This window comes from Malania oleifera, chromosome 10 (genome assembly GCF_029873635.1).
Source record: "Malania oleifera isolate guangnan ecotype guangnan chromosome 10, ASM2987363v1, whole genome shotgun sequence".
NCBI classification, from domain to species: domain Eukaryota; kingdom Viridiplantae; phylum Streptophyta; class Magnoliopsida; order Santalales; family Ximeniaceae; genus Malania; species Malania oleifera.
In genome coordinates, this window is record NC_080426.1 from 29,151,059 (window position 1) to 29,207,018 (window position 55,960).

The 55,960-nt window shown below is 35.4% G+C and overlaps 3 protein-coding genes across 19 annotated transcripts; 1 reads left to right on the plus strand and 2 right to left on the minus strand.

Moving 5' to 3' along the window:
- Nucleotides 1-5,607: 5,607 nt before the first annotated feature.
- On the minus strand, nt 5,608-35,001 carry LOC131166300 (sucrose-phosphatase 2-like). Of its 8 annotated transcripts, XR_009139784.1 has the most exons (11): nt 34,785-35,001; nt 31,358-31,441; nt 30,971-31,270; nt 30,679-30,780; nt 30,270-30,464; nt 29,860-30,150; nt 28,278-28,464; nt 24,898-24,944; nt 24,693-24,815; nt 7,063-7,125; nt 5,608-5,892 (listed from the first exon to the last, which is right to left on the minus strand). XR_009139784.1 is itself a non-coding variant. In XM_058124725.1 (10 exons), exons 2-9 carry the CDS (start codon nt 31,415-31,417, stop codon nt 24,723-24,725), a joined length of 1,275 nt encoding a protein of 424 aa, XP_057980708.1. In that variant the 5' UTR covers nt 31,418-31,441; nt 34,785-35,001; the 3' UTR covers nt 5,608-5,892; nt 24,693-24,722. The 8 variants fall into 8 exon arrangements, 7 of the variants coding, with proteins under 7 accessions (XP_057980708.1, XP_057980712.1, XP_057980714.1 ...); XM_058124725.1 differs by lacking the exon at nt 7,063-7,125; XM_058124729.1 differs by lacking the exons at nt 5,608-5,892; nt 7,063-7,125 and having other exon boundaries at nt 24,591-24,815; nt 30,971-31,095; nt 31,233-31,270.
- On the plus strand, nt 8,583-22,630 carry LOC131166298 (uncharacterized). 10 transcript variants are annotated; one of them, XM_058124715.1, is made up of 12 exons: nt 8,583-8,825; nt 9,391-9,645; nt 10,589-10,793; nt 11,401-11,491; nt 11,647-11,789; nt 12,306-12,549; nt 16,044-16,148; nt 16,244-16,426; nt 16,593-16,797; nt 17,512-17,995; nt 18,621-18,700; nt 22,157-22,630. In XM_058124715.1, exons 2-12 carry the CDS (start codon nt 9,423-9,425, stop codon nt 22,405-22,407), a joined length of 2,214 nt encoding a protein of 737 aa, XP_057980698.1. In that variant the 5' UTR covers nt 8,583-8,825; nt 9,391-9,422; the 3' UTR covers nt 22,408-22,630. The 10 variants fall into 10 exon arrangements, with proteins under 10 accessions (XP_057980698.1, XP_057980703.1, XP_057980701.1 ...); XM_058124720.1 differs by having other exon boundaries at nt 8,610-8,825; nt 21,699-22,160; XM_058124718.1 differs by having other exon boundaries at nt 8,610-8,825; nt 21,713-22,160.
- A 10,443-nt stretch (nt 35,002-45,444) lies between the features above and the next one.
- Nucleotides 45,445-47,282, minus strand: LOC131166301 (steroid 5-alpha-reductase DET2-like). The gene is made up of 2 exons (XM_058124732.1): nt 46,770-47,282; nt 45,445-46,306 (listed from the first exon to the last, which is right to left on the minus strand). Exons 1-2 carry the CDS (start codon nt 47,109-47,111, stop codon nt 45,833-45,835), a joined length of 816 nt encoding a protein of 271 aa, XP_057980715.1. The 5' UTR covers nt 47,112-47,282; the 3' UTR covers nt 45,445-45,832.
- Between the last annotated feature and the right edge of the window lie 8,678 nt (nt 47,283-55,960).

Genomic DNA, 55,960 nt, shown 5'->3' on the forward strand with positions numbered 1-55,960 from the left:
AAGTGAGATAAAAAAATTTACAAATTAATAAACATCTTGAAGCTCTCTCTCAAACTTTCAACATTAGTGACTTAGAAACTTATTTAAACAAATCTCAAATTCAATGTCAATAATATGAACACTTTGCAATATCAACTAAAACTTAGTTAATGACATCTTGGGATGAATATTGCTCCCTTTTTAATAAGAAAAGAAAGATAAAATATACAAATCAAGTAGAGGACCAAAAAATCTGCACATTATAGAGAAAACAAAAAACACTACAAGTGATCACAAAAAATTATAAAATAATCAATGTAACAAAGATATTCTTAGTCAATGTCGAGGTCTTTTTGCCTCGTAGGTAGACAACAAGGTGAATGACTATAAATTAACATGTTTATCATTGGCCACTCTTATTTGGTTCTTTAAATCAGTCTGACGGGCTTCTTAAGGATGTCAATTTGAACCAATATATAATCCTTGAATAAACTGATAAATGAATTGTTCAAGAGCCTAAATGAGCTTATCTAAGCATTATAAGTTTGGTTCATTTATCAAATGAGCCCTTAAGTTTGAAAATGCTCAATTATGCAAATGAACAAATTTTTATCCAGTTGAGCTAATGGGCTATTCATAAATGATTAAGTTTGCTTGTGGTCTTAATTTTAAAATGTTAAACATAGAAAGAGTTATACTATATTTTAACTATAAGTTAGTTATGGACAATATGTATTAAACCCCTATTTGCAGTCACATAAAAAACCCTTATTGTAAAAAGTACTTAAAATAAGTGCTTATACAAAAAAAAATTTCTATTTAGCTTGCACGCAAATAAATGCTTATTGAAAAAGTACTTTTTCAAAACTATTTTTTTGAAGCAAAAATAAGTAGTTTTTGAGAAGTAATCAAACTATGTATAAGTAGCTACTATTATATTTTGTGGCAAACTTGTAAAGTTAAATAACTTAATTATGTGCATGATGATCATTTTAATAATTGTAAATTAATGATAAATTGTTAAATTTTATTAAAATAATTAAAATTATAAACATAAATTAATAATATTATTAATTTAAATTTTAAAATAATATATTTTTTATTTAATAGAAAATTTCATATCAATTAAAAATGCTAAATTAACATAAATATCAATCATTATTTTTATTAGAAAATATTTAAAATTTTACTTAAAGATATTATTAAAAAAATTTAGTTAGAGAAATATTTAACATTTTAATTATAAATTTTAATAAATTTTTTGAGTCGACAATAACAAAAGGTCAACTAAGAATATTAATTAAATATTGATAAATTTGTTATTTATAGAATATTAAAAATTTTAATTTCCAATATTAATTATAAAATATTAATTGATTTTCAAATTAGGTAATATGTAAAATGCCTATTAAAAGTGTTAATAAAGTTAAATGCCAATAATGTTTTATCTAGAAAATATTAAAAATTTCAAGTAGAGAGATTAATTGTCATAGATTTTAATTAATTTTTTATTTACAAATTTTAATTATAAAATATTTAAAATGTTAATTAAACTTTTTCAATTAAAGATTTTAATTGAAGATGTAAATTACCTTGCAAAATAGAAAAATATTGGAAATGCAATTAAAGTGGTAGTTAACATAAATATTAATTAATTTTTTAATTAAGAATATTTAAATGTTAATTACTTTGATAAATTAAATTTTATTTAAATGTTAGTTATAATTATTAACTACAAAATATGAATTAAAAATGTTAAAAGAATTAATGATTATTTATGATTTTTTATAATATACTAATTATATGTTGAAATATAATATTGTTATTCGTATGATAATAAAGGGCGTCCCCGGGCCATAAGGCTCCCTGCTTCGTGAGGGTAGGGGGAGGGTCATAGCATGATAATAATGTACATAAATTCATATAATACTCATAATATACGTTAACATTACTTATAAACAATTCTTTTTTTTTTTTATACAATCAAATAGTATTTATGGTTTTTAACATTTTTTGAATATAGTTCTTCTTATTATAGTATTTTTTAAACAAAGTATTTATATTTTAAAATACCTTTTTGGTTCTAGACGATATCTAAAAGTTGTTAGATTAGTTCTAAATATATATTTAACTACTGTCATTAAATCTTTTATTGAACAATTGCTCCTAACCTTGGTTGCTACTATTTGTTTGTATAGGAATTATCGAGCTCGCCATGCCAAAATAGAAAAGAAAATGCCCGGAATTGATAGCCTCTACTCTCTAGTTCTAACCATATGTCATATTTAAAGACCTTTTCTATGATTTTTTTTATGATTTTACTCTTTGATGACTTCTAAGTTGGGCGTAATTTTTTTATGCTAATCGGTAATTACTAGTATCAAAATCAAGAATATATCTTCTCTTTTCATTTAATAAAAAAGTGCATGAATTCTTTCATTTCACATGAAAAGTGAGGATGATATTATCTTGATTAAGGATGGAGACATTAAAAAAAGATGATGAAGTTACTTTCGTAAGTTGTTTAATAAAAATCAAATAGAAGACTTGAACTTAGTATTGACAAATAAGGAAAAGACTAAAAATATGAAATTTATTTGCAAAATTAAGGTTAACGAAGTTAAGGTTGTACTAAAAAAATATGAAAAATGAAAAAACTATATAAGACTCGATAACAGACCAATTGAAGTTTGGAAATGCTTAGGCGATAACAGAACTATATGGTTAACTAATTTATTTAACACAATTATAAAAATTAAGAAAATATCAGATGAATGGAGGAAAAACACTTTGTTGACTTTGGTGCAATCCCAAGAGAGGGGGTGAATTTTAAAACTTTTCGTAGGTTATGTTCAAATCAACAAGCAGTATGGCTCAACCTAGAGTCTGTCTAAACAAATACCAATTGTGCAGATAATATTAATATGCGGAAATTAAATTATGCGCACCATTCACACTATATCGAATATAACATATATGTGCAGGAATATAAAGTGTTGGAAATTAAAAGTAGACACATGATATGTTATCGGGGTTTGACCAATACTGCCTACGTCCCTGCCTCAGCTCGCAAGCCTGAATATTACCATTATTGCTCACTTAACGGGTGGAGCAGCACCGTATACAACACCAAGTCAAATTATTAGGGCTGACCTCAACCTTTACAACCTGATCCTTACGGGTTAGATCAACACCCCCTCAGGCCACGTGTAGAATACAACAGATAATTGAAATTTCTTGTACAATACAAATGCTTCTAAACAAGCAGATATGTACCACAATTTAGCACAGAATAATCAATGCACTTCAATATGATAAAAATTTAAAGCTCAGTGAAGATATGTGAAACTACTCTTAAGATAATGTCAATATTGCAATCGAAGTATGAGAGTGTGTTAAAAAAGTTTCTTTGAAACGCACAATCAAATATCTCAAAAATGATTTCCAAAAGTCTAATAACGTGAGATATTTAGAAAACAAGTCTGTCAGAAATATTTTTCTTCAAAACACGAGACAAACTTTTGAATCTTGCAACAAGAATGTAAAGACTCATAAGCTTAAAAAGTTTCCCCAAAATGAATTTATGGATTAAATCACTGGGGAAGACTTCTTGGCTTACTCTCACTAAAATCAACAATCAATTCATGTATTTGAGAGTATAAGCTCATAGAAACCCTATGGGATAACTCAAAATACTCTCACCAAATATATTTTTGCAAAGGAATGTGTATGGGTGAAGTATGTAGGCTTGTATAGAAATGAAAGGCTCAAGAAATTTAGAGAAATTTTTTGTTAATCAAGACCCTTAATCACTCACTAATTTTTCCAAATAAAGGTATATATATTGCCTTGAACAAAAATATGACCGTTAGGATATAAAGGGTATTATTAAGATTGTTTAATGAATTTTTAATCCAATTTACCCTTAATTAATCTCAGTTATCGCAGTTAAAAATATGACAACCCGAGAGTTTCGGTTGTCCGGACCATAGGGTCGGTCGCCCGAACACTCACAACTAGAAAAATTGAATTTTCAACTTCGGGTGCCCGAAGACAGGTTCGGGTGGCTGAACCAAGGCGATTTTCCAAACGCTCGAGGTTCGGTCGTCCGGTTCATAGTTCAATCTGCCAAACTTCTTATTTCGGTCGCCTAAGGTATATTTGAACGTAAAGTTCAGGCGCCTGGGGATGGTAGAAAGTGTGAGCCTTTATGTTTAGTCGATCGAGAACAGTATGTTCAATTTAGGTTCGGTCGCCCGAAGCCCTTTCAAACTTAAACCTAGGTCCTGATTTTAAGCATAAGTTACCCTTAAGATATAGGAAGTTTGTCATGTGGTGTGTAGGGATCTATGGTCAGACTACGGCGTAGGCTTTTTAATTTAGCCTAAAAACCTGACATTGGTCGACCTAAGGTCGACCGAAGTCTTTTCTATGGTCATTCGAGCTTATAGTCCTATCATGCATGTCATGTATTAATTATTACAGACCAAGGATTATTACAGACCCAAAGAAAAATATAATGAAATATAATACAACTTAAAACAAACAAGAAACTTCATGCTCTGCTCTTTTGCAATTTCATGAATTGCGTTGAATGGTATGCGCATTCAAATACTTTTCGGCCTTCATTTCTCATTTGTCATCCATGATTAGAAAAATGAACATGTTCATACACTTAACCCATAGATGAGATATTGTGGTTTGTCATAATCAAAATAGAGATCGGACTCAAAAAGTCAACACACTTTGATACCTATATGCAAAAATAAAGGATATATTCAAAATTGTAATAATTATCGTGGAATTAAACTTATGAATCATGCAATGAAATTGTGGGAAATGGTAGTTGAACAAAGTTTAAGGTTAGAAATGAAGGTTTCAGAAAATCAATTTAATTTTATGTCTGGAAATCTACCATAAAAGCTATATATCTTTTTTAAGAAAATTAATGAAAAAGTTTAGGGAAAAGAAGAGAGACTTGCATATGATATTTATTGGCTTAAAGAAATCATATGATAGCGTACTTAGGAAAGTTCTATGGTAGGTATTAGACAAAAAGAGCATATGTAGTAGATATACTGATGTTATTAAGGATATGTAAGATGGAGTAACGACTAGTGTAAGGACTATAAATGGTGAAATTAGAGAATTTCCAATCACCATAGGTGTACATCAAGGATCTACTTTGAGTCCTTATCTTTTTATTTTAGTGATGGTTAACTGACTAAGAGCACTCAAAATGAGGTTTTCTGGTGTATGTTGTTTGCAGATGATATTGTATTGATTGATGAAACTAGGGGCGGAGTAAGAGCTTAGTTAGAATTATGAAGAAAAGTTTTGGAATCTAAAAGTTTTAGGACAAGTATAAATAAGACAAAATATACGAAATATAATTTCAATAATAGTAAGAGGAATATTGAAGGCAAAGTAAAACTTGATAATGAATGAATAAATATCATTTGTAGATTTCGATACCTTGAATCTATTATACTAGCGGAAGGAGAAATTGAAGAAAATGTAATAAATATAATTAAAGTATGTCATGACTTGCTCATTTTTTCACATTTTCTTTTATAATAATATCAACATCAATCAATACCACACATCACGCATTCTAACTCAGCAGGTCACAATCCACCTGGACCCGTGGGTACCAGGGATATATAAGAGTATTTACATATATAGTAGAAGCCTAAGCAACAGAAAACATATAACCATATACAGCTCATCACCACATGCATTACTACACCAAAGTTACTATAATCACTACATCTCATATATACATCTCAAAAATTACACCTAGGGACAATCCCCACAAAAACCTAACTGTCCCTACAAAAACTTACCTTTCGTAGAGGGCAGATAAACAACTTTAGATCAATGAGACTTTTCCCACTCTCCTATCAGGGGCTCCTGAAAAATTTGTAAGATTAAGGGGTGAGACACCTCTCAGTAAGGAAAATAAACTAATACCAGTGTGTGATAACATGAGTATTCTGTGTTTTACATATATCATATATAACATATTCAGTACTGTTTATCAAATCTGGGAAAACATATGTATATCAAAATATAGCAGAACATACTGCATTTCATAAGCATATCTCATCTCATATAATAATAATAATAACATAAAAACAATCCTGGTAGGTTAGCTGGCTATTGTCATGTATTACCCCCACATGACTGGGTTGTGTGACCCGAAGGTGGGACCTGACAATGGTTGGCCGACCACTGCTAAGTCAAATATCCAGTCTGTAGGTCCGATGGGTCTACCAGACCTGGTCCGTACACCAAGGGCGATCACATCACACTTCTTAAATAACCACATCGACCATCCAATCTCACACCACTCCGTACAGCGGCGTTAACACAGATATCATGATCACGAAGACCATGGACACATAGCAATGGTAGCGTGCAAGTGCTAGTCTAAACCAAACCAACCAGGTTCTAGTATCATATACATATACTAAAACCGTAATACATAAATATCTCATATCATTAATTACCAAACCAATCATATCAATTTGCACATACACGTATATCATGAAAATCATCGGCTCGTACGTCGGTATTACACATTTTATCTTAACTCGGCCCGTACGCTGGCAAATCATAACACAGCCCGTACGCTGGCAAATCACACACATAACTTGGCCCGTACGTCGGCAAACCATAGCACAGCCCGTACGCTGGCAATCACACACATAGCTAGGCCCGTACGCTAGCAAACCATAGCACAGCCCATACGTTGGCAATCACACACACAGCTCAGCCCGTACGCCGGCAAACCATATTGTAAAAATCTCGGCCCATACGCCGGTTTTTCCATCATAAAAATCCATATCATCCACGTTCCCAGAAAACAGTATTTCACAACATTTTATACTTATGCCACACAAGCGGATTTTTACATATTTAATCATACAATCATTTTCACAGTATTTTGCAAATATAAAACATAAATATATATATATATATATATATATATATATATATATATACATTTTCCGCAAATCAGATGCTAAATATATATACATACATTTTCTCAAAACAAACTAGCTTAGTTTATCCCCTTACCTGATTCCTGTAAAGCTCCTAAGAAAATCTTCCCTGCACCCGCAGGGTTCCCAACTCAACATCCTGAAAATGAAAACTCCCAGTATTAAAGTTAAGTATTTTCGTACGTACAACATTTTCTATAACTACCATTAAGTCAAATTCGGCTTAAAAGTCTTACCTCAACTTATGAATGATTCCCTACATTCCTAATTCAACACCCTTGGAAACAACATTGCCCAAAATTAAAGTTCAGTATTTCTAAGCGTATAACACTTTTCTCAACTGTCACAAATCTAATTATTGAGTAAAAAACATTACGCTGGATTTGTGATGGTTTCCAACTTACTTTCACCAACGATCTGTTCTAATAGATTTAGAGAGAACTTCCCTAGGAGCGTCGTGGTGACTTCGGATTGTCGATCCGGCGAAAATCTGGCCCGAAATCGACGAAAGAAAGGGAGAGGACCAAAGGGGAGAGAGAGGAGAGAAAGCTTCTTTAATAAGTTAAAAAATTGGATTTATATATATATATAGAACAGGGAATTTTGTCGACGAGCCGTCCTTCGTCTACGAGTCCTTCACAAATTTTGTCGACGAAATCCACTTCTCGTCAACGAAATTTAGTCGACTCAAAGACCCCTCTCGGTATTTTCTCATCGACGAGCCCCCTGTGTTCGTCGACGAATTCTCTTAAGCCTTCGTTGACGAAACCCTGTGTTCGTCGACGAAGTCCTGCTGATCACCTTTTTCCATTTTTCCTCCCAAAGTTCAATGTCGTCGACGAACGCTAGTCGACGGCGTCCTTTTGTTTCCGGTCTCCATTTCCCTCTCTTTATTATTTAAATACCATTCTAAATTCGAGTCGTTATTACAAAGTAGGTTGGGTAAAATGGAAAAAAACTTCAAATATGCTTTGTGATCGTTATATACCTTTAAAATTAAAAGGGATGTTTTATAGGACGATTGTAAGATTAACTATGCCATATGGATCAGAATGTTGGGTAACGAAGAAACAAAATATCCAAAAAGTATAAGTTGTCGAGATGAAAATGTTTAAATGAATGAGTAACTTAAGACTGAAAGATAAATTAATAAATGAATATATTTGCAGTAAGTTAGATGTAACTCTTATGTAAGATACAATAAGAGAGGTAACAACTAAGATGATTTAGAAATTTGCAACATAAGTCATATAGTGCTTCATTAAGAAAGAGTGAGTTAGTTATGGGTAGTAGAAAAGATAGAAATAGACCTAAAATAACTTAGGAAAATAAGTAAGAATTTAATAGCCTAAATTTGTTAAAGGAAATTATTCATGATCGCATAAATCGATAAATAAAGATTCATATAATCGATTCACCAAAGACTTAGTTTTATTGTTGTTGTTGTAATCATCAATTAATATTAAATTTTAAAATCTCCCAACCGTCACATACACACAAGCGTATGGAATCATAATAGTTTTTTTTTATGCCAATTGTTAATTATTTAAAATCAAAATCAAAATCAAAGGACAAATTCTTTCCTTTCAAAGAGAAAAAAAAAGGAACGAATGCCTTCACTCACATTTCACATAAAGTAAACCAAAATCATCAACCAATCAATCTCAATAATGCATTAAATTAATCTCTCTCAAAAAATGTGACCAAATCCGACCGTCAGATGGAGAGTGATGGTTGACTGGTCACAATCGTGCAGCCACATCAACTGCAAGATATGGCCTCAACTCCGATCATCTGCAGACAACAATTCCTGCTCAGTTGCTTGAAGTAGGATTACAGGTATGCGCTCTCCATTGTCTACCCCACGTTCTCTCGAATCTTTATGCTTTGCTTCTCCACTCCCATTTTCTGCATACCCACATCTCTCACTCTCTCTCTCATAGTGAAACAATGTAGAGTTTGTTCTTGGGTTTATAGGTTTCAGTGATGCCTCATTTTCGCGATGTTCCATTGTTTTGTATATGTGTTTTTTGAAATTTTCTGTGTGATTTTCTCCTCGTTGTTGTTTTCTGGGAAGTTGGTGACAGATTTTTCTCAAATATATATCTGAGTGCTGTGGAGAATAGGGAAATAAGGGAAGATAGAAAGGGAATCTTGAAATTTATGTTTTATGCTGTTTTATTTTCAAAATGTTAAAAACTTCAGCTTAGTTAGTCCAAGTTTTTGTGTTAATCGCAGTTGACTAACTTGACTGGGTAGTTTTTGTTTGTCTGGGTCCTAGATAATGGTGAAAAATCTAAGATTTAATGTTTTGATTCATTTCTTTTTCCTGCGTTTTCTCAGCAACCAGGCAGAATGTGTGTTAAGTATTTAATGTGATTTAGTGATTTTTGGTATTTAACAGAATAGAAGGGAAGGTCGGGTTGGAGGGCAACTATGGCTATGGCTGCGGTTCAGTTATTGGGGATTTTGTTCTTCTGGTGGTGCTGGACAGTTACGGGGAATATAGATTATGTGAAATATAAGGACCCTAAGCAGCCGGTGGCGGTTCGGATGGAGGACCTTATGAGTCGAATGAGCCTGGAAGAGAAGATTGGCCAGATGGTTCAGATCGATCGGACTGTTGCCTCTGCTGAGATAATGAGAGATTACTTCATAGGTAAAAGATGTAAGCTGAAGTTATAAAGTGAAATCATTTTGTCTTATGTACTACTTCTAATGCATTTATTTTCTTCGCTGATAGAATATGAGCAATCAATTTGAGATTTCAATCAAGAAGACAATGCTAATTGTAGAATTTGAGTACACTCCAAGTGCTACATAAGTAGCTTAACTCATTGATCTTGTGCTTATATTTGGCTATTTGCTTTATTTTTACTACGTAATAAGGCAACCTAGTTCAACAATCATCGAACCGGTAAATAAACATGCTTCATGCCTTAGATTTTTTTTTTTCATGCAGACAGTATTTTATTGTTGGCTTAAAGCACTATTGCGCATCCGAACATGGGGAATGCTCACACAAAATAAATTGAACTATGTACTTTGGCATTGCAAGTAGTGATGCTTTTATACCTTCTTATGGTGCTCTGGATTCTTTTAAGGCACTGTAAAGATTCATGTTCTTGCACTTTTAATATTGTTTGATGTTTTAATTATTGTTTCCTCTTCAGTTCCTGAGTTGGTATATGTGTATGTTATGACTAATTAGCTCTGGAAGGTCCATTGGTTTCTTTCTACGCTTATTTTGCAGTAAGTATTTGTGTGCATTATGTCTACATTCTGAAGGACCTGTATCTTTCTTCCAACTACCTGGAAAGCAAACAGAACTGAATATTGTTTTCCTTTTTGTGTTGGAGCCTCATTAAGCTAAAACTAGCAGTGGGCACCCACTACACTTATGCTCCAGGGCTCTTTCTTAGTATTCAAATCTGAGAAGTAATTATAGTGTTGTTTTGCTATTATATCATTAGTTATAGGGACTCTTTAGATATTTAAAAATGAGATCAAAGGGAACCCATTCAAGGGGAATCCCTTTTATAGAGATGACAGAAGTGACAGAAGTTCCTGAAGTTAGGTTTGGTTTTTGTCTTTTTGTGCAGGAAGTGTTTTGAGTGGTGGTGGTAGTACACCGCTTCTGGGAGCTAGTGCGGAGGATTGGGTTAATATGGTTAATGGCTTCCAGCAGGGATCCCTTTCTACCCGTTTGGGGATTCCAATGATCTATGGGATTGATGCTGTCCATGGGCACAATAATGTCTATAATGCTACAATATTTCCCCATAATATTGGACTTGGAGCTACCAGGCAAGTAGAACTTTCAATTCTCTGTATGGGCATTCTTCTTGCCAAAGAATCTTGCTTCTTTTCTTCTTATTCTTTAAATGCCAACCTCTCGACTAATAGTTTTTCTAGGTTTCAATTGTAACCTAGAAGTCCTGAATTTTTTCAATTCTCTGTATGGGCATTCTTCTTTCAAAAGAATTTTGCTTCTTTTCTTCTTATTCTTTAAATGTCAATCTCTCGACTAATAGTGTTTTTAGGTTTCAATTGTAACCTAGAAATCCTGAATTTTCTGGAAATTCTTTGTTGTTAATGCGAAAAATGACGATGCCGATTTAATCAAAGCCTTTTAAAGTTGCATCTCTTGTGAAGGAATTTCATTCGCGTTCCTATGGAAAGAAAACTTCCAATAATAGCCATGAGACTCCATTTCAGTCTCAATGCTAATTCAAAGGGTTTTATTCTGTTTCAGCCTTGCATTAGTTTGATAAAATTCTTTGGCTTATAAACTATTACTGACGCAAAATTTTCTGCTGCTATAGACATTATCTAATTGCTGATAAAATGCTGTTTTTCCAGTGTATTAAAACAAACCTATTTTTTAAGATTTGTATAAAGTTTTAGCTTGCAGGGATCCTGAACTTATAAAGAGGATTGGTGCTGCAACTGCTCTTGAAGTTAGGGCTACAGGGATTCCTTATGTCTTTGCTCCATGCATTGCAGTAAATAACATTTTAACCAGAATCAAATTCAGATAGTTTTATATAATTTTATTATATTTGAACTTAGTGGATCAGATTTGTTTAATTCTTGAAAGACTCTCTCTCTCTCTCCTTTTCGTTTTTTCTTTTTTCTTCTCTCTTGGATTTTTTTACAGGTGTGTAGGGATCCACGATGGGGCAGGTGTTATGAAAGCTACAGTGAGAATCCCCAGATTGTCAAGAACATGACGGAGATTATACCTGGGTTACAAGGGGATCTTCCCAGCTCTCGAAAGGGAGTTCCATATGTTGCTGGAATGTATGAACATGCAAATAGCAAAACCTACCCATTTTTACTACATTGTGTCATGTCTGGAAGTTCTGTACTACAGTGCATTGTAGATCAATACTTATTTCTGAGAATTTATTTTCTTAGGAAAACTAATGAAATCCAATGTTTAATTTTTAAAAAGTATCCTTTTGAAGAGCAGGATAGGGGAAAAAGATAAATGTAAAATATGTCAAGGAGACCCGGTGCAGGAAAGCCTGCATATGAATTTTTTATACTGTATATGCATAGATCCCTAATGCTGACTGCATAGAACAAGTTTCCCTGAGGGGAGTTGAACTTGGCATTCCTGTTAGGGAAGGAGATAAGTCACTTGGCTGCTAGCCCATGCTCTTAACTTGCCCCTGGTTATTAGAAAGTTTTTATTCATAACCTGATCTGCCAATGTTCCTTAACCACCTAATTATTTATTGATGAAAACTCATTTAATAAAAATCCTGTTGATTTTCCTCTATCTCTCTTATAAATCTCCTAAGCTTCTTGCAGGAACAAGGTTGCAGCTTGTGCAAAGCACTTTGTTGGTGATGGTGGGACAACCAATGGTATCAATGAGTACAACACTGTCATTGACATCCATGGGTTGCTCAGCATCCACATGCCAGCATATGATGATTCAATCATCAAAGGTGTCTCAACAGTCATGGTGTCCTACTCCAGCTGGAATGGGGTAAAGATGCATGCTAATCGCGATCTAGTCACCAGATTCCTCAAGGACACCCTTAAGTTTAAGGTAAAGTAAATTTAGGAATTTTCTCACCTATCTTCATGCAGGGTGAAGCTAGAAATTTGTGTCAAAGGACCAAATTATATAATGATTGATGAAACATTGGTCTTGGGGGAAAATTTATCAAATGTTTTGAGGGTCATGTGGATAATATATAGGGAGGACTATTAAATCAAAGGCAATTTTCTTGGGTTGTTGGGAGCCATGGCTCCCCTTGGCCCCACTCCTACTTATTTCTCAGTCATTCGAAATAAAGGCTTTTTTTTTTTTTTTTTAAAAAAAAGAAAAAAAAGAGGGCGGCACCTCCTAGCTTTATTAGAAAACCCCTTACTTATGGCGGAGGAATACCGTGGTTCCAATCTTGAGACTTTGGGACATCAAAAACAAACTCCAAGACCCTAAAATTAACTTAACCAACATAATCAAAACCAATAAACCAATGACTAGCAACCAATCAAAAACTAAAAAACTAAATAACTATAAAGTGGAAAACAAACAAAACTCTGAAAGATAAACACAAAACATTACGAACGCAAAGAAGGAAATCCCAACAAATCTAATCGAATCATTTCCCTCACTTGCTGTGGAAGATCATCCTGGCAACTATATGATCGAGAAATACCAGATTCACCCTGTTTGGCAAAGAAATCTGCACTTTTATTCGTCTCCCTGTAAACATGATCCACTTTAAACAGTATGCCTCTTAATGCTAGCATAAGCTCTTCCCACAAATCCCATAATTTTCAAACCGAGCACTTCCCAGAATTTATCCACTGAACTAACAAAGCAGAGTCACATGCAATCTCCACTTGATCAAATTCGAGTTCTTTACATAAATTAATCCCTAAAATAATTGCCTTCAATTCAGCCATGTTATTTGTTCCATAACCCAATAATGAGCAAAAAGCTGCTTTACCTAAACATTTTTCATCTCTTATTACGCCTCCACCACCACAATTACCTGGGTTACCGTTACAACTCCCATCCACATTCAACTTAACCCAACCTATCACAGGTTTACACCATCTGACTACACAAGGAAGACGAACCCTCACATTTTTCACTTGAATATTCAAAGCACGAAGGACTGCAATATCCGCGCAAGAAGCAGGTGCACATTTATTTAACTTGTCTGAAATGGATTTCAGCCAATATTTAATATCAAGCCACACGGTTCTCACCGAATTATGAATTGATTCCATTCTGGCTCTACATCAATGAGTCCACAGTCTCCAAATGATGAGACTAGGTTTGAGACCTACCAAAATGCCTAACTGTGAGGTCTGTCTTGCACAACTAAACCAGACATTAACTCTACCTTTCCAAGTACTCGTTGCCATACAATTAACACCCAACGCCACTGTTGCTTGTTTCCATACCTCCTGGGCAAAAGATTCAGTACAAAACACATGGTCTAGAGATTCAATCTTGGCATTTGAACAACAATCACATCGAGAGGCCATCTGAACACTTACTTCTTTAATACGAGTATCAACCGGATGACAAGCGAACCAAGACTTCCACATACAAATTAACACCCTTTTGGGCAACATAGGATGCCAGATCGATTTTGCAACTGAGAAGTCTTCTTTACGCTTCCTTATAATTTCCCAAGCACTTGTTGTGGTGAATTTCCCATCTGTTGAAGGTTCCCAAATTACTATATCTGGACCCTCCTTGCAAGAAATAGCAGAGTTCATTACCTCCTCAACCTGATCTTTACCCAATGGATCCACTAATAAATCAACATTCCACCCATCTCTATCCCAACAATCTCGTGTTCGAAGCTTATGGTTACTGATTTCCTGAACCTTAGCACAAAGAGGACCGGAGGCTAACCATCGATCAAACCAGAAAGAAGCCGACCCTTCTTTAATTTGAACACGGACATGCTTTAAAACTTTAGGAATCACACGAACAATCGATCTCCAAAATCTGGTTCCTTTATCTAGTTTCATTTCTCTCAAGTGGTGTTTCTTATACAAATACTTGGCTTTAAAGAATTGAGTCCACAGATTATCCATAGTTAACAATCTCCACACAAACTTCATATGCAATGATTTTTTTACCTCCTTCAAATCCCTAATGCGCAAACCACCCTCACCAACAGGCTTACATATATTAGATCAGGAACACCAATTCCTCTTCCTTTTGTCATTTACTCTACTCCAAAAAAAATTCGATAACATAGAATTTATCTTTGTGAAGATAGTATTTGGAATGTCCAATACCGCCAATTGATGAACCGTCATTGATGACAATACATGCTTAATTAAAATTAGGCGACCCCCTTGAGATAAAAGCTTAAATTTCCAACCCGCTATCTTTTTCCTCAATTTATCAACTAGGGACTCTAAAATACGGGCCGTAAGATGACCCAATACCAAAGGAACACCCAAGTATGTAGTAGGGAAACTTCCTTCCGCAAAGCCAGTTGTCCTTAACAGAGATCTCTTCCGAGCATAATCAATTTTCTTTGACAAAAAAATACTTGACTTTTCTTTATTTATCAATTGACCAGACCAATCCTCATATTTCTTCAGAGTCTTAATAAGCATTCAAATGGAACTTCTCTTACCATTGGCAAAAATAAGAATGTCATCCGCATAGAGAATGTGAGATACCAAAGGTGTCCCACGAGGATGATAGTAAGCCCCTATTTTATTCTCCATGAAATTTTTCTTTAGAAGCCGAGAGAGAACTTCCTATAAAATAATAAATAGATAAGGAGATAGAGGATCTCCTTGGCGAAGCCCTCGAGAAGGTTTAAAGAAACCTTTATAAGTGTCATTCATCATAATGGAGAATTAAGGAGAGGAGACACATTTTGCCACTAAACCACAGAATTTCCGTGAGAATCCAAAGCTTTTCAAAACCACGTTTAAAAAATCCCAATCAACCCTATTATATGTCTTAGCCATGTCCACTTTGATCATTACATTTTCACCATTAGATTTCTTATGCAGAGAATAAACCATTTCTTGAGCCAAAGTAATATTATCAAATATACTTCTACCAGGAATGAAAGCTCCCTGTTACGGAGAAATCAAAGCAGACAATAAACCTGTCATCCTTGCAACAATAATTTTTGAAAAAATTTTGTAGATAACACTACAAAGACTAATAGGCTATGTAACATTCTCTGAATACCCATAAAAAATCCTTCAAAAGCCTGCTACCAGATAATATGTTGATATGTGTGGGCATCTATTTGTGTTGACACAGATGTGCAACTGCTGTTTTCTGTATCTCCAACGAAAATCCTTATCACTGCTTGTAAAATAAGAAACTTTCGGATAAATTTACTTTGATTCAATGGTTTTGAAGCAGGCAAGTTGAATAAGCTTTGCATCTTAAAATCCTCTTTCTTGATTTTTTCACTTCAAATGACTCATTAACATTGATTCAGACATTTTGGACGCATTCCATTAGTACAGATTAATCAGTATATGGAAGTAGTTTATAGCTAACTGCACTGGTTGTTTTAATTGAAATATCAGGGTTTCGTTATTTCAGATTGGCTGGGCATTGACAAAATTACTTCACCACCTCATTCAAATTACACATACTCTGTGCAAGCTGGCATTCATGCTGGCATTGACATGGTGAGATAATCTCTTTGTGCAAAGTTTTCATCTTAAAGCAAATATGAGAGAACTTTATTTCTCTCGGCTTGGTCTTAGTTCTCAGTGTTTTGCAGGTCATGATACCATTCAACTTTACTGAGTTTATTGATGATTTAACTGACCTGGTCAAGAGCAATATTATCCCAATGGATCGTATTGATGATGCTGTGGGGAGGATTTTGCTAGTCAAGTTTGGCATGGGTCTGTTTGAGAACCCGTTGGCAAATCTCAGCCTGATTGATGAGCTTGGAAAGCAGGTAAGTTAATTGATCCATTTCTAATGTCATGTTTCTAAACTTACAAATCATTGTCATGCTAAATGTAGCCCTTTCTGTTTCCTTGGAATCTTAGAAAGTTAGAATGGTTTTTCACCTCGTATAGTGAAAACAAAGTGTAACAAATCATAAACATAATCTATAACAGGAGCATAGAGAGTTGGCAAGGGAGGCGGTGAGGAAATCACTCGTGCTGTTGAAGAATGGGAAAAATGCAGATAGTCAGTTGTTGCCTCTTCCCAAAAAGGCACGAAAAATTTTAGTTGCTGGTAGTCATGCTGATAACTTGGGTTATCAATGTGGTGGGTGGACTATCACTTGGCAGGGATTTAGTGGCAATAACTACACAAGAGGTACAAATTCTTTTGCATTTGTACACGCATGTGCACACATGTCACTTGTGTACATGTTCTTTTGCTTCCATAATGGTGACAGATACAGGATTTGCATTTTTCTCTGCCAAGCTTTGCTGGCATTCAGAAATCATCCAGAAAGATATTGTAAAACTTGAAAATTTTAACGAGTACTGGTTTGGAGTGAAAGAATTTCATGTTAGAGTGGGAAAGGGGGATTTTTGTTTTGCCATTTTAAAATTATTCAAAACTGTTTGGTTGTACTTTTGTAATACTTCAAATTCTTGTGAGTACTTTGTCAATTATTGGACCGTCCGCAATAATAGGCCTTAAATTTTTACAATGAGAGAATGGCTATTATTTGGGACGACTTCTTCAGAAAGAAGGTTTTCTGTCATTTGCTCAGATGAATAAACCTCTGTGGAAGCATTTGGCTATTCCTGCAAAGTGTTCCACCAAATATGAGATTGAGAAAAGGCTATTGGTGTCTGCTGTCTAAATACAGCAGATAGTGATGCTGCTATTGCTACTATATCGTCTTGTTTCTTTTTCTGTCGATAATTATTTTATACATCCTTCTTCCGAGTCCCTGACTTCTTCAGTATATGCTAATAAAATTATTTTGCCCAGCTTCACCATGAGTCTCAGAAAATCAATTTATGGGAATTACTGTAGCATTTATCTTCAATTGACAGAGATCCTTTCCATGAACAGGAACTACTATCCTTGGTGCCATAAGATCAGCAGTTGACCCAAGCACAGAAATCATTTTCCGTGAGAACCCTGATGCTGAGTTTGTCAAATCCAACAACTTTGCTTATGCTGTTGTGGTTGTCGGTGAGCACTCATATGCTGAGAGTGCTGGGGACAGCCCTACCCTGACAATGATAGATCCTGGCCCAAGTGTTATTACCAATGTCTGTGGGGCTGTCAAGTGCACTGTTATTATCATCTCTGGTCGACCTATTGTTATTGAACCACATGTTTCCTTGATTGATGCCCTAGTAGCAGCATGGTTACCAGGAACTGAAGGTCAAGGTGTTACTGATGTCCTATTTGGGGACCATGGGTTCACCGGAAAGCTTTCACAAACTTGGTTCAGAACTGTAGATCAGCTCCCAATGAATGCTGGGGACCCACACTATGACCCACTCTTCCCTTTGGGGTTTGGACTCACGACTGATTCAATTGTTGCAAGGTAAATATCTTTCTGTTTGTTGATTTTTCTGTTATGGTGCTTTCAGTTTGCTTTTTTCCTTGTTTCTTTTCCTGCCTTTTTTGAGGGCAGATGTCAATGGTAAGATTGTTCCTTTTTGACCGATTGGGTACGAATTCAAGTCCAAGAAAGAGTCTCCCTGCATAAAAAGAAGGGGCAAGGTTGCATACATTGTAACAACCCGCTCATTACCCTCACAAAGCAGGGAGCCATGTGGCATGGGGATGCCCTTTTTCTGGCTTTTTTGCCTGCTCTATATAATGCACTTGCAAAAAGAAGGATGGTGTGCATGGTGCTTTTGCATTGCCTACAAAAGAAATTGTTCTTCACACTTGATGGGAAGTACATTTGTTTTTCATTGCTTTTGATATATCTTTCCCCTAAGTTTGGTAGCCTTTGGATTTGGATTTGTATTTGTATTAGATTTGGATAAGATGTAATAAAAAATTGTATTGAAATTTATGAAAATCCACCCAAATCCAAATTCAGTGTCCCAAATCCATGCCCCCAAACACAACATTCATGTATTCTGAAATCCACGTTAATTTGTAACAAATACTCATTTAAAAACTATTGAAGATGCTGTTGTTGTTGTTGTTGTTTATAGGTCAATGTCAGCTGCTGCTCATCGAGAACCATGTTTATTTATCATTATGGTTTTTGTTTTCATCAGTTTGCAGTTGACAGGTATTATTTTTATCTGAAATGCTACTCAAAATCAATTAGCTGTATTTGATGGACGACTAAATGCCATTTTACTTCAATTTTTTCCTCCATTGATAACATTTCCTTTTTATTTAGCTATTCATTGTTCATATGTTAATTTATTTTGCTAGCTTGGTGGGGTTAACCCCAAATTAGTTCGCTTTGACCAACAGGCTAAATGAAGTAATTGGTCAAGTTGGATGGTTTTCCACTTGGTTGTGTATGGTAACCCATAATAGCAACTCATAAGAATACCAAAAAACCCACAAATTTCGTGTTCTTTTGTTTTTAACTCATAGCTTAATCGATGGCCTCTTGTTTTCTTGACAATTTTCTCGTGCCGCCAAAAGGTTGTGGCTTTGAACCTAACAGGATGAGGTGCTTTATGGTGTTGATGCAAAGCCAATGATTTATGATCTCTACTTCTTTTTCTTCTGTTTATATTTTTTTTCAGATAAAAATTTATGTATGTGATCACTCTTCCAAGGTGGGTAAAGAGTAAATGAGTCTCTAAACCTTGTTTTCAATTGGAGTATTTGAAGATGTGTGACAGACTAATGGAGATATTTCTACTGTTTTTTTCAATTTTTTTTTTTGAATCTGCAAGAAATTGAACCGTGGATTAACAGATGTACAAAGGGGGTGACCCATGAATAACACAAGGTGCATACAAGATAAAAAACTGTCAAAGCATGCCATCAACAAAATTTATACAAGTATTAGAATTTGAGATATTTTTGTTTGCTGATTCAAGATTGTTATATGTAAGTTGTGAAATTTCATCAGAAGACTTTCATTAAACTTGGGTTTTCTCTGCAAAGCAAAGTTCTACAATCTTCAAGCTCACATCTCTTAATACCAACTTGGAGTGTGCTAAACTTGTTGGAGCCGCCTCTAGAATTTGTAGAGGTCCATCTTTAAGCTCACATCTCTTAATGGAATTACTTACATGCTGCCCACTTGATGTTGTATTTTACCAAAATATAAAGGAGAGATAATGAGTTTTTCTTTCATCAAATGTTAGAAACTTACCTGTACTACTAAGAAAAGAGGAAGTACCTTTCAGCTTAGGGGGGGTGGGGAGTGGGGGGAAGGGTTTGGATTTATTAGATTGCATATCTCTTTTGATCTTTTTGAAATGTTCTTGATATTACAAATTATTTTGTAATTACAGTTATAAATGGGTGTATAAGTAATTTAATAAAATAATTTTAATTTTAAAATTTTAAGAACTTTATAACTTTTCATTCTCTTATAAAAATAGTAGACTTGAAAATGTTGGTGCCCACAACTAATTGCTTTATAAGTTGAATGTAATTTTGGGTTATTGTGTAACAAGAAAATAATTTCGACAATCAAGAAGGTAGTGGATGGTCAGCGCAGAGTTTGTGAATGATATGAATCCTTACCATTCCCTTAGTGTCAGGAATTTAGTAAAAACCCTTTTCTAGGGGGAACTTGGGACTGACTTTGTTGTTATTATTGCTGTTGTATATATATATTATTTAGTTACTTCAAGGGTATTTTTGTCCATAAAATAATACTTGCAACACATTTTGATTTTTATTAATGATTTTATAACTTCGTAGAATTATAGAAATTACAAGTGAATCTAGTGATCATAACCAAATCAAAGGATAGCTCTGTCTCTTTTTTTTAAATAAGAAATTATGCATTCAAACTTAAAAGTCAAGTACTTTACATTTAAGTCCTAACCATACTTTTATACTCCAAAGATGTAATCAAAATTCAAGTGTTCATACATTGAAACTCAAGATAGCTACATTAACGTATATACTACAATAATTTAATGACCACTAAAAAGAATTGTGTTATTTTCATTAAAAAAAATGAGAATATAAAATCTTTAAGAATTCATACGAAGAATAATTATTTATAGTTTCACATAGATTATCTATTTTTAACTTATTTTATGTTTGATGAAACCATACAAACTTTTGTATGAATAACTTTTTTTTTTTTTTTGGGTATACACATTTATTTTTTATTACATTCTTGGAAATTAACAATCCTGAAATCAAAGGTGACCTTAAAATTCAAGTCTTGACCTTAATCCTTTCTTTTTTCCTCCAAAAAAAATGTAATTATATGTTAAAAGTTTAATATGATTCTATTCGTTGGATGAAATAGAACAAAGAATGGAAGGGAACCGGACCCAACCAACCATAAGACTAGACTTTCTGAAAACTAAACTTACCTAAGACTTTAGAACTCAAATGAGGACTTTATTTAATGTTTTTCTTCTGTTTATTGAGGGAGCAATACTTGCATGTCCCGAATTATGGAGCTCCCACTAAAATTGTGCCAAATCCTCTTGTCATACATATTATGATGTCTAGAGGGGCAGCAATTTTTATTTTTTTCTCATTGGTTCCTAAGAGAAGCTCAAGATCATCTCATTGAAGTTGGCGAAGTGTGGAGAAGTAGCACTTTCTAAGTTTCTTTGTTGCAGAACTAGTGAGAAATTAGGTAAGAGGTGAGGTATTGGGTTTCATAAAGCAGAGTAGCATTGTTGCCAACAATGACCATGTGACCGTGGCCTCTGCCACCTGCCTCACTGCTGTACTGCTCACTCGAGTTAATGAGCTGGGATTTTCCCTTTTCTTCTTTTTTTAATAAAGAAAACACTATGCCATATATATATATATATCTCACAGATTGAAGGAGCCTTATCCAGGTGTCAGCGGTAGAATACGCGTGTCATGCATGGAACCATATGAACAGCCAAAGATCAAATTCCTGTCAACCCTACCCGTGACCATACCTCATATCGTTCCCACCCTCCAAATTAGCTAGTCACGAAAAAAAGGAAAACCCCAGCGACCTAATTCAAACTCCTCTCTCTCTCTCTCTCTCTCTCTCTCTCTCTCTCTCTCTCTCTCGTGGTGATTGTGGTATATGTGTGGGGAGCGTGCGAGTTGATTTAGTTAAATGATTTTGATTTTAACATGGTTTTCAGAGTTGTGTATGCAGTGGTATTGATCTCAGCGTCTTGCGCCTTCTTCAGAGTGCTCCACATTATGCTTCGCCCCATTCTCTGCTTCCTGCCTTGGTGGCCTCCCACTCCTCCTGCCATCCATTCCGCGCTGTAATTTGAGAGATGGTATTATGCCATACAACTCTGATCATGAGATTGAGATGAAGAGTCAATACATGGTCTGGTCCTCATGTCATCCACCATTCAACATTCTCATTTCAGCTAGCTAGGGTTTTTGGGGGTGCGTGTAGGCGAACATATAAAATAATTTGTAAGTTCCCACACTGGTGTTGTTAATTATATTCCCTATCTCAAATTATATGAGCCAAGTGTGTTTGAAGTTTCACGTACCTTGAATTGTTAATTATATTCAATTCCGATCATTGCAAATGTATCCAGTTACCTAGTTGAAGTACGTAACATCTTCTAATTCCTTCCAGGAAAGAATGTGCAGACTACAGGGTCTTCGTCCCCAATCCCTAGCTCTTGGGCTCTGCCCCTCTCTCTCTGCAACTGCCATATATATATATATATATATATATATATATATATATATATATATGTACAGGCCAAACGCCCAGGAATAGCAGTTGAGATTCGTCCTCTTGCAGTGATTTCTCACAGCATCATTTTTTTCATTCTCGCTGGCAAATTCATGGTCCTAGAGTTTGCTTGTTTCAGATGCGGCTGATGGCAGTATTCGGAGAAGCTTCATATGTATAACTTTCTCGGGTTTAGCAGGTTTTGAATGAGTTTCAAAAGGGTTCAGAGTTACAGTACTCGTAAGATCGATGGTGTGTCTTGTGTGAAAGCAAGTGTTTCTAGGCTCGTTGTCATAAAAAGGAGTCCTCCATTTTTATGAAACACCCATTCTTCAACTCAAGAAATACAAATATTTGATGATTCACAATTCACATTCATAAAAATTAATTAATGGTTGCCAGTTCTTCCTTCCCTCTCGGCTTGGAATTGGGGGATGCCTCAAAGATGGATATAAGTCTAACAGTGCATGGGTGAGTTTGAAGGAGTCTAATATGAAGATTTTTCAACAACTCAATCATCATATGCAGCATACTCAAAAATGCCTGGCCGCAACTTTTTCCCTTTCCCAGCCTACTGAAGGATTTTTCAGTGTAAAAATTCCAAGAGCTTTTGCTGCCCTAGGAAAAAGTATTAGCACTGATATTTGGCTAACAGATGCATGTTAAATAAGAAAGCAAAAGACAAATGGATCAAGAAACAATGGGTTCCACTGTTGTTGCTCAAGTGATGAGCAATTTCTTAGTTAACAATCATTTCCATTGTTTCTGTAGCGATTCGAAATTCCAGCAATCCCCTCAATACTTTTATTTATCCTAGTCTAAGTTTAGAATCAAAATTTGTAGTTGTGATATTGGAGCAATATGGGACACTAAGGGCATTAAGGACCTGTTCCTCGTGTGCAATAGTTTTTCTTTTATATCTATTTTTTAATTTAAAAATACCACCTTATTTTTTTACTTCTTCATGTATATGTAAATATGAAAATTAGAAAATTATTTTTATATTATTTTCTTACTTTCACATACAAATCTTGAAAAACTGAAAAATGAAGTGGCTTTTTTTAATCCTCTAAAAATAAAAAATAAAAAATAAAAAGTTGTTTCCACAGCAAGATGTCCTTGTTCTTTAGTCAGTTAGGCTGAATTTGGTTTGGGATATGTTTATTCCCAATACTAGATTAGATTTAAGACGTTAACAACATTGTTTTCAATGTTACAACTGGTTAGCAAAGAATAACTATTCTCTTGATTTTTAAAATTTAAATTATATCTTATTTTATTTCAATAAATAGTGATTCCATCAAATCAAATAAGCCATTAGAGGCCTCAAACTTGCTAACACTGTCGTAGAAAGTGATTCAAAGTTATAATTTACATGAAATTTGTTTAGTAGTAAGGGTCGAGAATCATTGCATTATAATTTCCTATTTAGTTTTATTATTAATATACTATATCAAAAAGAAAAAAACTCTTTTTAGGTTTAGAAACAGCTCCATATCCTCTTAATTATGCAAATGTCATTATAACTTTTCACCTGTATATCTATACAAAGCATATCCCTAAACTTACCACATTCAGAGCATGTCCTGCACTGTGTGTTCCAATGCAGCCTCCAGTTTCGCAAACTCGCAAACTGGAGCTAGGGGTGTACAAAAATTACCGAAATACCAAAAATCGGATTGAAACCGAAACGAAACCATAAACAGTTCGGTTTTTTGATTTTCGGTTGAAGTTTCCAAAAATAAAAATGTTCGGTTTCGATTTTGGTTTCGGTTTTATGTTGAAACCAAACCAAAAAACACTAAAAAACCGATATATATATATATATATATATATATATATATATATATATATAAAATATGACTAGTAAAAATATAACATGCAATATAGCCATATAGCCACTACAGAAAATAAAAATGCTCAATAAATTTTTAAGAACTTTATGAAAAATAAAGGTTATTTTTGTTAAAAGTGTCCAACAAATTTTATTTTGTTAAAATTACGAGTCCCTACAAAAAATTAAAATGCTCAATAAATTTTCAACAACTTTATGAAAAATAAAGGTTATTTTTTTAGTAAAAAAAATCGGCTTAAAACCAAAAAACCGCAACCGAACCGCCACATTTTCGGTTTTCAATTAAAGCATAATTTTGATTCGGTTTCGGTTTCGGTTCGGAAATCCCAAAACCGAAAATTTTGGTTCAGTTTTCGGTTCTTACCAAAACCGAATCGCACCGAACCGTGTACAGTCCTAACTGGAACAGCGACTTCTAGGTAACAGTGTCTAGACAGAAAAAGCAAAAGAATTTTTAGAAAGCAGTAAAGGAAACTGTTGGTCTAGCAACCATAGGAATATTGAAGAAACAGTGTCTAGAATTATAGAGCTCAATGAGGAAAATGAATATGATTAGTCATTGCAAAGCATATCTGAGACCTGGGAGGATAAATGACAACGCAAGGCAGTTCAGAAGAGCCAGGTTGTTGGGTCCTTGTCGCCTAATCCATCCAACCATGTCTGATGCACGTGCATCCATGTGAAGCCACCTGGTACCTTCGCCTGTCGAAACCCACGGATAGAAGTTAAAATTGCCATTTCACTTTTGATACTTCTAATAAAAGGGAATGGGAAACACCGGCACCTTGGAACTCAGTAAAACAGTTGTCCGGCAGCACTGAAATACATTATCTACAAAAGCAATTCAGTGATGATAATTAGCAAAATAAACTATGAATACAATACCCTTGGTGACTGTTAAGTTTGCAGTTGTAAGCTGCTTGTTCCCCCACCAACTTTAAACCGTTGAATCTTAAAATAAGCTATCATAATTTGGCCAAACTAGAGCTACACTGTTAAATAATATGACATACCCCCATAGGTCAAATTTTATATGCGCATTACAGCCTTTTTGACAACCATGGCAGTGCTCGACATAAGCATCAATGTTTGGAAGCTTTCAGTAAGAAAGAAAGGAGTATGGAGAAACAGATCACCATTGCTGTGCGATCATGCAGAGAGAACGGAAATGTACTCAAAGCCTACAGTCAGCTAAAGGATGTAGTGGTTCAGCTTAAGCAACCACATCCTAAGCTGGAATTCTTGCATTAAGAAAAATGGAATAAAAAGGTGAAATTGACTCGATAGTCGGTTCTACTCGAGTTTGAGCTACTCAAGTATTTTAACAAGTTAAGTTCAAGCTCAATAATAATGCCCAAGTCGAGTTTCGAGCCTAATCGAGCTTTTTAATTTTATTATTTTTATATTATATATATCATATAATATATATATATTTATAAATATTTAATATTAATTTTTATTAGTCAAATTCAATAATATTACCCCTGGCGTTAAGTAATCAAAATTCAAGAAAACAGAATGCCCGCATCCTACAAATACCAATTTACAGAAGCATTCAAATACTTGTAATAGGAGTTTCTAGCACACCATTCTACAAGTACATAATACAAGCATTGATCCACACAGTTTATAAAGTGATCAGCGATAACACAATCACGTGATAAGTAATGGAGTTCTCACCATCTACAACTGATCAAACCCTTGACCGTATATAGGTATTTTGTTGTGCTCAACATTGGCGGTGCATCAACAGACTCAACTCCCAATAAGGACAAAGGAGTCGATAATAACTTGAGTGGGGTATGAGTTTTACTTAAATTTGGATTCGGCCTATTTATGCAATATTTCCATTTAAGTTTCCAAGAAAACTGAGTAATCTTAAACACCAATAGTATCGACACTGATTTAACTTAACCACATAGAAGTTCAATTTTTGTCAACATTTAAGCGGTTTAATTTATTTTTTCTAGTATATAATAATAAATAGTTGTATATACATATATACACATACATATATATATATATATATATATATATATATATATATATATATATATATACATTGTATGTGGTGCTACTCTTAAGTATGCAATGCATGATGCAATTTCATGTGATTATATATCTCTTTAATGCTAGTTAACTTCTCATTGCCTGTGTTTTCATTTGTTTTATTTTTTATGGCATATGTTGTTTGCAAATGATATTATCTAGATATATGAAATTAAAGGTATAATACAAATTAGAATAAAGGATAGAATGGAAGGAAGAATGGAAGCACTCCAAAGAGGTCTAGAAGAATGGAAGCACTCCAAAGCATGCCTTCACACTATGGCTGGGGATCAAAGGGAAGCTACTCACGAGTGATAAGATATGTTGGGGAAATGATGATCATAACTGTGTTTTTTGTAAAAATGAAACTAAAACTATTGATCATGTTTTCTTTAGTTGCAGCTTCTCTTCACAGGTTTGGGACGGTATCAGGAAGTGGTTGGGAATAGAGAGGTCTATGTCTACACTGAAAGCAGCAGTGAAGTGGCTACATAAAGAGGTAAAAGGAAATGGTATCAGTGCGGTGAGGAGAAGGGTTGGTCTTGCTACTACTGTCTTTTTCCAATGGCACTTCAGGAATAAGATGAGATTTGAACGTAAGGCAATTGGAACTGTGGAGTTGATTGAAGTTATCCAGAGACATACTTATAGAGCCGTGTTTGATAAATTTGACCCACACATGATTTGATTGTAATATGTTCAGTTGAGTAGGTCTTCATTGGATTGTATTGATGCATTGTTGAGTTCTATGTGAAATAGCCTCGTACCCCTGGGTATGCCCAGGTTTTGATGTATTCCTTGTTACTTGTGTTAATTGGATGGGGGAACTTTGTTTCCTCAATCGGTGTATGTTTGTACATATTCCATTTTTGATCAATATATTTACCCTTTACTGATAAAAAAAAAAAGGGGGGGTGGGGTTTAGAAGCTTTAGAATCTAAAGGTTTCAAGATGGGTACAATGGTGAAATTAAGAATATATGAAATGTAATTTTGGTAGTTGTAGGAGGAATAATGACGAAAATATTATACTTGAGGGCCAAGAAACTTCCAAGAGCAGTAGATTTCATTACCTTGGACTAAGAAATTGAGGATTAAAAAGTAGAGGTGCATCTTGCTTGTTATGTTATTGTATTTCACCTCTAAAATTGAAAGAAAAACTTTATAGGATAGTCAGAAGACCTACTGTGTTTTATGGAATAGAATGTTTGGCAACTAGGAAATAATATATCCAAAACTTAAATGAAGTTGAAATGAGAATGGTATGGTGGATGATCAGTATAACTCTAAAAGATAAAGTATTGAAGGAACAATTTTGTAGTAAGATAGACATAGTACTTGTACAAGATAAAAGGAGGGGCAGTTCATATGGTTTGTACACCTTACAAAGTAAATGAAATTACTTCATTGCGAGAAAGAGTAATTTAGTTGACATTAGAGGCTATGGAAGAACAGGATGGAGAAGGTAGACATAGAATAACTTGGAATTAGGTAACTAAGAAAGAATTTGACAACACTATAACTGTAAGCCCCCAACATTTTGGGAATATCGCACTAGAACAAGAAGAGTGACGAATAATACTCATATAACTGACCTTAGGTAGTGTTAGTAGTTTTTAATTTTGCTGCAAATTAAAAATTACAAATTTAGTAAATCACAACTAACATAAAAAAGGATGATTTTGCTGAAAGATCCAGATGGTATGTACTATTTCATACATCATCTGCAAATTATTACCCCAGTTCCCAATCATGAAGAGGGAAACATAATTTTATCACCATTAGTTTTAAGTATTCCCCAGAGTTCTAAAAAGAGGGGGGAAAATACACTGCCTGTGGACTTGAAAATGTTCTAACCCTGAGGCAAAAGAGAGATTGGGTATTTGGGTTGTATTTTTTTAAGGAGTTTGGTTAAATAGGCAACAATAGCCAAGCCCAAAATAATAATAAATGTATGAATTGGGATTCATCATGGTAACCTGATTGAACTGCGGCCTGGGCAGCAGATGGTCCACTATAATTAGAATGGGCTAAAAGCCTAAAACTTACACAAGTAAGAAGAACACATACAAACAGAATGCCACAATGCCACAATCTTGAGCAAAACATATCTTACCAGATGACTCCCACTTATCAAACTTCATCAACCAAGCGTCTGAACCTATCTGAGCTGATAAAAGACGATCCACCCATACGCGAAAATGTTTTCCTTGTTTGTCCCCGAAAGAACTCTCTATTGCATCTATGCACAGGTGGAGAGGCTGCTCATTACCAGAAGGATGGACAAAAATTCCCAGTGGGTGCTGAAAAGATAAGGAACAAAAAGGTTAGGAGTCATTTGGTATTACTATCAAAAATTTAAGAAACGAAAAATTAGAAACGAAAGCCAAAAATCGGAAACAGAAACTAAAAAATAAAAACTAACTTGTTTGATTAACATTTATAAAACTAATACAAATTAAAAACTTAATTAAAAAAATGCTCATTTTCATCTTTAAATTAAAATATTATAAAAATATGATTAAAATAATAAAATTACGAATAATATACATTAAAAAATTACTATAATAAAAATAAAATCTATTATAATTATTTTACTTAATTATTCTACTTTCAAAGTTTACTTTACAATAAAAATTTTATTAAACATGATAATTGAAAAATAGTAAAAGTATTTTGTAATTAGCTTTATTGTTATTTTTTAAAATTTATGTACATATATTTTTTAATTATATTTAAATTTATATGATTATTGAATTTTGATTTTAATTTAAAAGTATATAAAATGAATAATTTAGTTCAAAAAAACTATTTCTGAATATTAAAAATCTTTGGCAACAGGTTGCTAAAACAACTGAAAACCATAAAATCTGATTCTCAGTTTTTTGGCAAACAACTGAAAACTACCAAAAAAAAACAGAAAACTGACAACAAAAACAAAGGCGTTTTTGTAATCTGTTTTTTCACTGTGAAGATACAGAGATGGAAAACAGGAAACAACGATACCAAATAGACCCTTAGCAATCAATATGTTGGGTTCTTAGCCAAAACAGAACAATCTCCAAGACAGCACAGGGATTTGCCATCCTGATTTTCAGGGTGAAAAAAATGTCAGCCCAGGGCACAAGTTCCCACTTATAGCAGCGTCTAATGGAAGGTAGATGGTAGCAGTCTCAGCCACATTTGTGGTGAGGCTGATACCCAAATTCAGATCCAGATAAAAAAAAGAGTAGATAAATGTAATAAAAAAAAAGATAAGGATAACAACAACAAAAACAAGAAAAACACAAGTAAGGTGACAGTATCATTTGAAAAGGAAAAAAGGCTGAGTTACCACTGTTAGTTTTATGAACTATTTCATTCAAAGCCTTCTTATTTTTGCATACAATAATATCATGCAAAGTTTTAAAGTCAACAAATAAACCAAATATAAAATCAATTTGATATTTATAAATCAGAAATAACGAGTGAAATATGTTGCTGATTGCAATGCGCAAAACTGAATGTCAATTATCTCCATCAAGGAGTTAATGGTCAATTCAGCATAGCCATATCCCAACTAGAGGAAATTGTCTATAATTAACCGACATGCGTCACTGTCACTGCCCCAATCCACAACTTCTCCATGTTCCACATGCAGCACCTCAAACAAGAACCACATACTGCTTTTAAGTAAAAAATATCAACATGAGACTCACAAAAACTGATTTTAAGTGCTGGATGTAAGACCCAGACTTCTCAGCTTCTGCACGCCGCCATCGCTCATAAAGCAGGTAAAACTTCACGATTTCATGACCAGGATAGCAAACTCCAACTTTGCAATCTGAGAAGTCTCTAACATCTCTTGGAGATATACTTGGACCAAGATTAAATAAATCAATGGCCTCTATTATCCCAGCTGCACATCTCTGTGTTGCATGGATTATATTACGGTTATTCTTTCCATTAACTGCATGCCACTGCAACAATTCTTCCTTTGCATTGCTGACCTGCTTATTTAACAGCATGAGTGCTAACTGATATTAGCACCATCTAATATATGACTAAGATAAAAAAAAATATAAAAAGCATTTTGTTATTCTAAGCTAATTCTTATGGGGCCACTGACCATCACACCATACACTTCAGGAATACTGAATAGTTCAGCATCATTTCCAGAGTCACCACAAACAAGAGTGTTGTTTGGCAGACCTCCATCAACTTTGAACTTTTTCAGCAAATATGCAAGAGCCTGTCCTTTTCCAGCACCTTGAGGTAATATGTCCAAAGCAATCCCACTACTGTAAATAATTTTGATATCTAACTGGCCAATAAATAATTAAAATCAAAATAATACCTTATTTTATATATATATATATATATTTTAAAAAAACCTCTGCTAGAGAAATAAGAAGCAGTTCTAATTTATAGTGCAGCATATAAAATACAGCTTTCAGATAAAATTGAAAATACTCTAAAAAGTGGAGTTCAATCACAAAAGTCAATCTTATAAACAAAATAAAAAATTTCAATCTTACCCCGCGTTTCTCTAAACGTTCTAAGAGAGTTCTCATTATTTCCAAGGCCTTATTTTTCTCCACATAAAAGCTAACTTTGTGGGGCCGTTGCTCTGTTTCTGACTGCAATGACCAAAGAGTCCAACATGTGAAAGTACAGAATAGAAATGAGTCCAATTAGTTAGATGGTAGACAATTCATACCCCAGGCTAGACCTTGTTATATCACAGCAATGAAGTATATTAGAACACTTAGTAAGGCAGTGGTAACTATCAACCGTCAGCTAACTAGATGCAATTGATTGAAAATATACCTGAAAGGTAAGTTCAGGAAACTTGGCAGTTTCCTCTATCACTATGTTTCTGTTCCATTTCTGATCCAGAAACCGCTCCCAGTCATCATCTGCTTCCATTGATTCACCATATGTGATCTCCGTCCCTACGGACATTACAGCAATATCAGGTGTCAGCAATGGTTTTTCTTTCCTCAACTGTTTGTAAAGAGTAGGTGACCTTCCAGTTGAGAAAACTAGAAGAGAACTGGGATGATAATAGGCTTCCCATAGGGCATTAAACCTGAGAAGTGAGAGGCTCTCAGGATCATTATGGTCCACCTGCAAGCAGACACTAATTATCCAAAATACATAAAGCTCGACACTAATTCGTGAATCAAATCATGATAAAAGTAACAGATGATTTACCATTGTATCATCAAGATCTGAAACTATCATAAGATTTGCAGGACCATTGAGCCTGTCCATAAAAGTTCCGTCACACTCCAAACTCTGCAAATGAGCAATAGTTAAATAACAATTTTGTCTCCTTTTGGCTTGTCTGATCAACTAGAAAACATGAACAAAAGCAAAACTTCACTTTGAAACAGCGGAAGTTAGGTCAAAAACTAGCGCTTCAGAAAGTGTTTTTGTTCCCATTTTTTGGTGTACCTCCAAGAAGTTACTAGTATCTTTCTAAATATAGCAAGATTGCGGGATCCAGGAATACAAATGACGAACAGTGGGATTATGGTCATGCAAACTACTGTAATTTAAATATTAATGCAGCAATTATGATGGGATGATGGTAATGTTGGTTAAAATATATTCAGTGATTTCAGCTTCATCTATAATTCTAACAGGATTGAGATCATAAAAATGACAATATGGGGGGTGGTTAAATTAGTGATTCCAAGGCAATCATTAACTTAATGATTCCCTTTCCTAGTGTATGCAACAGCTGACTTTTCTTATCAGCAAAGAAGAAGAAAATCCATAATGATGAGGCCCATTATGCCAATGTAATGATAATGGTACACATTACAAGTTATGATTGGATTCTAATGGCATATGATGGTGAAAATTAAGTGATGATGACAATGATAGCAGGCTTCATGTCTTCATAATGGATCATATCAGTGATGATGCAAAAATGACAATCGTATATGATGTATGACAGTCCAAATCAGTTGAACAAACATTCAGTCCTTTAAGAAAATTGACCCGCTGCATTGCCACAATGATTTCACTTTTCTCATTCTTCCAAAAAGATATACAAGACGTTCCATAAATTCAACAACGAAAAATTAATTTTCATTTCCTAATTTTAAATTATTGACAAACAGAAGAAGTTAAAAAGAAACCTCAACCTAATCTTCTAACAGATTTTTAGTGAATTTTTAATGATAATCCAACGTCAAGCAATATCATTGAATTTTAACATACAAGGGGCTGATGGGCATACAAATGTTCTGCAGAGACTAATTTTACACTTCCAATAAAGTAATCAGAATGACAACCATTCAACATTACAGCTATATGAAGTATGAACACCCCAAACAGCCCTTTTAGGTAAAAGATAAGATGCATATATTACCAAAGGGAAAGAGTACAAGAATTACAGCTGAAGCTGAATGAAACAGCAACCAATTAAGCTAGAAACCCAAAGCTTTCTACATTTAAAAATCAAACTTAACATCCTTAATGATTCGCTGGATTGTGCATTCTGAATCAGCCTCTGATTGAGCATACAAAATTGAATTTCTCAGTTTCCAGATGTTATAGAAAACTGCAGACCAAATTATCTTTGTTCTCTCTTCAGTTTTTTTAGTTTCCAAGCTTGGTTAACCAATCTAGATTTGCATCCCAATGAATTATAATCTTTCGCAAATTGAATTCAGCAGTGATCCTTCTGCAGGTAAACTGTGAAGCATTGCAATTTTGAAAAAAAAAAGAAGATGGTTTCTTGTTTCAGCTTCAGAATCACATGATCTGCATTTTGCATAATGAATTTTTCCCCACTTAGCTAGCTTTTCCAAAGTAGGGAGCCTGTTTTGAATAGCAAGCCAACATTTGAAAGAATGCTTTGGAATAGCATGCTTAGTCCAGAGAAGCTTAGCCCAGGGAGTGTCAGCACCCTAAACAGTCATTATTTGTCCCTCTCTGACCATTGCATAACTCATACCGTATAACTTCCATTTTAGAGAGAGAGAGAGAGAGAGAGAGAGAGAGTTTAAAAAAGTGCTCGTGCAATAAGTTTCCATGCTAGAAATCTTGAAAGCTTAATAGCAGAGAAGTGGTGGAATAAACCCTACCCTGGGAATACTAAAATCAGCGGATTACTCCAAGATTTGCATGGTGATTTAAACAATTCTCAATTCCCAAATGTTCCAACTGAGAGATAAATTGTTTACATACAGCCACTGTAATGAATGGAAGGGAAAGATTCACAAATGTTAAGCTCTTGCTGTCAGGCCTAACTGGTCCCAGCTCAACCCCCACAATAATAGTATTAGCTTAATAAGATCTTACAAAACAAGGTTTCAAAACTATCCCACTTACCACATTCGTAAATCCCTAGACAAAAGAAGACAACAAGGAAACAATAATAATCTCTCCCTCCACCATCTGGAGCAGGCAGATGTTGCCTCTCTCTCTCTCCAAATAATAAGCCAATGGATAGTGTCAACATTTCAACATCCATTGTCAAAATTATGTTCAGGAAAATACAAGTACAAATATAAGTTTGGCGAGTTGTGACACATTGAAACTTTGTTGTGATACACTGAAACTTGTCAAATTTTATATATTCATTCAAAACCATAGTCATAATTTGAAATGGCAATGCACAAAAATCCTAATATAAGAATTAACTTAGTCTAAAAATATACAAGAACCCAACAAAAGGTCCCAAATATGTTATGTAAAAGGTATTGTTGAGTATAAGAATATATGATACATGCCAACGGATTATTTGTATTTCAAGTCACAAAATCCAAACAAGAAATACTTACCCTATGTAGGAGAGGCCTTGGATTTGGATTTGTATTAGATTTGGATAAGGTTTAACATAAAATTGTATTTAAATTTTTCCAATCCACCTAAATCTAAATCCAAGATCCAAAATTCATGCTCTCAAATGCAGCTTTAGGTTAAGCATAAGAACCCAAAATGGTTTCTCCTGCTTCTGTTTATATTCTTTCTAATCATCTTCTGATCAACATCAAATAGATTGCATCAAATAGATTTTCTATAAGTAATATAACTGTTACTACACCGTAAAAAATAATTATTATACTGCATCAAAAAAAAAAAAAAAAAATCACCCAGTAAAAATGAAGTCAATGAGGCTCAAGCATCACTTCCCCTAGGCACATGCCTTCATGTCTCACGAAAATCTAATCTCAAACCTTGCCATTTTAACAATTGGTGCCAATAATAAGGAATGATCTAAAACAACTACGGAGTTCCAAAGAAAAGGTTTGCAGTGATTCTCCTAAAGTACTCATTCCCGCAACATCATGCTTTCATCTTACTCCACATTTTATACTCCCGAATTTGGAAAATGATGTATTCTGTTCAACTATTGTACTTCAATCAATGCCAAAGGCTACAAACAAATAAGGAATAAAAGTTTAAATGAAATTATTTTAATTTTTATTGGAGAACACTACATATCAGCCTAAAGAAACCAAAAGTCTAAACGAATCGCAAAGAAATTAAAAGAGAATTTAAACATTTCACAAGACAATTAATTATGATCAACATCAGCATCACAACAATTGCCAGAACAAAGATTTCTGTGCAATCCACAGAATACGCATGAGGATAATGGAGGATGAAGAAGAGCTGTTACCGAAAAGGGGAAGCACGGAGATTGAAGAACAGAGCTGAATCTCCGATGACCTGCAGTCACTTCTCGGGAGCCTTTCAAAACCCAACTCCAAACTCGATAAATGGATGCTAGTGGCCGAGAGAGTGGTGCTTCTCTTCAATGCCGTGGTGTGGCGCCGTAGCAGGTGCTTTTAAGGGTTGAACGAATAGGTACCAGCCTGTGTCACAGCTGGAGCGCTGTCCGGTTGGCTGTTGGGTTAGGGCACTGAATAGACAGAGCAGCCGGTCCGGTTCAGCAGCCGATTTTATTGGGTTGGCTCGGTCGCTTCATCTAATGCGTTTTCTCTTTTTTGCCTCTTCTTTTTTTCTGGTTTCTTTGTTTTTTTTTTTTTTTAATAATTCTTTCTTAAATTTTTAAATAATTGGAAAAAAAAATACCTATTCATCACAAGGGCAAATCACAAATGACATAACATCTGATTATTTATTGAAATTAATTTAACTTTTATACTTATAGTGTGTTTATGAGGATAGATTTGGATGTTAGATTCAAATTTAGCTGGATTTTGACAAATTTGAATAAAATTATACATTATATTATTCAAATTCAAACTCTAACACTTCTCCAAACATAAGATTAATAAATTTTAATAAACTATGTGATGTCATATTAGTAGTTATTTGCTTTTGTGATGCTTGTTTTTATAATAAAATATAATTTTTAATAAAAATTACCTAATTTTAAAAATATATCTATTTTTATAATTCAGACCTCCCCTCCATTTCTCCAACAACACCAATCGAAAACCTAACATCTCCTCGATTTGTGAGCACCTCTCTCGCTTTCTTTCCCTCCTCCATTTTTGTGTCTGGTTTTTTGCATGTATGAAATTACCTGATAATTAAATCTCTAATTACATATTTAATATGAATGAGTAAATTGGAATCAAATTTATTAGTTGATTATGTCATACTTCATATTAAAATTTTTAATTTCTTTCTTTTTCTACTCTTATTTTATGTGCAAACCAAATGTAATTTATGTAAAGATATTACATGCATACATGATCATGAGTGTATGCACTTATGGTGTGCATAATGCGGATGCATGGTCAAGTGTAATGGTCTTGGACCCAATTTCGACGAGGCATTCTCCACTTTGGCCCTCTAATTTTATAGATTTGTCCTATAAAAGATGTCTCCCTTAGTTGGAACCCAAACCATTCTCTTATAAATTCAAGATCTCTCCAGTACATATTTGATGTGGGACCGTGATAGACTTTCTTGTCCAATCTCTAACATCCTTATTAGCGTGATTTCCCTAGTTCACATCCGATTTGAAATCATGATAGTACCCTCATGGCAGATCCACTCACATGATAGTATTCTCAAGGCAGATCCACTCACATGATAGTAACCCGAAGATGACTTTGATATCAAATGTAACGGCATTGAACTCAACTCCCGTTGTTTATGGTGTGACTCTTATACTTTATGAGTTTATAAACAAAGGGAAGAAAAACATATGAATGTGTTCTTGGTGCAGAACAGCAGTGGGAACTCATCGACGAGTGTCCTTTCCTCGTCGACGAGTAGATCCTGAGAGTAAGAAAAACTCAAGAGTTTCTGAGATATCGAGAGCAAATTTAAAGAATCGTCGACGAGTGGCTAGACTAGTCGACAAATGTCATTCTTTACCTCGTCGACGAATCTCCTGTTCTCATCGACATTGTAAATTATTTTATATCACATGCAAAATGTTAGGAGTCTTTTAAAGAAGTGGATGGTACATTAACATATCAAATAATTAAAATTACAAATTTAAAATTTATGATAACCTAGCCCACCCTGCCCTCCCTCCTCCCTCTACATGCCACAATTTTAGTAAGGAGGCAGGTGAATGTTACTTCTTTTTTCACTCCTTTCTTGCAATTTTTTAATAATCTAATCCCTCGGTTGCAATTTTCAATAATATTATTTTCCTCCCCGTCATTGAACTTTTTTCACTCACCTATCTGCACTATGGATGTGTCCAAGCTTCCGTCATCCAAACCCAAAACCATGGATGCCCACAAGTTTTCCAAAATTCAAATTTGAGCCAAAACTTTGACATTTACAAATCATAGATTCTTTTTAAAGAGATGGAATATTTTATTTCATGATAAAAGTAGATAGAGATGGACGTAGGACTAATCAATCTATATTCATTTTCACTAGATACCACGGTGATTAAAGACTAAGTCGAATTACTTAGTATACTATTCAATGTCTGCGTGTTGAGCTCAAATTTTTTAGAGTTAGGGCAAATACCATAAACTTTTTTCTCATAATAATATCCAATATAATAATCCTGACAAATCATAATCAACCTAAACCCATAGGTACCAAAGATATACCTGAAATACAATACGGATACCTAAGTAGTAGGAAACGTATAATCATATACATATCAAATTACCAATCAACGCAATACCAGAGTTTTACCAAAAGTGGCCTAGGGTCACCACCCAAAAATCTGTTAGACCCTAGCAAAAAGACTTACCCTTCAGACAGGGTAAAACAATTGAACTCTAACGCTACGGAGTTCTATCCGCTCTTCTATCTGAGGCTCCTGAAATATTTATATAACTGAGGTGAGACACATCCCAATAAGGGAAATAAACTAATATCAGTGTGTGGCAACATGAGTATTTTCGTGTTATACATATAATAGTACATAAATCATACTTGCTAAAACTATCTGTAACATATCTGGGAAACACATATTCTACCATAACATGGTATAACATACTGAATTTCTATACATATAAATCATTTCATATAATCGTATATGGAAAACACCCTAGATGAATAACTGGCTGGTGTCATGTTTTACCCCCCACATGACTGGGTTGTGCGGCCTGAAGGTGAGACCTAACAATGACTGGCCGACCACCTTAGATCAACATAAGTCTGTAAGTACGATGAGTTTGCCCCTCCTAGTTCGGACACCAGAGGGATGCCTACGCTACAATTAACCACATCTACTGCCAATCTCCCACTGCCCCTTACGGCAAGCAGTAGCACTAACATAAACATGATCGTGATCATATAGTTATGGTACCGTATTTCGTGAAAACCTAAATCATGTCAACTAGATTCCGATAACATATAGTATTTTTCCAAATAATAATACATGGTTATTTCATAATAGTATCTGTCATGTTAATATCTTAAAAAAACTTTGCATAACATATCATATAAAATTTATGGTCCTTATGCCAGCATTTTGTATCTTGTAAATCGTGGCCCTTACGCCGGTATAGCATATCATAAAAACCTCCGACCCTTACGCCGGTATTTCATATACAACCTCGGCCCTTACGCCGGTATTTCATATACAACCTTGGCCCTTACGCTGGCATATCGTATAAAATCCTCGGCCCTTACGCCGACATATTATATAAATTTCTTAGTTTGAAAAATCCCTATATCATTTTAACAATTTCCTGAAAGCAGTAATAACATACTTATTTGTAAATATAATATTTTATCATCATCATTTCCATGGTAAATATTACTCATGCCACACAAAAGAGATAATAATCTTATTTCTGATATTATACATGAAATCCATATTTTTGATCAACAACATTATTTCCAACATAATTCTATAATATACATATTTATCTGAAATTAAATGTTGTAAAATAATAAATACATTTTCATGAGATCTTAACTTAATTTATCCCCTTAACTGACTTCTGAAAAGCCCCTAAAATGACCAGTCCTGCACCTGCAGGGTTCCCCGTTCAACACCCTGTAAACAACATCGCCCTGAACAAAACTTCAGTATTTCTTCAAGTGCTTACCTATTTTACAACTATAGGAAAGTCATATACTCAACATAAAGCCTTACCCTAAACTTGGGATGGAGTTCAAGTTAGCCCCACCAACGATCTACTCCAGCAGACTTGGAGAGAACTTCTCCAAGAGTAGCGTGGCGACTTCAGATCATCGATCCGACGAAGAATGGACCCAAAATCTTAGAGAGAAGGAGTGGAGGACGAAAATGTAGTGAGAGAAAATGATACTAGCAAGTTTCTATGCTGAAATTCAGATTTAGGGCTATTTATACACTTGCCCTCGTTGACGAGTAACGACACTTCGTCGACGAGGACATGAAGGGAATTTGTCGACGAATGCTTATTTTTCGTCGATAAAATTCAGAACTGAAAATAGTCCCTCGGTATCTACTCATCGATGAGACGCGTGTCCCTGTTGACGATCCCATCAAGCGTGTTTGTCGATGAATGCGCTGTGTTCATCTACGAGACCCTTGTTGAATTCCAATTACAATTTCTTTTCTCTTCTCCTTCTATTATTTAATTAATATAATTCACCGGGTTTCTACATCAAAAGTCCCCTCCGCTAGTGCAGTGAGGAGTTTAATGTATGTCATGGTGTGTACGAGGCCAGATTTGACACATGCTGTAAGTGTGGTGAGTAGTATTGAGAAGCCATCAAATGGATTTTCAGATACTTACGGGGTATATCGAGATATGACATTATGTTCGACAAATAACAAGGTTGTCCTTCAGTTATGAGGTTTGTTGATGTTGACTATACAGGAGATATGGATAACAAAAGGTTTACAACGGGTTATGTCTTTACCTTTGTAGGAGGACCTATATATTGGAGATCCAGGGTTCAATCTCTAGTAGTGTTGTCCACGACTGAGGCGGAATATATGACAATTGCCAAAGCTACAAAGGAAGCCTTATGGCTTACCAGTTTGGTCAAAGAGCTGGGATTACAACAAGATGGAGTGGTGTTGTATTGTGACAGTTGGAGTGCCATTTACTTGGGAAAGAATAAGGTATACCATGTTAGAACTAAACATATTGATGTGAGATTCCACAGGGTTCGAGAGTTGATTACTTCAGGTGAACTTATATTGGAGAAGATTCACACTTATGAAAATGCAGTGGATATGTTGACGAAATCAGTTACTTTTGAGAAGTTCAAACATTGCTTGGACTTACTCCATGTCTCCAATTGATAAAAAGGAGACATACCCAACCTTTTTGAGTTCAAGGTGGAGCAGTCTGATATGTTTTTTGGGATCTCCTAAGGGGCGTATAATCGCCAAGGTGGAGATTATTGTTTATGATGTGGCTTTTATACTTTATGGGTTCTAAATAAAGGAAAGAAAAATATTTGGATGTGTTCTTGGTGCAAAGCAGCAACAGGGACTCGTCAACGAGTGTCCTGTCCTCGTCTACGAGTAGATTCCAAGAGCATAAAAACCTCAGAGTTTCTGAGATACCGAGAGTAGATTTAAAGAATTGTCGACGAGTGGCTGGACTAGTCGACGAGTGTCCTTCTTTGCCTCGTTGACGAATCCCTTGTTCTCGTCGACGAGTGTTTCTGGGCTGCGAGCAGTTTTTTGAATTTTGAATTTGAACGTTAGGGTGGTTGGGTAATTGGAGGGAAACCTTCGAGGGACTATTATATATGTCATTCTGGGCGTGTATTGACAGAGAGAGTGATCATTTGTGAAGTGTATTATGCACCTTGATATTTCCTTAGTGAAATTCTTGTGTCATTGCTTTCGTGGATGTAGGCTTTACCGAACCACGTAAATCTTGTTATTGTGCTTGTTATTTCTTGTTTACTGATTGTCATTGATTTGCTTGTTACGTTTTTATTCCACTGTGCATCCTTTATCCTATCATTATTCACAACAACTCCGATGAAGTATTGTCTGTTTTGGTTCCACTAGTCTCATGGGTTGTCCTATAAAAGACACCTTACTTAGTTGGAACCCAAACCCTCTTTATAAGCCTAACATCTCTCTAATACACATCTAATATGGAACTGTGTCACCAAAGATGGTAGAATATGCTAAAATCATTGTGAGTGAATAAATTAATTAATATGTACATGCATGCATAGGTCGAGCTTAACAAATCTAGAGAGTCCATGCATTAATAAATAGGAACGATTATGCTCTAATTAGTGATTTCTCGGTTTTGCATGCGAAAAGCTAAAAAATAAAAAGATTAATTTGATATTTTATTGAGAAAATAAAGAGTAAGATTGTTATTTTATTAAAACAAAAATAATTATGGAGCGTTTGATCGTACTTCCCATTGAAAAGAGCCTAATAAATACATATTTAAATTGTATAAGTCTTACAATTAAAATATTCAAAGGCACATGAAAAATGAATGTAATAAACATATGTTTTGAATTGTGGCCATTGTAATAAATACTAGCTCCGAGCACGTGCGAAGCAATGCTCAGCGGGTTTAGTCACAAAAAAATTTTAGTGGAATCATAAGTTGGTCCTTATAATCTTGAAGAACATTTATTTTGACTCTAATATTTTTTTATTAATATAATTAAAGACAAGTACTCAATCAATAATTATTTATGTTGTCAAGGTGTTGTTAAAGGCTAACCAATCATTAATATATTTAGGGCTTAGTAAAAAAATTTTGTTGGTGACATGAGATCATTTATCTTTAGACTTTCTCCTACTTAATTGCTTTGTTCCAATAAAAGAAATGGCTTAATTATATCAGTTGGGGCTTTGATAAAAAAAAAAATTTTTCTTAAGAAATGTATTTAAAGCAAATGGTTTGATTGCAAGAGATTTTTTGAAGTCGTGCCCAATCCAACATGAAACAATTTTAAAATTATGCACACCTCAACAAATTCATACCAACATGAATTTATTCTTCACAATAGCTTTAAACGCTTAAATTTAATAAGTACATATTTTTAAATGAATAATTAAAAAAATAACACAGATTACACAACCTCGGTTTTCCTCCCCCAACCACCGAAACGAGTCATGCTCTGTCCCTCCTAGCTCTCACCTCTTTAGTCTCTCCATCGTTGAACGAGTACCTTTAGTGTTGTCTCTCTTCTTTTTACATTTTCCTTACTTCTCCACATTGGCATGTTTTTGCAGAAAAAAGGAAATGTTTAGTTGAAGTGTTATTAATTAGAAAAATAATTTCTTATTATGTTTTATAATAAATAATATTTTAGGTTTTAAAGTATTTATATTAGAAAATATTTTTAATTATGTTCTTATGTTTATATTTGAGACACATTATTTATATATATATATATATATATAAATTGACGTAAAAATGTTTATTAATTTTAATAAACAGGTTTTCCTTTATGTTTAAAATATTGAAACTAGAAAAATACATATATTTAGACGTTAATTACCGAACAACTAAAATAATTCAATAATTCAAATTTCAAAATTGGTTCCAATCATATTAGAATCTGGTTCATAGACTCAGAATTTCATTCAACATTCAGCGCTAATTTGTTAAATTTTATCAAACACTCCCTTAGTCTTTAGATTAGAAGCGAATAACTTAAGGGCCAACTTGGATAAAAATTTTTGCTTGATTAAAGGAAAGGAATGGAAAATAAGAAGGAAATTCATTTTCTACTATATTTTCTCTTTATATCAAATACCAAAAAAAATGAAAAAAAAAAAAATATGTTCAAAAATTAAGAAAAATGAAAATGTTAAGAGTATGTAAAATTAAAAATTTTGTTCATTGTTTTGGCAAATTTTTATTTTATTTTTTATCTTGATAACGAAACATGAAAAAATATGAAAAAATCTTTCCTATTTTCCTACCATTCCCCAATATTTGCTGAGTTTCGGCCGTAAATAGGGGCAACCCCTGGATAATTTCACGTAAATAAGAAAAGACTAGAAGTCTAAAGAAACTTGCCAATGGGAAAATCTCTCTATAGTATTATTGCTAGTCATGGGCACATACTATGTGCATGCTTCTTTTTTTTTTTAGTATAAAAAACTTGTATTTATTTTAAAAAATAACTGTAAGGAAAATAATTAAGAGTTGAAGATATTTAAATTTATCGAAAAGAGCAATTATGATATATTATAAGGAAATTTTAGAATAGTTATAAGTAGCTATAGAGGTATTTTAGATAGATATTTGAAATTTGAATTATTATGGAAAATAAAAGGAAAGTATCAAAGAATTCACATTTTCATATTTAGTTATTTAAGAAAATGAGAAATGAAATAATAAAATATATCAAATCCATGAAAAAAATAATTTAAAAAATCATTAATATTTGATTTTTTTTCCAAAATTTTAATTATATTAAGACAAATTTTCATTTTTAATATTCACATAGAAGGAAAATACAATAAAATATGAGTTTCTTCCTTATTTTCTTTTCCTTTTGTCAAGTAAAATTTTTAATCCAAACAGATCCTTAAGGGGTTGAATTTTTTCTTTTTTACATTTATATCCTCAATTATATGTATTTTTAAAAAAAAATAAAAATATTTATGTAAAAATAAATTTGACATTTGTGAGAAAAAAACACTAAAATATAGTATTCTTAAATTTTTAAATAGAGCAAAAGACACTCATCTCCCCAAAGATTTGGTAAAAAGATAAAAACTATCGGTAAGGTTTGTCAAAAAGACATAAACGTCCCCACAAAATATTTGTCATTTTACAAAAATACAACTATACAAGGGGAGGTTCGTGTTTTTTTGACAAATCTCAGGGGAGGCCCCTGTGATTTTTGAAACTTCCACAAAGGTTCTTGAAAATTTTGAATTATTATTTTTTTGTCGAACCTCAGAAAAAATTAATGTCTTTTTGCCCTTTTGAATTAGAGTCCTATAACATTCATTTGGTAGGATGATTCATATTGTGTAAGCTCAAATTCAATCCTAATCGCCCCCACGGGCATGGCGCGGTGGAAATACGTTGGCACGTAAGAACGGAGGATCGTGTGTTCGAGTCCTGGTGGACGCACTCAACGCAAATAGAGCCAATAGTTGACCAGGTGTGACCGGGTCCTATAACCTGTAACCTAACATGGGTCCTAGGCTCAGATTTTACGAACGTCCAACCGGCGCCCGAAAATCATGACCGCATCTGGATTAACATGGGAGGGGCATCAGGGGGGGGGAGGTCGCCGCCTCATGGGTTTAGTGCCGTACTGGGGGCTCCGAAGGGCTCGTCGATGGCAAGAGTTCCCATGAGAATTAAAAGAAAAAAAAAAATCAAACCTAATCTACACAAGATTTCTCCCTCAAGCCCTTCTAGATTTCCATTGGCCATTCTTGGTTTCATATCAAACTTATGAAATACTAAAAATAATAATAAATACTTTAATTTCTAATATATTAAAAAGTTCACATAGATAATAATTTATTTCAATTTTTTTTTTTGTCAAAACACATTAATCATAACATAACAACTCATTAAATGTAAATATTCCTATCGCAATTTGGTATGTATTCATTTTCTAATCTGAGTTTTGTGTATGTGTATAGAAAATCTCTTAATATGATGCTTAGGCTCGAGTTATTTGTGTAGGTATGTGACATCGAATTTGTGAAATTAAGTTATCAATAAATTTCATTTCATTTCTTTTATTTCATTTGATTTTTACTTACTAAATATAAAGTTAGTAACCTATAAAGAAAAAGGTGCACTAAACGTTTTAAAATTATAAAGATCAATTGCATTCTATTACTACATATCAAACATATTTTAAAGTATGGAATTTTTATGTTGAAAGAAAACAAACTGTTAAATTGTAAGAACTAATATTATTTTTCATTACAAATTTTAAATAAATTATGAAAAATGTCATATTACTTTTACTTTTAATTTTGTATACAAATATTAAAAATTAAGAAATAAAGTGACATTTTTGTGCTATTTAAAAAACTAAAAGGGGAATATAAATTATATTCCTTAAACTGAACGTGTTTGAGAGTGAAAAAATATGTTCAAGATAAAAAATTCATATCTTGTTTTATTATTAAAAATAAAATTTTAAAAATATTTAATATTTAATTATTTGAATAATAATTTAATTAGTAATATTATTCTAACATAAATTAATATCATAATCATATGTTACAAATATAAATTAAGAACAAGATTATTGTTAATAAAAAAAATACTATATTTATTTTATATAATAAAAAATTTAAATATTAATTAATAATAGCTAACGTAATTATTAATTAATTTTTAATTTAAAATAACTAACGTAATTATTAATTAATTTTTAATTAAAAATTAACCATATATTATTTTATTATGCATTATAATCTATTAATTATTAAAGAAATAGGGTAAGTTTTGAAAGGAAGAAAAAGAACCATCTATTTAAATTAGCATTAAATAAATTAAAATTTTAAATTTAATTATTAGTACTATTTTAAACACAATTTAATGTGATAATCACATTTTATAAGTTTATATTAGTAAAAAAATTATTGTTAATTAATAAATAATATTATATTATTCTATTTAATAAAAAAATATTTAATATTTAATTGAAAAACTATATAATTATCATAATTTTTAAATATAAAAATATTAATATTTTTATTCAAAACATATTTCAAAATAGCTATATACATTATTTACTGTGTATTATGACATATTTGGGATTTAACAAGAAATATTTATTAATTTAAATTAACATTAGATAAATTAAAAATTTTGAATTTAAGTAGGAATATTATTTTTATCACAATTTAATATGAGAGTAATATGTTAAATGTATCGAAAACTTTCTCCGTGTTAAAAATAATCATATAATACACTATAATAAACACTAGTTATCAACCGTTAACACTTTTCTTAAAAACATGATCCCTAATAGACTTTTGCGCCACTATATACCAAAGAAAATTGCAAATACAATCATATAGAACTAATTGTTATTGGTACGGTTGTATGCCTAAAACACACAGAAAGTTTTGGATGCATAAAGCAGTGCATCAATAAAGTTGATCTGGTAACCCTTAGGGTGTGGTTCAGGTGGTAGTGTGGGCTGCGGAAGTGTCTCTCCTGAGGTCAGGTGTTCAAACCCTCCTGAGCTCATTTCTGCCCTTGCACTCCTGAATTTACCCTCCCTTTGGAGTTGTGGGGTCAACTTCAAGGGGCGCAAGATTAGTCACGTGGACCGTAAAACAAACACGTGGATACCCGGTGCGTAATCCAAAAAAAATAAAGTTGATCTGGTAGGTCTCGCTACCTAAAACACATACGGAATCAAGGCCCTTACCTCCTTGGGAAAATTTTCAAACTTAGAAAGGTACCATTTCCTAGTCATGTAGCTCCTTCCCATCAAGTACAAACCTGTTCCAATGGCTACAGAGAATGAAACCGATGTTTGAGAGATGCATGAAATTCCCACAAACCCTAAAATCTCAAAAAAATAGTGTGGGCAAATAACTAGGTTAAAGAAGCCCCCTCTCGGTAGCTTGTACCCTTTGGCTGTGCCCTTGTCTCGAAGTTTAGATAGAAGGTAATGGTGGTAGAAGTTACCACTGATCCCCACCAAAAATAGGGCAACCCCGATGTACTTCAAGTCAATGGGAGGGGCAGGGGAACCTCTCGTGAGGTGTTGGGCATAAATCATGAATGCAGCGCCTGAGGCGTAGGCAATAGAAATGAGGATGGCGGAGTCCAAGATCATGCCTCCGCTATACTTGTGAACAAACAGGACCTGCAAAATAATGTATAGTGCTAGTTACTAAATCAATTAATTTAATTTTGGTGAATGTTTTAGAATAATCTCTATTTGGGAGATTATAAATTTTAAATAAATTATGGAAATACCAGATTACTTTTTAGTTTTCAACATTTACGGGCTTATTTTTTTAATTTTGTATACGAATATTGGCATTTTTGTGCTATTTAAAAAATTAAAAGCGGAATATAAATTATATTCCTCAAACTGAATTGATGCCTAGACCGTGTTTGGAAGTTAAAAAATATTAATCATTTAATTAGCGATAGCATTAAAAGATATTTAATCTTAAATTATTTGAATAAATAATAATTCTAATGTCAAATAAAAGCTTCATTCAAGCTGAATCTTAAGAAGTAATTGACGAATTCTCTCGCTCTTTCCGAATAATAATAATAATAATTAAATAAAGCAGAAGAGGCCCGCGCGGAGTACGTACCTCCAACACCCGTTTGAAGAAATGGAGAGTAACAGCCGATCTGAGCAGGAAGAATCTGAGATCGTAATCGTCGGGGAAGAGGAAGAAGGAAGCGACGCCGGCGAGAAAGGCGGGAGTGTACAGGATAAGCATACCGGTTGAACTGGAGACCTTAATCGGCCGTGCTCCTGTGAACGTCCGGGAACCATTGCCGACGTCGCTGAACTTGGAGTACTGAAGGTGTCTGCCTCTGATCTCAGAGAAACCCAAGTAGGCTAAGAATAAAAACACCATCGGAGAAAGAATTGCTGCGAATAGATCAGACGACGGGAAAACGAACTTCTGCAACAAGTCACTAAACATCTTCTCTCTCTCGATCGATCGAAGGAGAAGGAATGGGTCCAGACTCGTGTGGAGGCAGGTGGCCAGAGAAAGGGCGTTTACATGACGCTTTAAAGGCCCAACGCCAAACCGACAGCTTTGGTCCGCATTCGAACCGCTTTTACCCTAACATTGGCAGCTGGCAGGTCAAGCGGCCATCAATCATCATTCACAATACAAATATAATCGTTGCCCCCCACTGATTCTGAGGTGACCTAACTAATTATTCACTTGATACAATTATCTAAATTTGTCAATTAACGTATCTATGTTATAAACGTATTTATTTATTGGTTTAGGTGAGTAAATGAAATTGAATGAGGAACCAAGTCGAATTTTTATCGCATGATTTTGTCATGTTCTCTATGTAAATTTATTTTATTCATTTCCTACTTTGCTCCATTTTACTAACTAAACATTGCTTATGTAGACACCCAAAATAGACTGGCCTTATATAACCAAAATAATATATATATATATATATATATTATTTTTTTAAAAAATATAAATACAAAAAAAACATACAAATAGGAAAAAAATATAGGGAAATTAATTTTACATAAAAAAGGAGAAAAAAGCGAGAAGTGAGCTAGCAATTTTCATGTGCAAAAATAAAAAAGAAGAGGTGATTGGCAGTTAATTTTAGAATTAAAATTTTGATTGGTGTTGCGGGTAAAAATAGTTAGGATGCTCCTTCGACTCCCGTTGACCTGAAAGAGGAAGAAAATAAAGACTTGGAGGACCCGGGGTGTACTCCGGGGGGTCACTCTGATGCGTAAGTAAGGGGAATACTTTTAGAGAGGCTGAATGCAATAGTATAATTGTGTTGAATGACTTACCTTGGCCTTCTCTCCAGATCCCTTCTTATAGTGGCTCGAGTTGACCGTAGGTTGGCTCGAATTTATTGCACAGGGGCGTGAATCGCTCCCCAGCCATAAGTGCATGCACCTATTACTCGGCTATTAAAGCCATTGGCGTGGATCTCTCCTCCTCTTTATTGGGTTGGAGCAAATCACTCGTCAAAATGTCAGACCCGGAGAAAGTGCGAGATAGGCGTTGACTTGCCCTCATTAGTGTGATTTATTATGTGCATATCAGTTGTCCCCCCCTCGGTTTCGAATTTCTGGATAGAATTTTGAATAATGGCTTTGTCTGCATCATTTTTTTATTTTTTTTGCAGAGGAGTTGAGCAGCTCGTACCGAGCTGTTTTGCCGAGCTGCTCATGTCGAACTGTTCGTGCCAAACTGCTAGAGCCGAGCTGTTTTTCTGCGTTTCTCGTGCCGAACTGTTTGTGCCGACCAGTTTTGTCCGAGCTCTTTGAAGATGTGCTTGGGCCAAGCTATTTGGCCGAGTTGGTTGTGTCGAGCTGTTTTGTCCGAGCTCATTGAAGTATTGCTCGGGCCGAGCTATTTGGCTGAGCTGGTTGTGTCAAGCTGTTTAGTCTGAGCTCTTTGAAGATGTGCTTGGGCCAAGCTATTTGGCCGAGCTGGTTGTGCCGAGCTGTTTAGTCCGAGCTCTTTGAAGTATTGCTCGGGCCGAGCTGTTTTGCCGAGCTCTTTGAAGAGTTGCTTAGATCGAGCTGGTTGTGCCGAGCTGTTTCGTCTGAGCTCTTTGAAGTATTGCTCGGGCCGAGCTGTTTTGCCTAGCTCCTTGAAGAGTTGCTTGGACCGAGCTGTTTCTTCCGAGTTCTTTAAGGAGTTGCTCAGGCCGAGTTGTTTTGCCGAGCTCTTTGAAGAATTGCTTGGACCGAGCTGTTTCTTCTGAGCTCTTTGAAGAATTGCTCAGGCCGAGCTATTTGGCCCAGCTCTTTGAGAAGTTGCTCGTGTCGAGCTGTTTTGCCAAGCTTTTTGAAGAGTTGCTTGGGCCGAGTTGTTTCGTCCCAGCTCTTTAAAGAACTGCTCAAGCCGAGCCGTTTTGCCGAGCTGTTGCAAGGAGTGAATTTGACCGAGCTGTCTGACCTTTTCCCTGGAGTGAAGTTTCGGACAACCTGTCCCTTGGAAGAAATTGGCTGAGTTGCCCAACTGCATAAAGGGAATTAGTCATGCTCGTTACTTTGGGCCTTCGCGTCTATTGAGTTGTGCTCATCTGTTGGGTTGTTATGATCTCACGAGTCGTGCTCGTCAGTCTGGGCCATTCACCTGATGAGTCATGCTCATTTGTTGGGTTGTTCTGGCCTCACGAGCCGTGCTCGTCAGTTTGGCCATCCACCTGATGAGTCGTGCTCATCTGTTGGGTTGTTCTGGCCTCACGAGTCATGCCCGTTAGTTTGGGCCATCCACCTGATGAGTCGTACTCACCTGTTGGGTTGTTTTGGCCTCACGAGTTGTGCTCGTCAGTTTGGGCCGTCCACCTGATGAGTCGTGCTCATCTGTTGGGTTGGTCTGGCCCCACGAGTCGTGCTCTTCAGTTTGGGCCATCCATCTGATGAGTCGTGCTCATCTTTCGGTTGTTTCACCTTTCCGAGGCGTTGTTGCACGCTTCTGTCCTGCAAGAGATACATAAAAGTAGGTTTTAAATGCGTTCTACCTTGGGAAGTGGGTTGGAGGAATCTTCTCATTTATGGTCATCCGTCTAACGTTGTGTCCGAGGCGACGTGGTCTTTCCGAGGTAGTGTTTGTCCTTAGGAAGCCGCGTCTGTGCATTTGTCAAAGATTTTCTGTGCCCTTTTCCTCCCTCGAGACGCAATCCTTTTTGTAAATGGAGATCCTTGAGATTCCTGCCACAGGGATTTGTGCCCTCCTCTCTTTATAAAGGCCAGTAGATTCTTTCATTCCGCACTCGTCTTCATTCTGAGAGGACTCCTTCTTTCTTTTCTCTCCTTGATTCCACAAGTCCCCCATTTGGTGCTAGGTACGCTTTCCCTCTCTATAACATTTTTGTTTGGTTGTTCTTCATGTTCTTCCTTGTTTTTGCGTTAGCTTTGTATGTTTGATCTTTTCTTGTAAGATGGCCTAACTATTTGTGTGTGAAATTTTACTGTCTTGATCTGTCTTGGCATCTTTTCCTCTTTGTTTTTGCTGGTGCTCGCTCATTTGATCCTTAGGTATAGGTATTGTTTCGTTCAGGTTTTGTTTTCCCTATGGAGTCTTTCTCATAGCCGTTAAGGGTTCCTACTACAGTTCGGAGCGCTCGTTGTGACCTCACCTCGTCCGACCTGCAGAATGTTCGTTATTTTTTTGCTGTACCATCGAATATTACTGTTAGGTTGCCATCCGCTTCCGAGTCAGCTCTTGACCAACACTCCGAGGAGCTCTGCCTCTATACCGATTATCTAGATCTGGGTCTTAGGCTTCCTTTTCCCTTGTTTGTCTCTAACGTCTTACGTTTTTACCGCATAGCACCTTCTCAACTCGTCCCGAACTCTTATCTTTCGCTTACCTGTTTTGCCGTGCTTCTGCTCCGCTTGGGCCATCAGCCTACAGTTCCGCTTTTCAGAAGTTGTTTTCAAATGCGATCTCATTCTGCGGAGAATGAGCTATATTATTTCAACTCTCTACCAGGTTATAAACTTTTCTCACTAGGCAGTTCTTCCATCCATAACTGGAAGACTCGTTACTTCTTTGCCTTGGGAGAGTTGAATTACACGGGCTCTTATGTCTGGTCTTCTCCTCTTGATGGTAACGTTGTCTATCTTTTTTCCACCCTCTTTTGTAGGGCTTACTAGTAGGTTATCCATCTAACTCATATTTTCTCCTTTCACCCCTTTTTCCTTTGTAGTTCGAGTGCGCCATCTCCTCCCTAGACTTTCCCCCGAAGAGCAGGCCATCCTGAAAGAACTTTGTGTCTTCGGTGAACAGGGTATTATCCCTCATGAGGAGCTGCTCCAAGAGCGTGTCCTCGTGCAGTGGGGGATCAGCCTCGTTTCCTCAAGTCATTCCTCCCCCTGATTATGTCTATGTGTGTGTTCATATATTGTCTCTATTGTTGGTGTTCTTACTCCTTTTCTTTTTTATCTTTGCAAATATGGACTTCACCAGGTATGAATCTTTGATGGGAGAAGTTAGGAAGCAGAGGGTGAGTAGAAGTAGGAAGAAGAGGAGGGAGATCGAAGGAGAATCCTCTCAAAGGGATGCACCTGCAGGTGATTCTGGTCCATGCTGCTCTTCCTTCGACCCCGCAGGCTTAAATTGAAGCGATTTTTCACGAGCCGACCCGTTCTACCTCTGCTCTCCGCCGGGCTGTGCACGCTTAGGATTATGTGCAGGCCCAGTGCACCCTTCCTGACGCTTTCTCAGCAAAGATCCGCCATACCTCGTACCAGGTAACTACTTAACTGGCCTTATTCTTCTGGACTTGTACATAGTCTTGCTAACTGTTCCCTACTTTGTATTCTTCCACAGCTGACGAAGATGGCTCTAGCCTAGGAGGAGAAGGTGGCGGAGATGTATCGGCAGACACTCGATGCCTGGGAGAAGTATGTTCTGGCTCAGAACGAACTGCACGAGGCCGAGGTCCGCGAGCGGGCTCTGCAAGCAGAGGTCGATCGCCTTCGTAGGGAGGAACTACCTGCTAGAGAAGCTGCTGCTGCTGCTACTGCTTCCCGAACCGCAGTAAAGGAGTATAAAGACTCCAACCAGTTTGTTATCGATACCTCCAAAGCTTATCGAGTGGGATTCAGGAGGTGCCGGGATCAAGTAAGGACCAAACATCCTGAGCTTCCTCTTGATGGTGTTAGCTCTCATGGTTACGGCGACGAGAGCCCTGAGTCTGTGGAAGATCTGGAGGAGGATGAAGAAGGGGAGGAGGAAGTTGGGGAGGGGAGTAAAGCCAACTAGTTTGTAGGAAGCAAACTTGTATTTTTTGAATTTTTCAAACTTTATTGATGTAGTGCAACTATTGTAATGGATACTTTTATTACAGCACTGCAAGAGGCGTTTGTTAAGAACAGTATTTCTTTAACATTTCAGAGTTCCATGTGTTCTTAATTTCTTTCCCCCCTACATCTTCCAACTTGTATGTCCCTGGTTTTATCTTTGTTGTGACCCTGTATGGGCCCTCCCAGTTAGGCCTTAACTTGTGCGACCCTGACTCAGACGGGTTGTTTCGCGTCTTCCTTAGGACTAAATCTCCTGCCTGGAAATTCCGTACTTTGACGCGATTGTTGTAGTACTTTGCTACCCTCTGCTGGTACGCTGCAACTTTTAAACTCGCCTGATCCTGTCTCTCTTCCAACAGGTCTATTTCTGATCTGAGTTCCTCATTGTTGGTTTGCTCGTTGAAGTATTGCCTTCTCCAAAAGGGTATCCCAACTTCTGTAGGGATGACTGCCTCTGCGCCAAAGACAAGCATGAAAGGGGTTTCCCCTGTTGCTGCTCTCTTGGTGGTGTGGTACGCCCATATAAGGGAAGGGAGTTCCTCTGCCCATCTACCTTGCATGGATTCGAGTCGCGTCCTCAATCCATGCAGTATCGTCCAATTCATGTTCTCTACCTATCCATTGCTCTGGGGGTGCGCCACTGACGCGAAGAGGAGCTTAATAGATAGGTCCGAACAGAACTTTTTGAAGCGTACGTTGTCGAACTGCTTCCCGTGGTCTGTAACTATCGCCTAGGGGATGCCATAGAGGCAAACCACTGATGTCCACACGAAGCGTGTAATGTTCCGCTCTGTTATGGTGGCTAGAGGTTCAGCCTCTACCCACTTAGTGAAATAATCTATTACTACCAATAAAAACTTTCTTTGACCTGTCGCCTGCGGTAGAGGTCCAAGGATGTCCATTCCCCACTGTGCGAAGGGGCAGGGACTGGTTAAAGGGGAGAGTAAGTTAAAGGGCACGTGTGGTACAGCTGCACATCGTTGACATCTGTCGTATTTCTTGACGAGTTCTGTAGTAACCGGGAAAAAAAAAATATAATAATAATAAAATAATAAAATAAAATTAATTAATTAAATTAACAAGTAAAATGAATAGTATGATAAGGAACAAATATATATATATATATATATATAAATATTAAAGCATGTATATATATATATATGTGTGTGTGTGTGTGTGTGTGTATATATATATATATATATAAAGTATAAAAGCTTCTTCAAGAAGCTACACTTTAATAAATGTTTACTATTATATATATATGTATATATATGTATATATATAAAATAACACAAGCTTTTTTGAGAAGCTTTGAGTTCATTCTCTCTCTCTCTCTCTTCTCCCTCTCTCCTACGACTCTCTCTCTCTTCGATTCCGGGCTAGTTTTACGCCGGATCGACAAACCGAAGCCACCACGATGCTCCTGGCGAAGTTCTCTACAAGTATGCCGGAGTGGATCGTCAGGGAAACGAAGTTGGATTTCATCCCAAATCCAAGGTAAGGCTTTATATTCAATATTTGGATTTTTGGCAGTTGAAGAAAGTGATATACGTGTAAAAATACTGAACTTTAATACTGAAAATTTTCAGTTCCAAGGTGTTGATTGGGAACGTTGGGAATCATCCCTAAGTTGAGGTAAGACTTTTTAAGTCGAATTTGACTTAGTGGTAGTTATAGAAAATGTTATACGTACGAAAATACTAAACTTTAATTCTGCGAGTTTTCATTTTCAGGGTGTTGAGTTGAGAACCTTGTGGGTACGGGGAAGATTTTCTTAGGGGCTTTTCAGGAATCAGGTAAGGGGATAAACTAAGCTAGTTTTGTTTTGAGAAAATGTATGTATATATATATAGCATCTAGTTTCAGGAAAAAAATATATATTTATATATATGATTTATATTTGAAAAATACTGTTTAAATGATGATATGTTGAATACGTAGAAAATTTGTTTAGTGTGGCATGAGTATAAAAATGTTGTGAAATACTGTTTTTTTTGGAATGGGGACGATATGGATTTCTATGATGGAAAACCGGCGTACGGGCCGAGATATTTTTATATGTATATGTGATTTGCCGGCGTATGGGCCGTGCTATGTGGATGAGATTTGCCGGCGTACGGGCCGTGCTATGTGATTTGCCAGCGTACGGGCTGTGCTATGTGATTTGCCGGCGTACGGGCCGTGCTATGTGGTTTGCCAGCGTACGGGCTGTGCTATGTGATTTGCCGGCGTACGGGCCGTGCTATGTGGTTTGCCAGCATACGGGCTGTGCTATGTGATTTGCCGGCGTACGGACCGTGCTATGTTAAAATGTGTAATACCGGCGTATGGGCCGATGATTTTTATGATACACGTATATATGTGAAATGATATGATTGATATGAAAATAAATGATATGAGATATTTATGTATCACGGTTTTAGTATATGTATATGATATCAGAACCTGGTTGGCTTGGTCTAGGCTAACACTTGCACGGTACCGTTGCTATGTGTCCATGGTCCTCGTGATCATGATATTTGTGTTAACGCCGCTGTACGGAGTGGTGTAAGATTGGATGGTTGATGTGGTTATTTTCAAGAAGTGTGCTGTTATCGCCCCTGGTGTACGGACCAGTCTGGGTAGACCCATCGGACCTACAGACTACTGTTTGACTTGGCAGTAGTCGGCCAACCATTGTCAGGTCCCGCCTTCGGGCCACACAACCCAGTCATGTGGGGGTAATACATGACAACAGCCAGCTAACCTACCAGGGTTGTTTTTATGTTATTATTATTATGATATGAGATGAGAAATGTTTATGAAAATGCAGTATGTTCTGCCATATTTTGATATGCATATGTTTTCCCAGATTTGATAAACAGTATTAAATATGTTATGTATGGTATATGTAGAACACAGAATACTCATGTTGCCACACACTGGTATTAGTTTATTTCCCTTACTGAGAGGTGTCTCACCCCTAAATCTTATACATTTTTCAAGAGCCCCTGATAGGAGAGCGGGAAAAGCCCCACTGATCTAGATCAGTTGTTTGCCCTCTTTGGAAGGGTAAGTTTTTGGTAGGGACAGTTAGGTTTTGTGGGGGATTGTCCCTAGATTTCATTTTTGAGATGTATATACTGTGAGATAGTAATTGTAGTGACTCTGGTATGTGTTATGCACATTATGATGAGATGTATATGATTTTATACTTTCTGCTGCATAGGCTTCTGCTGTATGTTTTGTTATATCCCTGATGCCCACGGGCCCAAGTGGATTGTGACCTGCTGAGTTGGAATGTATGATGTGATGATAATTTATTTTTATAAAAAAAAAATATATGTGAAAAAGGAGCAGGTCGTTACAAGTTCAATCGCATCTTTCTTCATTGTAGGCCAATAAAACCCCTGCCGCATGGCTTTGTGGGCTAGGGCCCTATTGGCAAGGTGGTTTCCACACACTCCTTCGTGGATTTCCCGTAGTATGTACTCCCCTTCTTTATTGCTTAGACATCGAAGGTAGGGCAGGGTTAGGGATCGCCTGTAGAGCTCCCGGCCCATCAACGTATATCTTGCAGCTCTCCTCCTCACCTTTAGAGCTTCCTTATTGTCTTCTGGTAAGGATCCGTCCTGGAGGTATAGGAATAGAGACGCTCTCCAGTCGTCCTTGCTGACTTCGGACTCTACTGAGTTAATTCTGTCCCCCTCGTATGAGGGTTTCCCTATGCGTTTAAGATAGATAGTGTCTTTCCATTTCGAACTAGTTGCCGAAGCCAATTTCACGAGTGCGTCCGCCTTTTTGTTCTCTGCCCTTGGTATGTGTTCTATGTCGAACTAAACGAATGCCTCTGTGTATTCTCTAGCCTTAAAGAGATATTTCTTCATTCTTGGATCCCTAGCCTCAAATTCTCCTTTAAGCTGCTCAACCACCATTTGGGAATCACTCAATACTTTAATCTATGCCACCCCTAACGCTTCTGCTAGCCGCAGGCCTGCTAGCAAAGCTTCGTACTCCGCCTCATTGTTGGTTGCT

Excerpts from the sequence above, each read along its gene's own strand:
- LOC131166298 (XM_058124715.1), top strand. The coding sequence starts at position 9,423 with ATGGCTATGGCTGCGGTTCAGTTATTGGGGATTTTGTTCTTCTGGTGG. Across the intron at positions 9,646-10,588 it reads AATGAGAGATTACTTCATAG|GAAGTGTTTTGAGTGGTGGT; the intron begins GTAAAAGATGTA and ends CTTTTTGTGCAG. Across the intron at positions 18,701-22,156 it reads CATCAGTTTGCAGTTGACAG|GAAAGAATGTGCAGACTACA; the intron begins GTATTATTTTTA and ends AATTCCTTCCAG.
- LOC131166300 (XM_058124725.1), bottom strand. The coding sequence starts at position 31,417 with ATGGACAGGCTCAATGGTCCTGCAAATCTTATGATAGTTTCAGATCTT. Across the intron at positions 31,271-31,357 it reads CAGATCTTGATGATACAATG|GTGGACCATAATGATCCTGA; the intron begins GTAAATCATCTG and ends GTCTGCTTGCAG. Across the intron at positions 30,465-30,678 it reads AACGTTTAGAGAAACGCGGG|TTAGATATCAAAATTATTTA; the intron begins GTAAGATTGAAA and ends TTTATTGGCCAG.
- LOC131166301 (XM_058124732.1), bottom strand. The coding sequence starts at position 47,111 with ATGTTTAGTGACTTGTTGCAGAAGTTCGTTTTCCCGTCGTCTGATCTA. Across the intron at positions 46,307-46,769 it reads TCTTCAAACGGGTGTTGGAG|GTCCTGTTTGTTCACAAGTA; the intron begins GTACGTACTCCG and ends ATTATTTTGCAG.